General features: G+C 39.7%; 4 protein-coding genes, 2 long non-coding RNA genes and 2 pseudogenes across 7 annotated transcripts in view; 3 read left to right on the top strand and 5 right to left on the bottom strand.

The window, feature by feature from the left end:
• LOC149398632 (receptor-like protein 7) overlaps nt 1–1,565 on the bottom strand; it is a 3,167-nt gene extending 1,602 nt beyond the window's left edge. Inside the window, exon 1 of the mRNA XM_089614848.1 lies at nt 1–1,565. This exon is cut by the window's left edge and continues 1,253 nt beyond it. Within this exon, the coding sequence (XP_089470974.1) occupies nt 1–1,536 (1,536 nt within the window). The 5' untranslated portion in view covers nt 1,537–1,565.
• A 5,655-nt stretch (nt 1,566–7,220) lies between these two features.
• On the bottom strand, nt 7,221–9,419 carry LOC149398631 (phenylacetaldehyde oxime monooxygenase CYP71AN24-like). The gene is made up of 2 exons (XM_089615496.1): nt 8,486–9,419; nt 7,221–8,002 (listed from the first exon to the last, which is right to left on the bottom strand). The coding sequence occupies exons 1-2, from the start codon at nt 9,407–9,409 to the stop codon at nt 7,388–7,390; spliced, it is 1,539 nt and encodes a 512-aa protein (XP_089471622.1). The 5' UTR covers nt 9,410–9,419; the 3' UTR covers nt 7,221–7,387.
• A 253-nt stretch (nt 9,420–9,672) lies between these two features.
• On the top strand, nt 9,673–12,241 carry LOC149398630 (uncharacterized). The gene is made up of 5 exons (XR_016297202.1): nt 9,673–10,359; nt 11,168–11,332; nt 11,449–11,513; nt 11,790–11,865; nt 12,106–12,241. It is a non-coding gene; the product is annotated as an uncharacterized LOC149398630 (long non-coding RNA).
• A 1,185-nt stretch (nt 12,242–13,426) lies between these two features.
• On the top strand, nt 13,427–16,458 carry LOC149398629 (uncharacterized). The gene is made up of 3 exons (XR_016297298.1): nt 13,427–14,028; nt 15,010–15,103; nt 16,122–16,458. It is a non-coding gene; the product is annotated as an uncharacterized LOC149398629 (long non-coding RNA).
• An 8,814-nt stretch (nt 16,459–25,272) lies between these two features.
• Nucleotides 25,273–27,437, bottom strand: LOC149398628 (rust resistance kinase Lr10-like; annotated as a pseudogene).
• Nucleotides 27,438–39,865: 12,428 nt separating this feature from the next.
• Nucleotides 39,866–42,405, bottom strand: LOC149398627 (rust resistance kinase Lr10-like). Its single transcript, XM_089614687.1, has 3 exons — nt 41,665–42,405; nt 41,281–41,310; nt 39,866–41,188 (listed from the first exon to the last, which is right to left on the bottom strand). Exons 1-3 carry the CDS (start codon nt 42,398–42,400, stop codon nt 40,047–40,049), a joined length of 1,908 nt encoding a protein of 635 aa, XP_089470813.1. The 5' UTR covers nt 42,401–42,405; the 3' UTR covers nt 39,866–40,046.
• A 514-nt stretch (nt 42,406–42,919) lies between these two features.
• On the top strand, nt 42,920–45,188 carry LOC149398626 (rust resistance kinase Lr10-like). The gene is made up of 3 exons (XM_089614633.1): nt 42,920–43,589; nt 43,688–43,714; nt 43,898–45,188. The coding sequence occupies exons 1-3, from the start codon at nt 42,920–42,922 to the stop codon at nt 45,019–45,021; spliced, it is 1,821 nt and encodes a 606-aa protein (XP_089470759.1). The 3' UTR covers nt 45,022–45,188.
• Nucleotides 45,189–63,520: 18,332 nt separating this feature from the next.
• LOC149398625 (uncharacterized) lies at nt 63,521–64,827 on the bottom strand (annotated as a pseudogene). Its single transcript, XR_016296987.1, has 4 exons — nt 64,746–64,827; nt 64,669–64,691; nt 64,302–64,521; nt 63,521–64,022 (listed from the first exon to the last, which is right to left on the bottom strand). The product of XR_016296987.1 is annotated as an uncharacterized LOC149398625 (transcript).
• Between the last annotated feature and the right edge of the window lie 7,262 nt (nt 64,828–72,089).

Here is a 72,089-nt window from a genome sequence, read left to right as displayed (position 1 = left end):
AAGCCGGTTAGATCCGAGGTCAATGTATGCGAAGCTATGAATCGATGGAGGAACTGAGCTTATGCGTGTCAATGAGTTGTAAGAAAGATTCAGACTACTACTACCATGTGAATATTTGGCGAGATTCCATAACCATGCGGGAATATTCCCTTCAATTTTGTTTTGGGAAAGGTCTAAATATTCTAATCGCTCTAAGCTTTTCAGACCGTTTGGGAACTGAGAAATATTGCAAGAAGACAAACTCAAATATGAAAGAGTATTTGACTTCAAGACAGTGTAGTTAGAATGGGGGATGGAAATAACAGATAATAAGCTATTAAAAGAAAGGTCCAGAACAGTAAGTTTTCTAAGCTCTAAAAAAGGCTCCAACCTCACAACACCAGTCAATTTGTTGTTCCCTAGATACAAGGACACTAGATTTGGAAGGGAATATAACCAAGTAGGTATTGTCCCATAAAGAAGGTTGTTGCTTAAATTCAAGTACAATAAGTTCAATGGAAGAGGTCCCAAGAGTTGATGATTTGAAGAGTCACATAGAAAAGCTTTTTTAGTTGATGAGGATGATGAGTTGCTACAAAGATAGGGTAGTTGGCCTTCAAGTTTGTTGTGTGAAAGAACTAACGAAATGATTTCACTGCTGAAACATGGAAAAGGAGGAGGAGTTGGTAGTCTGACATAACTACAATTTACTACAAAAAGAACTTCTATTTTTTTTAAAGCTTGAGATAAAAAGGTTATATCTCTTTCTAATCCTATGTTGGAAAACATCAAATTAGTGAGTTGACTGGTCCAATTTTGTTTAGGAAATGAAACAGTGAGACTTGGGCTATCTACTAAAGAGAGATCTGTAAGGTTTGGCAGCTGAAAAATATGTTCTGGAAATCTCCCTTTGAATTGGTTGGAACGAAGAAAAAGAGATGTAAGAGAAGTTGAGAGGTTCATGAAAGAATTGGGTAAGACGTCAAACATGTTGACATACTCTAATCTCAAGCTTGTGAGAGAAGTTAGGTTCGTCAGGATTCGTTTCAAGCTACTTGTCTCGGCTCTTAACTCATAATATTGACCCGAAAGAGAACCGATTTCAAGTGTGAGCAAGTTAGACAAGTGAGCAAGTTCTGGAGGAATATGGCTACTGAAATTGGATTCTAAAAGGGAAAGATAAAGCAAGCTTGGAAACCTACCAAAGTTGGGTGAGATTGAAGATCCTTTGAAATCATTTCCAAAGAGATCGAGAGATCGGAGATGAGTGAGAGAGAAGAGGCTGCTGTTGGAGTCCATGACACCTTTTAGCCCGCTGAGCTTGAGACCAACGACGTGACCGGTCACGTTGTCGCACGTGACTCCACTCCAATTGCAACAGTCCTTGTAAATGTTCCATGATCCAATACTGTTATAATTATTTGTGGTAGGAAAAGAGTTCTTGAAAGTGAGCAAAGAAGTGTTATCATGAGGATGGCAGAGTATTGGCGAAGAATTTGTTGAAGAAGGATTAAGGAAGAAGAGAAACAGAGGAATCACACACAAAACCCAACCCATTTTCTGATCGAGTACTGATGAGATATTATTGTATGAGGTTTTTTATTTTATCACATTAAAAGATACAGCTTACATATAAGTTCGACCAATAAATATCATTTTTTTTTTCAAGTCTTTAGTCTATTTTCTGGGTTTGAAAATTCAACACAACCAAGTCTATGTTCTAGACTGACGAACATAGAGTGGTTAAATTATTGATGTGACACTCTTTAATATTGGTGAATGCGTGGTTGACCAGGCTGCGTTTGGAAATCGGGGAACAGGAGGAAAAAGAAAATTGAAATCTCTCATGTTCTACTTATAGGTTGGTTGGATCGAGAAAATTAGAATAGAAAAAAAAAATATGATTGAAAACGCGAGGAAAAATGTATAACTAAAATGAAGATAACATTTTCCTTCGAAAATCAAATGGAAAATGAGAATCTCTCCAAATTTGTCTATGATGGGATCACATTTGTGTGTCTCTTCCAGGGATCGAGCCAGAAAAGCTCAATAGGGGGGCTTATTTGAAAAAAAAATATTTAGAGGGGCTAATTAATAAAAATTCATGGTAAAAGTGATTTTTTCTTTTAAAATGAGTCAAAAGTGTAAATTTTTAGGGTGTAAATTTTTAGGGAAAAAATGTAAAACTTTTTAAAAATGGGCAAAAAAATGTAAATAAAAAATATTTGGGGGGCTAATTAAAAAAATTCATGGTAAAAATGAATTTTTTTAAAATAATGGGTCAAAAGTGTAAATTTTTTAGAGTAAAAAATGTAAAACTTTTTAAAAATGGGCAAAAAATGTCAATAAAAAAAATTTGAGGGGGGGCTGGAGCCCACCCTGGATCTGAGTTAGCTCCATCTCTGGTCTCATCGTTACTTTCCCGTCAATTTTCTCTCATATTTTCCATGACTTCCAAACACAATTAAAGTTTTGACTTTTTCTATTATTTTCTCTCACTTTTTCATTTTATCTATTATTTTCCGGGTTCTAAACGGAGCCTAAAAGTCTCTGTGCATACTTAATGATGTGGTCAAACATTTTTACATAATTGCTGATAGAACTCTTATACAAATTTTCAATAAGTCTTGAGTCTTTTTCTTCCCGAATTTGAAAAGTAAACACTAGCAAGCCTATATCCAGACTAACCATATCAATTAAACTATAGGTACCACCCTGTTAAATTAAATTTTGACCATCCAAGGAAAGAAGAAAACAATAAAAAAATTTGGACATTCAATTTAATTTCAAAAAACGATTATTGAAAACAGAATTTCGCAAGTTGTGTCAAAATTTTATTGTAATTTCAAAACTCAAATTTGTAAATTGGGACTTCCAATATCTCCAAAATTCAGTCTTATTGTTTCAGAGACACTCGGATTATTATTGTCATTGTTATCCGTCTATTTCGGGTCTCCGGAATAGCTCGACAGACTTCCACAAGAGGGCTTAGAACGAAACCCCCACCGCCTAGGAACCTCTGATCGGCCAGCGTGCACCGGGCGGCCAGTTTTTCTGACGGCCATCCTCGGACGATCGAACGGATAGGAAAACATGCAATATTTTGAAAAACTTTGAATCATAAAAGAGTTTTTTTTCTCTACCTTTTGTTACTTTTTAAAAATCATTGACAATGATTTTGCTAAATTTAATTTAATAAAATTAAAAGTCTTTAACTTACTCTATTTTTTATTTTTATTTTTTATTTTTTGTTTAAAAACAATAATAATTTTGTTGACTCATGTGTTGCGCTTTGTTGAAATTAGTATGTATATATATATATATATATATATATATATATATATATATATGAAAATTAGTAAAAAAAAAAAAAAAAAGGAAAAAAAGAAGAGAATTTCTATACATTTAACCACAAATTTTCATGTGTATTAAATAATGCTATGTTTATAAGAGATGTATAGGAAATATAATATTAGCCTTTTTTATTGTTTGTATTTATATAAATATTAAAATCCGTCTAAATAACAAACTCTGTTTGGCTACAAGCGATCAAGGAATACTTCAAGTGACCGGTGCCTACTATAATAAAGAGATAAAACTGACAGGTGTGGAGTGTGGACCATGGATCAAAAAAGTATATAACAACTTAATAATTGGATTCCATTTGAATTTGTGCTGAGATAGCAATTTGAGCTTCCCTGGCGACTCTGGGATCTCTCCCGTGAAGTTATTCGTGGAGAAATCAATCGCTGTAAAAATGGTTAGAATTTTCACCAACTCGAAGTCATAGCCTTTCATAGTCACCACTATGGTGTCTTGATAGTAGATGAAACCCAAACGATTACCCATGTAACTAATCACCCTATTCTCTGTTCCAGCTATCTTCGTGGCCGCAAATTTCTCCAAATACTTTCTTGGAAGAGCACCGGTGAACTCATTGTGGGACAAACACATGATTCTCAATTTCTGGAACAAAGATTCATTTCTAGGGGCTCCGTTCAAACCGTGGAACTTGTTATCTCTGAGTACTAGGACCTGCAACAGAGGAAGAGATTCTAGCCAGCCGGGGAATGTATCGTTGAACGCATTGTTTCCTAGATCTAGAACTTCAAGATTACTACAGTTCACTAAGGATCTCGGAAGCTGTTCTTCAAACTGGTTCCCATTTAGATTTAAAGTCCGCAGTCGATTTCCCTTTGAAAACAATAATGCGGAGATGGTGCCGTGGAGTCTGTTCCTTCGTAGATCGAGGACCGCGAGACGATTGATAGCGCTTCCAATGCATCGAGGGATTGTTCTGCTCAAGTTGTTAAAAGATAAATGAAGGGCTGCGAGGGACTTGAGGCCTGAGAGATCAATAAGTTAAGGAACGACCCGTTCATAAGGTAAGAACGAACCCTATCGAGCATAACTTCGAAGAGAAGAGTAGCTGGTAGGTCTAAAGACTAGTCAAACTAGAAAATGTGGCCACATCATAATTTAAACCGCCTGCGAACACGTGCTCAGTGGTTACCTTAATAAAAATCACTCTTGAGCGGTTATGCAAAATAACCACACACTTACATGAAACAATGAGACGTTACCAAGTACCTACCACACCATGGGCTTGATCACCCCATGATCTTTAAACTTATCACTATAAAAGAGAAGCAACGCAACAAAGACGGGAGGCTAAACTACACAAGTACACATCAGAAGTCTCACCTATGACAAAGCTCTCTCATTTACATTGTCTATTTTACTAGATTCATTTGTATTTAGAGAAAATCCTGCCTGGAAACTTTATGTGCTCGAGACTTATTGTTCGGAACCTTGTGTTCTTCGCATGATAATTGTTGTAACATTTTTTCAACTAGTAGGTGAAATAATTTTTTGTGTAACTGATTGGTTTTAGACAAGTTTATCAAGGTGATAATTAAGCAAAAAATCAAACTGTAAGCAATAAAGAATACAACATAATTGATAACCTTATTCGGTGATAAATCACCTACTCTTGAGAAATGATACATGTGGGTGAAAACAATCAACTATATCAATCATTCAAATAAATAGAAATATTAAGTTTGATGACTCACTCGCAAACACTTATGTCTTTGACTTTTCCAATAGATGTAAATCCGAACGCCCTTCAGATTTGAGACTCCCTCTCCCTATTTCACCCAATTTTCTCCCGAAGATTATTAAGCATGTTATTGCAAACACACGCACTCACAAATTCTGATCAATGCAGTGATCTAGAAATTCCAAGCACCAAGAGCTAGTTTTCGTTGAAGATCTCCAAGGCAGAGAGACCAGCTCAATGTTTAAGGCAACGTGAATTTTTCCAACAAAGTGAATAGCATAATTCCACCCACAAGGAACTTTATTAGGTTGCCACAGAATCTCTCGCGAATCTGTCATTCTTGGAAATCAAATATCCGAGAATATCTTACCAAATAAGTCAAAATTGGAAACAGGATATTTCTACTTACATGCGCATGGGAGAAAAGTGACATAAGCAACCCGGGTATTAAACAACTTCTTGTAGCTTCGCTCGAACAACCTAAACAAAATTGTTTTGTCGAACTAAATCATATCACAGAAGATCCAATATATATATATATATATATATATAAATATATATATATATATATATATTTATATATATATATATATATATATATATATATATATATTCAAACGTACATTTTATTTATTTGTTTATGAAACCACAAAATTTACCGTTCATTTTGCGGTTTACTCTTTCAGTTGCAATTTACCGACATGTGATACTAACTCATCGTTTTCTTGAATACTTGAGATATATATACATATATCGGTGCGGTAAGAGGATTAATTAATAGTAGAATAAGAGATGCGGCAATAGCAATAGATAATGAATCTCTTGGAGGACACTTCTTCACTCTCATAAATAGGATTAAGATATTTCCTACAACTCATCAAAGGAGCAGATGGTCCATGTCTTCAAGTTTTTGAACCAATCGAAAGCCGACCATGTGAGGATGAGGTAAAAGGCCTAGCACATGGCTGCTAGGGTATTTTTTTCATCTTAATCCAAGTCTTGTATTGTTGGATGTGGTAGTCATGATCAACTTTTACATTGTATTAAGGGGTAGGGGCATCATGAGATCATCAACATAATCATCGTCGAGGACATTAGTGGCAAAAGGAGATGATGCCTCTTCTTCCATTCATGGACAGTAGAGTTTCGACCCTAGCTTTTCTCAGGTTTCCGATTTTGTCCCTGAGACGTTGAATCATGGTCACGACATCTTGGCCATTGGTCAACGATGTTGGGTAGAGTTGTGTTCCATGTGCGATGTTGGGAATTTAGGCGTTTCCTCAAGTCTGCGCTACGGAATCCTCGTTGAGCATTCAAAACTCTCCCTCAGGTCTTGAGTCGCCACTTGAGGGCTTTTAGCGTGCCTCGAGGTTGTGGTCTAATGATTTTCGAAACTTTCAAAGCAATGAAGAAATTATACTTGTAACTTGTGTGAAAATCTTAGCTTGTTATATCGCATAGAAGACCATTTTTAGTCAAAATAAATGGGCTTAAAATTTCAATTTATATCCGAAGAGGTACTAGACACAAAACAAGTTTAGTAGTAATGTAAATCAAGTTTTAGAATTTTAAATATCCTTATGAACCTATCATTTCACTTTGGTCTAGCGCTGTGACTGGTCAAGTCCAAAATCGGCCCAAAAAATTAGACCGGACCGCTCAAAACGGTAAAAAAAAAAAAATCAAACCGGAGTGGACCAAAAAACTGTGAAAACCGGACCGGACCGGACCGTTTTGAACGGTCCGATCCGGTTTAAACTGTTTTGAACAGTTATGACTGTTTTGAACCGTTTAGACCGGACCGTTCTAGATTGTTGAACCGTTTGGACCGTTTCAAACCGTTTTACATAATTAAAAAGAAAAATCATTAATTTTCTACAAAAACAAAAACAAAAACATATAATCATGTATAGCAGGGAAACACATGTACAAATGTCTAACTTGACTAGTTAGACATTAATTTTTTTTTTTTAAATAAACCGGTCCGGTCTGGTTTAACCGTACTTATATAAAAAAAAAAAAAAAAAAATCAGACCGGACTGTTTGTAATGAGTAGACCGGACTGGATGAAAAAAAACCGTTTCAAATCGGACCGGTGGTTTAAAAATCACTGGTCCGGTCCGGTTTACGATTTTTTTTTGCGGTGAGAAATACTTGAGAATAAAACTTCGGACTCAAAATTCATAAAATATAACATACATAATTAACATATCAAAATGCGACCCCACACAATAAAATTTAAAACTAGGAACATCAACGAGTTGAAGAAATGCATGAAATATAAAAGTAGACATGATGACAAGTTTAGCACACTAGACCTATAAACTATTTGATGGCCCGTAACAGTCAAGGGATGAACTGTATTGGCACAGCATGAAGAGGAAACTTCTTATGAAGAGTGAGTCCATAGATCACACTCATATCCATGTCCTTAGCCGATCCGCTTTCTTCTGGATATTTCCAATCAAACCAATACAACATGTTGGCAATCACATATTCAATGCTAGAAGAACCGAAGGCAATTCCGGGGCATTTTCTTCTCCCGAATCCGAACGGTATGAACTGGAAATCATCGCCAATAAAATATTCCAGCGGGTTTCTCTGAAACCTCTCTGGAATAAACTCCTCTGCATCGTCCCATACACTCGGATCTCTCAGGATTGCCCAAATGTTGACGAAGACTCTCGTCTTGTCCGGAATTTCGTAGGGTCCGATCTTAGCCCTCGCAGTGGTTTCACGGGGGATTAGTGGAGCTGGAGGGTGTAGCCTGATGGTCTCTTTCACGACATTTTTTAGGTAATCCATTCTACAAATGTCATTGATGTCTACTCTTTTTTTGTCTGCCGCGATATTTCTGACCTCTTCCTGAACCTTCATCATTGCCACCGGATTCCTCAACAACTCGACCATTACCCATTCTGTCGACACGGAAGTAGTGTCGATTCCACCGACCAACATGTCCTGAATATATAATAGATTAAACTTAAGGACAAAGTTTGTTTATACTAGTAATGGAATCCACTGTAAGCTAAAAATTGAGTACGTTCTCCATAGTTAGATCCTCGAGTTATTTTCCATTAAAAGCTTCGATATGAAAATGCAACGAGCAACATTTTAAAATGTATCAGTTCAGGCAAGTATATCAATAATAATAATAATAATAATAAAAGAGTATATTTTTTCATCATTTTACGAGTTTATTACCCATTTTCTTTAAGTTGATCGTGTCCTACAGTTCTATTCTTATTTTAAGGAAATACTCAGCTCAGTATTATAACTTATATATACTGTAAAAAGTAATTAATCCACAAGTCGTGCAAATAATTCATCCTCTTTGTAGTTGTCGAAATTGTATGTACGCGCGCGCGTGTGTGGGTGTATGTGTGTGTGTGTGAGAGAGAGAGAGAGAGAGAGAGAGAGAGAGGGAGAAAGAGAGAGAGAGACCTGAAGTATTCCCTTTAGTCGTTTTTGAGTGAGCTCAAAATCAGAATTCGGATCTTGCTGAATCTGGAGGAGAACATCGAGAAAGTCTTTGGCATCTGATCCACCACCAAAAGAAGCCTTATGTTCTTCAATTATACGGTCAAGTAAAGCCTGAAATTCCCTAGAAGTTGACCTCCATCTACTAACCAAACCCCTAACCACATCTACCCATCCCAACCAAGGAAACAAATCTCCAACACTGAAGGAATAAAATAGATGTGTCACTTGGTTTGATAAATCTCCGATTTTATCAACCGAACCGTCCTCCTTTCGATAACTTTTCCCTAGAATACATCGACAGCCTATGTTGTTCGTAGCTTGAGTCAAAACTTGGCTCAGATTTATGGCTACGCCATTATCATCAAGACAAGCGTTTCGAACCTTACTCACTACGAGCGTGACTTCTTGCTCTATCACGTGTTGAAAGGATTGGACCCTATTGAGGCTCAAGATGTTAACAGCACAAGTTTTCCGAGCTTTTCTCCAATACTCTCCGTAGGGAGCGAAAACAATGTTGCTTGGGAAAAGGATGTCGCTTGCTAGGGTTTTGGGACGATTCGTGAAGGCAATGTCGTTAGACTTTACGATCTCTCGGACAATATCCGGTGATGAAATGACGAGAGTCGGGACTGAGCCTAGCTTTAGATACAATAGGGGGCCATATTTATTGGTTAGAGCTCGGAGAGAGTGGTGTGGCATCTCCCCTAGCTGATGGAGGTTTCCGATTATGGGGAGCCTCGGAGGAGACGGTGGTAACTTTGACTCTTTGCCTAGAGCTCTACTGCGAAGATAGAGAATTGAAGAAAGCAATAGAATGGAAAGGAAAAGGATGAGTGAGAATAGGCCATTGTGGCTTAAAACTGCTTCTAGTGATTGAAAACCCATATTTTCTGACCGTTCTTCAAAACACCGTGGATTGATCTTGGTTAAATAATCCTCAATGTTGCAGAGTTTGATCATTAGTTTATCTTTCAAGACAGTGAAATGCTTGTTTTCGTTCACTGGTGTATTATTATCACTACAACAAATACAGTTTTTCGGTGCGGATGACTTTTGGGTGCGACTTTTCGCACCTAAAAGTCGCACCAAAATTACTTTCGGGTGCGACTTTTCGCACCCAAATGTCACTAAAGTCGCACAAAAAATTTCGCTGATTTTTTTAAATTTGGGTGCGAAAAGTCGCACCCAAAAGTTTATCATACCTTTGGGTGCGACAAAGTCGCACCCAAAAGTCCAAAACATACCTTTGGGTGCGACAAAGTCGCACCCAAAAGTCCAAAACATTTGGTCTAAAAATTTAGCGGGATTTTGTTCCCTCTTATTTGTTTGTTTTTTTTTAGGGATTCCCTCTTATTTGTTTTCACCAAAGAATCGGGAAAGGAAAAAAGAAAGAAGAAAAGAAAAGAAGAGAGAAAGGGAAAGAGAGAGACCGAGAGAATGAGAGAGAGAGAGAGCCGAGAGAAAAGAGTATCGGCCGATGGAGACCGAGAGACCGAGAGAGAGGAAGAGAGCGAGGGAGTGAGCCCGCGGAGGAAGAGCGAGGCCGACAGCCACTGAGACCGGGCCACTGGACGCGCGCGCGGGCTGAGAAGAAGCGAGCGCCGCCGCGAGCCGCTGAGCGCGCCGCCCACGAGGAGACGCCGGAGAGCGAGAGAAGTAACGTCCGGTAGTCACGACGGCCGCCAGAGACCGAGCCAGAGACCGAGCCTCCTTGTGCGTGCGCACCGACCGAGACGAGCCACGACGGCCGCGAGTCACCGGAGCACGCCGACCATGAGTCACCCCCGGGAAAAGGACGAGAGAGCACCGGGAACAAGAAATTTCACGAAATCAAGGTAAGAAAAGTTCTTACCCGAAATGGATTTTTGAAAAAATTAGGGTTCTTAGTTTGGATTTGGGGCTTTTGATTTCTGAGCTTGGGTTGTGGAATTTAAGTGAGTTTGAGCTCGTTTTGGTGCTCGGATTGTATTGCTTGTGCTCGGATACGTGAGTTTGAATCAATTTTAAGTTCGCTGTGAACAGCCTCTGTAAATTGACGTGGTCAGATCAGTACCGATTTAATTTGGATTTGTTGATATTTTTCCTGGAAAGTAGACGTTATGGGCTTTCTAAAATGACCAAGAACATGTAAATCCGTTGAGATTTGAGTGAGTTATGAATTTTTGAAAACAGGGTTTTAAAGCTGAGAATTCTGAGATTAGTTTGATGATTCTGGAGTGTTTTGTGGCTCGTTTGGTGTTTGGGTTTCGATCGACAAGCTTCGTTTTGTATTAAAACGATTTTGGACGAATTTTTTATTTTGGTTTTTTAAGTTTTTGTTACTCTGGTTCGATGTGTATGTGTGAATCTCTAGAGTTCCGATAAATTCCCTACTTTTTTTCTTAATGTGATTCGAATTTACACGCTTGACATAGAATTTTCGATCGAAAATAGTTTACATGCCTCATTAAATAGTTTTCATTTCTTTTTTTTATTACTTTCCGTTTCGAACTTGAATGTTAGATATTGTTCTTTGAAGCTGTTGTAGACGTGCACTTTCAGGTGTCGGTAATCCGCTGAGCTTAACTTTGAGTTGTCTAAGCAAAGATGAGCTTGCCTAATATTTATTTATGTATTATGTCTCGTGGGACTTTGAACAATCAGGTTCGGTTGGGACTATTGTGCAAACGAGACCCCTTAAACCAAGTGGATTTGGCGTTTCAAGCTTGTCTACGAGTCGCAAATTAACCTATTCTCAGAAAGGGCAGAAGGGACTTATTGTATCATGTGTGAAGACATCCGAGCCTAAGAAGATTGATGGGTCCAATGGTGAGGTTACTGTGATTCTCTAATCTAATCTAATATATGTTGTTCCATGATTAGCCTTTTATTTATTTCGTATATTTTTCAACCCCATTCATGCTCGTGATTATTTGTTGTATCAGATTCAGCTCTGCAAGGTTCGTTGGAGAAAACTCCATCAAGTGCAACTTTTCCCAGCGGATTTGAAGTAAGTATACTTTTCAGGATCAACATTTATCTATTTTTTACCACGACCATTATCACAACTAATTTCGTTCAAACTCATTAAAATGAATATAATCCTAACCTAGACATATTCTAAACATTTTCTAGCCATTGTTAACTCCGACTATTTTCAGCTATCATACTTATGTTGTAGTCATGGTGATAATTGTGTTAGTTCATAATTATATTTTCAATACAATCGAAGTGATATCTTTTACTACGGTACACTTGACTTACTATTATTGTTTTGAATCACAAGGCATTGATGCTAGAGGTCTGTGACGAGACAGAGATTGCCGGTGGTGAAGTTCTGAAGCTCCTCTTTACCGATGGAGGTTAGTAAAAAAAACAAACAGCTATGCTTTTGTACACATTATTCTCTCTGATGTTGGGTTTTTTATTTGGGAAATTGTATTTCATCTTCTACCCTAAAAGATAAAATCAAAGAATTCACTGAGTATGATGAGCCAAAATTTGCTATCAGTTTTTGTGTCATATATATAAAGGGCTATGGTAGGTTCAGATCTTTAACAAAGACGTGCTTAATTAAGTCGTAAATCTCATTCTGTTAACAGAGGCTGTTGGTTACGGAGAACCTCTTATTGCTGTCCTGCCATCATTTCATGGTATCAGGTGAAGTTACTCTCCAATAGTATTCTAGTTGCTTGCAGATCTTTGAGGCTTTCCCAGTTCTAGAGTAATTTTCATTCCTTTTTTATTTTCAGCGGATTTGAAGTATGTATACTTTTCAGGATCAACATTCACCAGCCGCCCGCTGGGAAGCCTGGACTCCGTCGTCAGTATCTCGCGGCCGATCTTCCAAGCCGATCCCTCTGAGCGCCGGCGTGATGTTATTGCGAATGAATACAGTATATATTCAGGGATCTATTTTTTTATTTCGTCTATGTAAGAGATATTTATTTCATGTTAATTAAAGCATTATGAATTAAGTATTTTTTTATATTGAGAACTTATATTTTTAATTGATGCTTGGCCTTATTGTTTTTATATTTTCATATTGAGAAATTATATTTTTAATTTATATAAAGGCTTATTTTTTTTTAAACCCGAAATAGGAATTCAAGTCACTCTTAAATAAACTGACATAAAAAATACTGATATTTATTATGTTTTTCATAGATTTGAAGTCGCTTTTTAAAAGAGCGACGTCTAAAATTACAGTAAATTAACTATTGGCGGGAATGACTTTTGGGTGCGACTTTTCGCACCCAAAGCTCTACCCTCCAAACTATTGGGTGCGACTTTTCGCACCCAAATCTCTACCGCCAAATTTTTGGGTGCGATTTTTCGCACCCGATGTTTTTCCCCCGCCTTTTCAACTATGTTTTGTGTAAAGTTGGGTGCGATTTTGGGTGCGAAAAGTCGCACCTAAATGTCGCACCCGAAAGTCATGACTTTTGGGTGCGACTTTTCGCACCCAAGACCTTTAGGTGCGAACTTTCGGGTGCGAAAAAGTCGCACCTAAAGTCGCACCCAAAGGTATCATTGGGTGCGAAAATTGACTTTCAGGTGCGAAAAAAGTCGCACCTGTTGCTATTTTTTGTACTAGTGTATTTTATGAAATGAATAATGACGTGTCGGTAACAGTACAGCATCAGCAAATAAATACCCTTTAAATACACTAAAGAAAAAGATACCCTTTAATTAAAATAAAATCGCCTAGGCATATTGTAATATACAAACTTTTGTAATGCTCGGCTTGTGGATTTGAATAAAATAAACGAGCTCCCGTTTGTTACAATTATGTTATTGAGTGAATGATGGACGTATAAGTTTCTCGAGTTAATTTAAAATATATTAAGGTAAGGAGAAATCTCGGAATAAATAAAGGAATTATCGAGTTTATCTCGACTAATAAATTATTTCCGAGGAAATATTCCGGAAATTAATTTAAGAAATAAATTCTCAAGAACGAGAATTAATTCCGAGAAACCTTAAATATATTTTAATTAATTTAGAGCGAACGAGAAAATTCTCGGTTCGAATCATATAATTATAATCCCTTCGGTTATGGGTTTAATTAAATAATTATATGAAGAGGACTTGGTTGTAATGATTTTTAAGGGACCCATTTGAAAGAAAACAAAGAAAATGGGTTAATTTTGTAGATAAGAGGATAAGTATTAGGTTGTCACATCATCAAGGATTCCTTATCTTCTTCACGTCTATATCTTCTCTTCTCCATCTTCTTCACTCGCGCAAGCCACCTGCAAAGAGTAACAAAGAAAAAAAAATATTCAAGCAACAAAAGCTTTCTCGGCCATCTTCAAGCCTCACCGAGCTTTACCGTCACCGCCCTCTTCTCTCTCTCTTCTCCTTCCTTTCTCCTCTTCGCGCGCTGTCGGCCGAGCTCTCCATCACCGCGCGCTCCAGCTGAGGAAGGACGAGGTCGCGGTGAGTTGTGTGGACACCGGAGCGAGCGTGACCACCGGAGAAGGGTTGAGTGAGGACTGGAGAAGCCTATTTCGTGATTGGAAGTAAGGAATTTCTTCTCCTTGGTATGATTGATTCTAGGGTTCATGAGTATGATTTGATTTGGGGCTTTTTGATCCGAGCTAAAATCAGTGGAATTGATGGGTTTCTTTTGGTTTTTGTGCTTGATTAATGATGTTCCTAGCTCGGATTTGTGTTTTTGAGTCGATTTTTGAATGGTTTGAGAATTTTTGAGCTCGCCGTGAACAGCCTCTGTAAATTGACGTGGGCAGTTCGGTACCGATTTAACTTGGATTTGTTGATATTTTTCTTGGATAATAGACGTCATGAGGTTTCTAAAATGACCAAGAACGTGTAAATCCGTTGAGAATTGAGTGAGTTATGAATTTTTGAAATCTGTGTTTGAAAGCTGGGAAAAATGGGTATACCGAATTGATAAGCTGAAATTGTGAGATGCTTTTGAGTTAGCTGCCTTGGTCCAAAATTGGTTTGTAATACCTTGTTAGAAAGATGTGGATGTTAATTTCATTCTGAAATTGGAATCGTTGGTTTTCGGGTTGTGTAGCGGAAGTTATGACCCGTTCTTCACCGGGTGTCGAATATGTGATTTACTTGTTAATCCGGTGTGGATTCGGAAATGTTTTGGTTGATTTGAGAATTGAGATTTTAATTGGGATTTGATTTGGAGGTGAATTTGAATTTTGAGATTTGAATCTTATGACAAGTCTAGAAAATTTTGTGACAAGTCTAAATTTTTATGACGAGTCTAGAAATTTTCATGACAAGTCTAAGGATTTTGTGACAAGTTAGTTTGGATTCGTGTTCGGTTGTCGACTTGGTTGGACTTGGATTTTTGAGTCGAGATGTCGGATTTGGAATTTTGGAAATTGATAAGAGTTTAGATTTAAGGAAGTAACTCGTTATCGAATTCCGAACCGACTCAAATCTAATCCCGACACTGGACCCTATATTTTTCAAGTAATTTTGAGTCCAATAACTAACGGACTTTCAACCTCGGATGCTAGTTCTTTAGACGTTTCGACAAGCGTCAAGTATCTCAGAGAACGTGAAAAGCAAGACATCGCCAGAGGTCGTCGAGCTTCTGTCACAGTATTCCAGGTAAGTGTGGAGACATAAGTCAACTACTTACCAAGGGAATAATCCTGTTTACGTGCATTTACGTGTTAATAATAAAAGAGTAGGAAAAGCCTTGAAAGACACAAACACCAAAGATTAAGGCTTCGGCCACTCTTTTTGGAAAATTTAGTTGGGTTTATACCCATAGGTTCAAATGCTAACTTGAACCAGCCACGTTGCTATTTTGTTGTAGTTAGATCCCTCTGCTAACCATAGAGTTTAGCTAGATCTGAGGTGACAGGAGAGCATGTTGGACTCTCGGATTCGAGCCGAGGGTAGGAGTACCGGGAGTCATATCCCGAGTCTTCAACTTAAAACACTAACGAGCATAAAAGTGAAATGATAATTCTTTCGGGATTTAACCCGAGTCGCTCTCCTGTAAGTAGCATAGGTGTGTACTCTGAGTGTTGCAGAGTACCCGAACCCTAAAGAAATGATGTGTCGATGGTACCAAAAAGGAATTGAACCCTGACGGGCTATGAGGGCCTGGGGGATGGCGCTGAGTACTCATATTTCGGGGAGTCGACCAAGAGTCGTACCCGACTTTGTTGCCAGGCTATGAAGGCCTGAAGAGCGGGGAGTCGACCAAGAGTCGTACCCGACTTTGTTGCCAGGCTATGAAGGCCTGAAGACCTTGACGGGCTATGAGGGCCTGGGGGTGGCGCCGACGTCGAATGAAGTGGTACCATTAGTGGATCCCAGTCAGATGTTAAAACTCTTAGGCCGCCGGACGACTGCTGCTCGAAGTCTAAGGCTGGTCTCTTGTCGTTCTAGAGGTTATAGCGGGGGATGTGTGTAACCTTAAAGACGACAAGTACTAGTTAGAGTGTGTACACACGAGTCATGCTCTAGAACTTGTTAGATTTGCATCTTTGCATTCTTATGTGCCTGTTTGCACGTCACATGTTATCACATGGCATTAGTCGCTTTTATTTTTCTAGGTTAGACTCCCACTTACTGAGTCAATCGACTCATAGTTTTATGACCCTTGGTAATGTAGAGAAGGGCAAGGCGCCGATGTGAATAAGGAAGTCGTAGATGAAGACCAGACGTGTATCTCTTGACCTTTGGGCTAATGGGAACTCACCCGGGTTCAAATCCTTCTATAATAATATCTATATTTTGTTGAACCCCTTTCGTAAACTATGATCCCCAAACTATCCCTTGTATATATACTTAAAATTAGGGAGTTTGTGTATAAATAAGAGTCGCTATAAGGCTCTAATTCCTAAAGTTAAACAGCGAAAAATTTACCCAGGTTTTCGTATAACCACTTATAGTACTTATATATGTTCGTGTTATGTTTAATTTAAGTATTATGGTTATTATGTTGATTTGATTCTGTTTCCGCTGATATGAGATATATTGTTATATATTGATGTTGAAATCTGAGACGTAACCCCACCGTCTCGGCCCGTGAGCCGTCGACGAGAGGTCGCGGGTCGTGACACATATGGTCATTTGACTCATGTATATTAAATTTCTAGAACAAAGTTTAAAAACTTGGCCACCATAACCAATGCACACCAATTAACCATAAATCATTCATTATAATAAAGAAATTTGTAACCAACTAAGTGTTGAACCGATTTCTCGTTCCAACAATCTATACGAATGTTATTGAAAGTTGGGGATTCGTATACTTATTTTAAGAAGGAAGGGTCTCAGAATCCGATTATGAAGAAGTGATCGAAATTCGAAGATGTCAAGATATTAGAGTATAAATATAAAAAGCAGGCGAAAGAAAGATTTCTTCATTAAAATACGAACATAAATAGTACAACGAAGGTGAAACGAATTGGAATCCATTTAGCAACAGACGAAAATAATAAAGGCCAAGATTTTTGTAAGCTTTTTTCTTAAAAAATAAATTAAAAGTCCCCTTAAAACGAAATGAAACTGGCTTTTATAGCCAGCTCGTCGATCATCTCCTTCCTTCAGATCGTTCCACGTGTACGATCGGGAATAGTCTTCACCTCGCCGATCTCAGGACTCATCCTTCTCTTCAGGCGATTTGACCGTTTCCTTGAAGAAGTGGTACATGCACGCTACTTGGCGGGACCATCCTTCAAAAACGAAGGGATCATGGGCCTTGGGTCGAACTGGGCCTCACCGCCTATCCTTGAGGAGAGACTTCTCGTCATCGAACTGGGCCGAGCTCGCCAAGACCTCTGGATTCTTGGGTTGGACTGGGCCTCGGGCCTGACTGGTCCAGTTTGACGTGAGAGGCGATATCTACTCCCACAATCAGTCCCCCGGTATTTTCTTATATTTAGGATAGTCTAATATAAAATATAATTTTTAGTCCAACATAGGTTTCTCTCCTTCTGGTTAGGATTTGACGAGATTTTCGGATATTTTCTCCTTTTGGTTACCTCGGGCCGAGAGTCCAGGACACGTCACCACGCCCGTGCTTTGGGAACCCAAACATTTCCATAATCATCCCGATTATCTCGGGAACCCCAACCGTTGATTTGACGCATAAATAAGGACCCCTAGCCTTCGGATTTCTCATTATAATCCATTCGTTCGCCGCTCCTAAGGTAAAGTCACAATTTGCTTTATTTGTTCTTCTTCCTTCTTCCGATTTTTCTGGTTGAGCCATTTCGCTCGCGCCAAGACCTTGAATTTTCCCCCCTCCTTTGTTGTATTAGTGAATCTTTTAGGTTTCTTGAGCCTAGTCGACCCTCGTTCTGGGTTCTTGTCCTTTTCTTTTTCCCTTTCTTCTTTACGCGAAACCAAAACCCTTATTTTTATTATTTTTTTTGTGAAAAAATGTCAACTCTTGACAAAAAGAGCGAGGATCCCAACAGCAAGTTGTCGTTACCGTCAACCTTGACGAAGCGCAACCTCGCTGACATGGGGGAGCGTTACAACTTTCCGGATGGGTTGAAAGTGAAGGTGGGAGGCCAGTCCGCTGACCGAGTTATACCTGGGTACGTTTATGCGTACCGGGTATTTTTCGAGGAGTGTGGGCTGCGCTTCCCGGTGCCCAAACTTCTTATCGAATTCTGCGACCGTCTGGGCCTTCAGTTCACCCAGATGTGTCTGAACTTCATGCGCTAAGTAATGGCGCTGTTGCTGTTGTCCAGGGAGGTCGGAGTCTCCTTGGACGTTAATGACCTCGACTGCTTGCTGTCGCGAATCGCAACTCGAAACATCATCCGATATGCTTCTATTTGGCGAACCGGCCTTGCCAAGGAGTTGTTACCAACCTCCTTGGCAAGGATAAAAACTGGGGCTCGAAATATTTCTATTTCAAGATCAGCGATAAAACAGTCGAGGTGGTGAAGAACTGCCTATCTGTGAAATGGAGAACGGACTGTGGTACTGATATATTTGGGAGGGTTTTCGCCAGTGATCTGTGATTGGAGTCCGAACTGATGTCTTACTTTGCCATTTTGCAGAGAAGGTCGTGCTTTACCCATCGGAGGCCTTCGATCTCAAAGTCCTGAAGTTGCGTGCCAGCGAGGTTTCTTGGAAGTCTTTTTCCGAAACTCGATTCGTTCAAGCTGGTCTTTGGCCGGCCCCTTCTTCAGGTTAGTTCGACTTGTCGAGCTGCGTTTTTATGCTTATCTTCTTACCAATGCCTTTCTACATACGACTCTTCAGACGATCGAGCCCTCTGCTACCGAGGTCGTCAAGACCTCTGGTGCCGAAGTTACCAAGACTTCAACTGCACCAGCTAAGACCCCGCCGGTCTCGACCTCCCAGGCTAAGAGAAAGGGGGTTGAAGGCACCCCTCAGCAACCGAGTGACCTGTAGAAGGGTCGAACTGACGACCGAGGGAAGGTCGTGAAGGGATCTGGCCAGCTGTCCCGCCAACCGACCTCGTAGTCTGGCCCGTCGCATGGATCTCCACTAGGATCCTGCAAGTTGACGTTCAACTGGAACATCGACAGGCCGGTCTGTGAGGACCCGGCGGCGGCGGCACGCCTCTTGCGCCAGTTCAACTTCCCCGAGTATCGACTTTCAGTGGTCTCGATGATGCACGAGGTGAACTACTACCGCTCCGTCAGCGCGGCGGGGCCTTGGGTAAGTTTCGCTTGTCTATTTTTGATTCATCATTCAGGACTAACTGCTTGTTCTTCTGACAGTTCATGGCCGAGATGAACAAGGACTTTCTTGGGTACGAGGTGATGTATGACCGCCTCTCCCTCGTGAACCAGGATTTGCGAACCAAGCTGAAGGCTTCCGAGGACGACCTTGCGAAGTGCAAAGGCCCTCTTGGCCAGATGGATCTCCTCATTGCCGAGGCGGGCAAGCATGTCCGTCACCAAAAGGACCTCGAAGATCGCCTTCAGGATTATGAGAGGACACGGATCGAGCTGAAGAAAGGGTGACGGCATCCGCTCAGGAAGGAAGGCTGTTGGGGCGAAGTACAAGGGGGCGCTGACGACCTATTGTCAGTTCGTCACGGCGGGGAGAAGGAGGACGACGATCATGCGCAACCTTGATCAGGCCAAGGCCGCGTCCTCAATCTTCCAGGAGGTCGTCAACAAGGAGATCTACGACGCTGATGCTGAGCTGGAGGAGGCCAAGGGCGAGCTGGTGAAGTTCCAGGCCGAGCTGGATGGCGTGCCCTTATCTTCTCTCTTCGGGGCTGAAGATCTCGAATTCACCCCGTATGACGACCGCTCTCCCCCCAACGTGGTGATGTCAGAGGTTGTTGACGTGTGGCAGATTAGTTCGGTTCGATGCTGGATAGTTCGGATGCCGTGCTCGTGTCGATCGACGAAGCCGGGGAGAGCTCGAAGGAAACCGAGACCGCCAAGGACAAGGCGGCCTAGATCCGCCTCGACCTCTTTCCAGTCAATGAGGAAATCGGAAAAAAATGTAAGAAATCGATAGGTATTCAGACATATATTTCGCAAAAATAAACATACTTTTTCATACTTTTCATATTTTTCATATTTTGCAAAACTAAATTACTTTGATTACAATACGTATGATAAAATATAAAACACAAAGTTCAAACTAAGATAAAATTCAACATAAAGTACCATAAAGTAAAACCTTGATTACAACACGTACGACAAAATATAAAACACAAAGTTCAAACCAAGATAAAATTCAACATAAAGTACCATAAAGTCAAACCTTGATTACAACACCTAAGACAAAATATTAAACACAAAGTTCAAACCAAGACTCGATATGTTCCTCAAAAAATCCGATTCGTGCAAAATTTATAAAGTACCATAAAGTCAAACCTTGATTACAATACGTACGACAACATAGAAAACACACTAATTAGTAATTAATTATACGTGGAGTGTCTCGTCACTCGTGAATGAAGAATCTCGGTCGACGACTTTGGCCAACCTCTTGACCTCGGAGTACGATCTTCTTGGATTAGAGGACCCCAAAGATCCACCGGGACCTTCGTCTATTTCTTCGTCAGAGTCCCCTAGACTTTTTCGGAGGTCGGCTCGCATCGACTCACACTAACTCTCACATTACTTCTTCTTTTGAGAGTATACGTAGAGTAACTCCCGCATTTCCTCCTGTACTTCAGAGGAACCTTGTCGCAAACCTTCACACTATTTATCTTGTCTATGTTCGCCAAGTGATTTTTCACACGAGTGATTCCACCACCGCCAATGATGTACCCGCAAAATTTGTATTTGCTTGCATTCGGTCATCCTTCGACGGGTTTGCAATACTCAAGTGTCGGATCTGACGCCATACTTCATCATCATAATCATGTGTTCATCATCATATTCATTTGAAATCAACATATTCATCATCAATTCATCAACATATTCATAATCATAGTTACCAATTCGTCAACATATTCATAATCATAAATATCAATTCATCATCTAATAATCTAAAATCAACATATTCATCATCAATTCATCATCATAATCATCAACTCATTAACATATCCATAATCATAATCATCAATTCATCAACATATTCATCATCATAATCATCAATTCATCATCACACTCATCTCAAATCAACATATTCACCATCACAATCATCAATTCATCATCAAATTAATTTTAATTCAACATAATCATGATCACAATCATCAATTCATTATCAAATTAATTTTAATTCAATATAATCACCATCACAATCATCGAATCATCCCCAGATTAATTTAAATTCAACATAATCATAACAATAATCCTCGATTAATCATCAAATTAATCAATTCATCATCATATTCTAGGATTAAAACACAATTTTTTTAAAAAATTGAAAAAAATCCTCAAATCTCCGTAACCCTAGACACGTACCTCTCAAAAACCTCGGAATCTTGACAAACGAAGGCAGTGACGAACGGGATCCTCCGGGAAGTGCAGTCACTTTGCCGGAAATCCCGAGACGAGGACGGGATTCGAGCAAACATCTTTCTCTTTGTGCGCAGACTGTAATCTGTCAAGTTTCCTGTTTTGCCAGATATTATCGATGAAGACATTCCTTGATGATCTTCACGCGTTTATGGGTAAGGAAACCCTAGAATGACTTCTAGACTTGTATGACTGCTATAAAAGCCGAGTGCTACCCCCCTTAGCAATTCTTGACGCTTTATCAAAACAGATGTTAGACAATATGCTTCAAGATTTGTAGAGACATCATTCCCTTTGTGCGCAGACTGTAATTCTGGCAAGTTTCTTGTTTTACCAGATCTTATCGCTGAAGACTTTCCTTGATGATCTTCACTCGTTTATGGGTAAGGAAACCCTAGATTGAGTTCCAAACTTATATGACTGCTATAAAATTCGAGTACTACCCTCTTAGCAGTTTTTAACGCTTTATCAAAATACTTAGGGTTTCTAGAAGTGCACGATTGGCGGACTGGGAGACTATTTGTTTTGATAAGAATAGTGTATTTCTACAAACACTATTTTAGAAGACTGAGTCACTGATTTGGTAATCACTTGTAGTAATAGTTCTAGGGTAGGGCATTGATTCCGATGTTGTTCATATAAGCCCATTGTTCATACTATTGACTACTTGATAGTGAAATCATTTCCACTGGTTGAGAGCCCCTAGATGTAGGTCACGTTGCACCGAACTGGGTAAACATATTGTGTGTCATTTACTTTACGCAGATTTTATTTTATTATCCATTATCTGCATCAAAGCAAGTTGTCGAACGCATTTCTCCTACATTGTGTGCGACATCTTACATCTCTCTTACTAAAAAGAATTTCAACGTGTTCTTATTTGTTGTTGGCAATAAGAGCAAAGTGTTTATTTGGCATATTATATTTGATCATATTGTTGCGCATGCCACATATAAGTAAGTGAATCACCTCATTGAGTTTCCTTATCTCATTTGTGAGCTGGTACTCGAGCAGTGCCAAGAGTTCAAAACACAGTATGATGAATTTTTTGGAGTTCCTCTGTGTTTCAATACAAATCTCAAGTTGTTCAAAGGGAAGCATAGGAACGACATTGAGGGGGAGCAGACTGCTTCAGTTGTTCAGGAAGTTGTTCCACCAACTTTCTCTGGTGCAGTTATATCATATTTTCTCTCTGATGGCATGAAAGAAAGGATATTCAGACAGCTCAAAACGGAGATTAATTTCAAGACTACTGATATCAAGAGGATTACTACTTCCAGAAGCATCCATTCTCGCTCCTACGTGACTTAAAGTACTCGGTTGAAGAAGTCCTAGCTGAAGATGAAGAAGAAGACCGTGATCAAGCCGATGAGTGAAGAAATATGTAATTTTTTTTTTCTGTCTTTTGTGTTTTCTTCAGTACTTTTTCAATCAACCTAGATTGTTATATTTCATTGCCTTGTCTTTTTGTGATAAAAAATTGGTGTATTTTGGGTTGTTAGTTATGCTTGAACTCGTTATAACTGTTCTAGTTGTTTTGTTTGCTTGAAGCACTATGCGTAGTTTTTTTTGTTTTTTGTTTTTTTTGCCAAAAATGCCAATGTTAAGGTGGAGATTGTTGGATCCTCTATGGAATAAGTTTTAGTTTGGTAAAACAAATTGCAGTTGTTCCACAGACATAGTTAACAACATTTTTCAGTATACGTTAACTAATTTCATTTATGAATTTTATGCTCTATTTCTTACTTGTTCATTGAAAATACAAAGTTTTCTAAAAGTCTTGGTATTGTTTAAAGCTATTAAAGTTGTTTAAAAGTCTCTCTGGATTATTCATCTATTTTGCTTCTTATTTTCTGTCGACACAGCGTTATTTATGTGCTAAAGTAATATTTTTTATTTAATAAGATCGATATTTGTAGAAAACCCCGCACAATCTCTCTATTTTTTGTTATTTCAAACATTTATTTATTTACAGAAGGACCTACAATCTTTGTGAAGACTTTTGTATTCTCAACGAATAAATTTAAGCGCAGGAGCACGGAAAATACCACATACGCGATTATTAGATTTAATTTGATTTTTGGAAAATTTTCCATCACTTTAAAAAGAAATTGAATAAAGATAAGGAAAATAACCAGAATAGAATATAAATGTGAGTTGTAATCTTGAGTTGGTCAAGGTGCAACCTTTTATTTATTTATTTAAAACTACATTTGGTGTTGTGCGTTGAAGTAGTGGATTTAGTGGTTACTGTTAGGTATTGTTTGATATTGCTTAGTAAGCTTGTTTTTAATTTTTTTAAAAAGCTAAATCGTATTTTAGTGTTTGATAAAACTATTTTGTTAAGTGTTTTTTAATATTTTAACTAAAAAACTAAAAACTATATTTTGAATTTTTTTGCACGTAATTTTTGCTTTTGGCTTATATATTTTCTCTCTTAACTCTTTTATTTCATTATATTAACTTTTAATTCTAATTATCTTTATATAAGGAATTCAAATTAAATATCTCGCACGACAAGTCACTCAAGAAACTGGGGGATTAATGTTATGTCATTATTTTTATATGGTGTATATTACACCCCGAGAGCAAAAAAAATGACACATCAAGCCCATACATAAGGCCCAAGCCCACAAGCAAATTCACGTGCCAAGCTCCGAGTCAACACTCATAAAATGTCTTTCAAAATAGACTCTTAAAAAATGTTTTCAAGCTAGACTTCTTGACAAATCTTCAAGACAAAGCCACAAAAATGACCACCCGGTCGGCCAAAGAAAATGACCACCCGACCAGCCAAAAAAGAAGACCACCCAGCCATCTTCACTCGGCCAAGACCACCCGGTCGTCTTCACTCGGCCAAGACCACCCGGTCGTCTTCACTCGGCCAAAATCACCCGATAGTCTTCACTCGGTCAAGATCACCTGGCCATCTCCACCACCCAACCAAGTACTTTTCACCAAACTCTTGGCTCCTATAAATACCCTCATCCATTCACATCACAAGGTAAGTTTTTCTCAACTTGTCAAAACTCTACAAAAATTACACTACAACTCTCTCTCTCTCTCCAGAAAACATAGAGACGAGTAAAAATCGTTCACCAAGAACATAATACAACACGATTAATGTTGAGTGTCGGAGCGCGCGCCGAGGGAAAACCCTCCGCGTTCCTCTAGATTCACATTTTCTTTGTGGTTAGGTGAAGGTGCAAGGATTCGAAGACCCGGCGAAGAACACGAAGAACGTGGAAGATCCAAAGACCCGGAGACTTGAAGATCCGAAGAACATGATGAATGCGAAGATTCAAAGGGTTGAAGATTCGAAAAACACGGAGAACGTGAAAGATTTAAAGGGTTGAAGACTCAAAGAAGCAAAGAGTCAAGAATTCAACGAAGAACGCGAAGAACACGATGAACGCAAAAGATCCCAAGATCCAGAAACTCAAGGACCCGGAGACCCGAAGATCCGAATAACATGAACACAACGAGAAGAGAAGAACTCTACCAAACCCAACCTACGTGCGGTCATAGGGTCCGGCCCTAAATCGAACCACGGACGGTTCTTAGTTCTAATCCAAAAACGCGATTAACAAATTTCATACAAGGGGTTCAAATGAGCCATGTCCCTCGCTCTCCTTATTATCAGTCTCATTATTACGCTTGAAAATTAATTCCTATTACACACAATAGAGCTTAGTTTTTGAGACATATACACGACATAATTCCTATTACTATAGGACAAAAAAAGGGCCATAGTCGCGACAAAATCCCGTCTAAAGCCCCTAAAGTCGCGTCTTCTTAAAAAATAGACGCAAGATTAAATGCGACATAGGTCAACATGCGAATAATTCACTCATCAATAACTTCTAACTCAAAAGCCATATGCTGCATCGCTGGGATCTTTGGAGTCGCGATAGTTTGACCCGACATGGAAGAAAAAGGATTTGGAAGCATCTTCAAATCTTAGCCTACTCCTTCCAACATCTGAACTGCGTTTTTCATGGTGGGACGGCCCGCTGGATGCACCATAGCCCATCTCGCCGTCCCCTTCCTCCTCGGGCTGAATCCGAAGATCTTCTCCATCTTCTAGAAGGTTGTAGATCCACTCTGGATAGTAAATCTCTTCGGCTCCATTTTCCTCCTTTGAGCTATCCATGTTCTTTCTCCCGGCCACCATCTCCAGAAGCTACATCCCGAAACTATAGACGTCGTACTTGTACGACACCTTTCCAAAGTTTCTAGAGAACACTTCGGGGGCGATGTAACTGATCGTCCCACGTGTTGTGGACATAGAAATGGTGTTTTGATCCTTCGAGCACAGCTTTGCGAGACCAAAGTCGCATATCTTTGGGGTAAAGTTTCGATCAAGAAAGATGTTGTGGGGTTTAATGTCGAAATGAAGAATTATTTGGTCGCAGCCTTGGTGGAGGTAGTCGATCCCTTTGGCTATACCTAATGCGATTGCCTGAGATTGCGTCCAAGTAAGCAGTGATTGGTTTCGGGATATGTACTTGTCGAGAGTATGGTTCAATAGTAATTCGTAGACAAGAGCTCTTCTGAAGCCGTCGGCGCAGAAGCCGACCAAGCGGACCATGTTTACGTGGTGAATTCGACCCATCGTTGCCACTTCGTTGACGAAGTCTTCTCCGTTTCCGGCGATGAGATAGGGGATTGTTAGATTCTTCACGGCCACAAGGACATCGCTCGAGAGCTTCCCTTTGAACACCGTCCCAAATGCGCCTTCGCCTAGCTTGATCTTGAAGTCGTCCGTGATCTTCTTGATGTCGGCGTAGCTGTACCGCGACGGACTACATTGATATGGTGGATCCGAACCATTGTTGCCACTTCGTTGACAAAATCTTCTCCATTTCCGGAAATGTTACGTGGGATTCTTAGAATATTTACTGCCACAATAATGTCGCTCGAGAGCTTCCCTTTGAACACTGACCCGTACGCTCCCTGGCCCAGCTTTATTTTGAATTGATCTGTGATCTTCTTGATGTCTATGTAGCTGTACCGTGATGGTTTAAGTGCTGTGTAATCCTTAAGAAACTTCTCAATTCTCCGTCGGTGTTCTTCTTCTTTTTTATCCCGGCTATAAACATAAAGCATACTAACAGCCACACAGAGAACAAGAAATGAACCAAGCGTCGAAACTGCAATTCTGTTATAAACATTTAGCCAGAAAAATAAATGTAAATACTTTGATAGTCTGGAAAATTAAACTTATTAAACTTTCAAGATGTAATTCTTAGAGATAACAAAACTCACCTGCTGTGTGACCTGAAAATATATGATGAAACAAATATCATTATGATTTTTCCATCAACTGGATATAAAGGCTACATTTGAAATGGAATTTATTACAAAAAATAAAAATTTAAACGAAAAATAAAAAACAGTGAGTGAAAAAAAATTGAAATTTGTAACTCATGTAAAAATTAAGGAAAAAATCCATATTTCTTACTATTTCCCAGTCTTCTTTATAAGTCTAAACCGTAATCATATATTTTCACCACATTTTCTTGCTTAAGTTCTTGTGTCAAAATTTTGGCAAACCTAAAAGGAAAATAAGAATATTGGGGATTTTCATTTTGTTTCCCTCGGAATTTCAAATTTACAGACGTAGCTGATTGCTTAACTAAAATTTAAATATATCTATTTTCTCTTACCTTCATCCTGTATCCAGTCAAAGCAGTACGTCCGTTTCGATTTGAGCGGCATTGTTCTTCCTTCTGCATCCTTTGAATTAATGTGCAGATTTTGCAACTTGGTAAGTACCAATTGAGAGAAAAAGATTCTGAGGTTTGAAGCCGTTGAGGGGCATTGAAGCTGCCATAGCCTTCTATCATATAGGCTGGCGCGTTGAAGTAGCTATGCATCTTTGTGCAATGGAAGAAGTGAGAGTTATCCCCGACCAGGCTGCTAAAGGATACATCTCGAATATTCTCCAACTTTTGGACAAGTCTTGTACTCGGGACATACTGCACTTTGGCACCGCCGGAGCAATTCATTCGTACAAAGCATGAGAACTTAAAACTGAACCTGAAAGGACTCGTTGAGAGGTTGAGGAACTTAAATTCCGCCTTGACTCAGGCGACACTATTACAAATTCAATTTTCTGATCCGGAAGGGTATTAGGTGCGACATGTCGCACCTAAAAGTCTCACCTACGCTCATATTTGGTGTGACATGTCGCACTAGATACCCATCCGGATAACTAAATTTTTCACTGAAGTTAAGTGGTATTCGGTGTGACACTGTCGCACTGGATATGATTTCGTCGCATCTAATACCTTTCGGTGCGACGACCGTCGCACCGAAATGTTTCAAAATTTAAAACAGTCTGAAAAAGCCCCCCAAAATTTTTTCACTGTATAATTTCATATTCGGTGCGACGCTTGGTGCGACATGTCGCACCTAGTATGTATATTCGGTGTGACGCTTGGTGCGACATGTCGCACCGAGTATGTATATTCGGTGCGACAGCGTCACACCGAATAAACTTAGGGTATTATAAATTCCCCAGCCCGTGAACTCTCTCTCTCTCTCCTCTGTAACTGCCCCTCTCTCTCTCACTGCAACTCCCTATCTCTCTGCAACTCTTTCTCCGGCGAGCTCGCCCAGCCCCTCGGCCCCGCCACGTCGCCCAGCCCCGTCGGCCCCGCCCCCTCGCCCAGCCCCCTCGGCCCCGCCCCCTCGCCCAGCCCCCTCGCCCAGCCCTCTTGGCCCCGCCACCTCGCCCTAGCCCCCTCAACCCGCCCCTCAGCCCAACCCCCGACGTCCCAACCCCCGACGTCCCGGCGAGCTCGACCTCGGCCCGTGAACCACCCCTCCGCCCGCCCCCTCGCCCAGCCCCCTCGGCCCAGCCCCTTCAGCCCGCCCCTCGGCCCAGCCCCTTCAGCCCGCCCCTCGGCCCAGCCCCTGACGTCCCAGCCCCCTCGCCGTCCTCGACCCAACCCCGCTCGCATCTGCCCGAAGCAGCGAGGTGACCTTTCTCTCCGCCGATGCGAGTCTAGCCCGTCCCCGACCTCGCCCGTCACTGTAAGTCTCACTCTCTTTCTCATTCTCTCACTCACTCTCTCACTCTTTCCCCGCAGCCTGGTCACTCGTAGCCCCGCATCGTAGCTCACTGCCTCGCAGCGCCGCGTCTTGTGCCTCGCAGCTCCTCGTCGTCGCCTCGGTGAAGGTTATTTGTTATTTGTAATTAGTAACATTTTTAGATTATTTAATATGTAATATGTTATAAAATTAAATAGTAACGTGTCAGATTAGTTAAATTAAAGTAAAAGTAACTTATATGTTTAGTTTGATTATAAATATGTAACATGTTAGATTAGTTGAATTAAGTTAAAAGTAACATATTAAATTAATTAGTAACATGTTTAGTGTAATTTAAAGTAATTGTAACATGTTTTGATTAATTTGATTGCAATTTGTTGAAATTTTGGTTAATTAATTAATTAGTAACATGTTTAGTTAGATTAAATAGTAATATATATGAATATATTTTAAAATGAATAAGTAACATGTTAAATTTAATTTAAACTTATTGAAAATTTATAAGCGACCGAGCCACGGAGGCTCGGTTTAGTATTTAGTATGTTGATAGGATAGTCCTGGTTGGTTATATATGTGTTTTTTTTTAATTTGCAGATTTTGGTTAGTCAATATTATATGGGAAACTCTGCCGAAATATTGGTTGAATAAAACGTATTTGTCAAAAAATTAACTCTTTCGATAACATATTTTAACGAAATTTACTAATTTGTCGAAATTGGTTAACTCGTTAATGAAATCAGTAGTGAATTTGTATATAATAACGAATTCTAACAATTTCGTTTCAAAATTAATACATGTCTTTCACAATTTCTCTTTCACTCTTACAAATTCGCTCTCGACTCTTTCAAGTCCTAACGATTCATTTTTTCCTCTCAATTTCCTTACAAAACGAATCCTAACGGTTCGTTTTTTTCCTCTCAATTTTCTAACAATTCACTCTTACAAAACGAATTCTAACGATTTATTTTTTTCCTCTCAATTTCCTCTCTCATTCAGCGGAATGTCAAATCCAAGTAGAGATTGGATTACCGAGAACAATCGGTTGAGTTTGCAGTATAAAGCAGTGGTTAACGAGTTTATCCGCCTTCCAAGCAGACTCCCGAACAAAAAATGATCAATATCGTTGTCCTTGCAAGTCTTGCAATAACGTGAGATGGCACGACATCGGGGTCGTAAAGAATCACCTTTTGAACAAGGGGTTTACCCCGGGATACACCGAATGGTATCATCACGGTGAACGTCATGTGCTTATCCAAGTAGAAGATGTCAGCGAAACTAAGCAGAGAGGAATCGGTGGATTGCACGATGCTCTCCATGATATAATGGATCACAAGGACATCGACGACTTTGCGGATCCGACCCCGAGCGAGGTGCGTGCAGAGGAGCAAGTGGAAGATTTATTCGCCGAGTTAGAAGCGGAATTGTACCCTGGATGCAAAGAGTTTTTGTCTTTGTCGTTCCTAATTTCGTTGATGCACATCAAAGTCACGGACCATTGGACGAACAAGTCGTTCACAGAATTGTTGCAGCTCTTGAGGAAGTCTCATCCAATTGGTAACCGAATTCCGGAAAAAAACACTACGAGGTCAAGGCGAAGCTGAAGCGTTTCGGCATGGGATACGAGATGATTGACGCGTGCATCAACGATTGTGTGTTATTTCGAAAAGATCTCGAGAAAGCTGAAGTGTGCCCAGTTTGTAATGAGAGCAGATGGAAGCCAACCGGGAAGAATATATCACAAAAGATATTGCTTTACTTTCCCTTAAAAGATCGATTGAAGCGATTGTAAGCTTCTCGACACACGTCGCTTGAGATGCAGTGGCACGAACGAGATCGCATCAAGGAAGAAGGCGTTTTGCGACATCCTGCGGATGGTTCGACGTGGAAGAATCTAGACAAGATATACCCATATTTTGTTGCAGAGCCTCGCAACGTACGGTTGGGACTAGCTTCTGATGGGTTCAACCCGTTTGGGGAAATGAGTTTAGCGTACAGTATGTGGCCCGTGGTACTAACTGCGTACAACTTGCCGCCTTGGTTGTGCATGAAAATGAGTATATGATGCTAACGCTTCTGATACCCGGGCCGAGCTCACCTGGAAATGACATGGACTTGTTCTTACAGCCAGTTGTTGAATAGCTGAAAGAATTGTGGGATTCTGGGTTCCAAGTGCGAGATGGGGCGAACGATGAAGTGTTTCGCTTGTGTGCCGCGCTTCCATGGACGATAAACGACTTTCCGGCTCGATCGTATTTGTCGGGATGGAGTGGCCAAGGGTATCTTGCGTGCCCCACGTGCAACCTCGAGACGCCATCTATGAAAGTCATGAACATGATCGTCTACTACGAACATCATCGATTCTTGTCTATGCCTCACTGATTAAGGAAAAGCACTGATCACTACGTAGATCGCCACGAGAAACGCTGTTAACCTGTCAAGTTGACTCCGCAAGACATACTCGATTAGTTGACTAGTCTTTCTTGCACGACAACTGGCAAACATGCCGTTAAACGAAAACGTGCTTAGTGCGAATTGAATTGGACCAAAAAGAGCATCTTCTATGAGTTGTCTTACTGGTCAGAGTTTGAGTTGAAGCACAACATGGACGTCATGCATATAGAGAAGAACGTGTGCGATAATCTTCTCGGGACGATGCTCATCTTGGAAAAGAAGAACTATGATACGGAGAAGTCAAGATTTGACTTGATGCACTTGAAAATCAAGACTTCTCTGCACTTGAGACAACAAAGGAATGAGTGGTACAAACCACCAACAGCATACACGTTAACCCTTGAGCAGAGATAACGGTTTACCGAGTTCCTCAAATCTGTCAAATTCTCAGACGGGCTCACTGGAAATTTGAAGAAAAATGTGATTGCTGACGGGAAGTTCACATGTTTGAAGTCGCACGATTGTCACCTGATCTTGCAGAGACTGTTGGCTGATGGTATTCGCCCTTTTGTGCCAAAACCGATACAGGAGACGATCTCTGAGCTTTGCAACTTTTTCAAGTTGATAAGTTCTAGAACCCTGAGAGTGGAAGATATCAAAAAAGCGCAAGATTCCATCATTGAGATCTTGTGTAAGCTTGAGATGATATTCCCGCCAGCTTTTTTCACGATCATGGTTCACGTGGCGATTCATCTACTAGATGAAGCGTTGTGTGGCGGTCCGGTGCATATGTGATGGATGTACCCAGTTGAGAGATACCTTAGAACGTTAAAACATTTTATCAAAAATAGACCTAGGCCAGAAAGCTCTATTACGGAAGCGTACGTCGTAGAAGAGGCATTGACATTTGTTGCAAGGTATCTCAAAGACAAGAAAACTATCGATGAAGTTCAAGTACGGGAACTTTATGTTTTCCGGTCCGAAAACTGTGTGCCTTACGGGATGATGAAGCCGATAGTTTTAGACGACGACCATACAGAGAAGGCGGAGTGGTACATTTATACCAATTGTCCATAAGTCGATCCGTATTTCATGTAAGTGTTCGGTTCATTTAAATATGTACATTACCTCATTGATTTACATCTAATTACGTAACGTTAACAGTGAGCATTTGGAATTTATTCAAAATAACTCAGAAGCGGGAACTGAAGATTCTGATATCGAAGCAATACAAGGAAAAAAATTCAAAATTTGGTTTGCGAAAAAAAATGCTAATGACATTTTCATTTGCTGAAAGCATACTAAAAATGCTAATGACAATTTCATTTGCTTTGTTTCGTATCCTGATTTATGACATGAAAGTTAGTGGTTTCAACGTGTCTGAAGAGCTTTACGCATTGTTTGTCGGATCCTTGCAAATCGCTCATCAGTATCCGAGCTGTTTTGTGAATGGCCTAAAGTTCATCACTCGTCGTCGTGATAACCAACGAATCACTCAGAATAACGGTGTTTGTGTGCCCGTGAACGAGTACAATTTTTACGTTCGAATGGAAGATGTCATCGTGCTGAACTATAAACTTAACTGCCGTGTCATACTATTCAAATGCATATGGTATGGTGACAAGTACAATGCAGGGTGTATAATGTACGTTGATAAGACCACCGGAGCGACGAGTTCGTATATCGCCAAAGAGTGATTTATAGAATAGCCGTATATACTCGCGACTCAGGCGAAGCAAGTGTTTTACATCAAAAATCTCGTTAAGGGTCGCGAATGGGAAATCGTTCAGGAATGCAATCATCGAGGGATAGATTTGGGACATTCCTGAAGTTGACCCGACCACTTCAGCCTTAATTCCGTTGAAAATAGAATTGTCAAACATTGACCTTCTTAATCATCGACACGAAACCACTACGGTCGAGCTTGTTACTGTTGTTGACGATGATGAAGAAGTGGATGAAGAAGATGAGGCATGCGCCATTTTTTAGAGAGACGTTGATGTTGATACTAACATTACATCGAGTGACGACGATGAATGACTAACACCATGTAACCACGGTCGAATACTAATTAAATAATAAATACTAACTACAATTCATTTTGCAGGATGTCGACTTCTTCCGGTCAGGACCCATCAAGAGGAGATCGTGAGAGCTGGTGTTGAGACTCTTGGAGCAAACATAGTTCTCTATGATCAGACACAGCAGGCGTTCTTCCAAGACGTCAGAGAGCAAAACCCATTGATCGGGACATTCCAAAACCGCATAGGAAACCTGATCAAGAGTACCATTCCCGTCGACCTCCCTGACTGGAATCACGTGCCTGCTCAGAGTGTGGCTGCTCTTATGATCTCGATTCATAACGAGTACCGCTTCGTGTACGCTCATCCTGACACTGGCGAGCTTGTGTCAGAAGATCCTATTTGCAACGAGATTGATATGGCTATCATTCGCGATGCGAAGAGGATGCGTCGTGGCCAGAAGTTGAGATTGTTGCAGCTCTTCTTCAAGACGTTTTGCGGGAGTAAGGATCTCGCTAGAAATAAAACTCCCGAGGGCTATAACCAGGAAGCCTAGTAGAAGGCAATAGAGACGTTCGTGTTGGAATTGATCTAGGGTTTAAGAAAAATTTTAACGCTTCGGTAAGCGGCGGAATTTTAAAAATTTTCTTTTACAAGTAAAACAGTTTTTACTAACCTAGACAAAGAGCAAGTACATATAAATAAAACTATTATGAGCATAGAAGTTTACTAACCTTTTTAGACGCTTGAACGTTGAGAAGCTTTTGGAAAAAGGTTACAACGTTCGTCTCCCCTCGCAGCACGTCTCTCTTCCTTCCTCGGCAACTCGAGCAACCACGAAAGTTTCTATCACTACATCACTCGAGAGAAAAGGAATTGGTGTGTGGGCACTTTTAAACACTACGACTTAAGAACGAGTCTTGAAGTCGCAGAGCTAAACACTAGGTCAAATGAGGACCTAGGTGCCAAAACAATAAAACGAAATTGAATAGAGAGAGAGAGGAGAGGGGCGGCCAAGTCTAGAGAGAGAAGCTCTCAATCTCGAAAACTTTGGATGAATGAAATGTGTGAAATGAGGCTCCTATTTATAGGAGAGGTCTCACCTTCAATAAGGTAGTTTCCTCTTCTATAGAATATCACATATTCATGAGCAAATATTGCCCATTTCCCTCTTATTCCACACGGCCAAAGCAGCCTTCTAGAAGGCTTGGATTTGTTTCCTTTGTTGTTCTTTACCTTGCCTTTTTCTTACTTGGCCGAAATTCCTATTGCCATGCATAGGAAATTTGTTTCCTCTTTTTCTTTTGGCAAGTATCTTGATACATTTATGCACAAAATATTTTCTCTTTCTCTTGGGTAGTAGGCGCCCAACATGTTTCTAGAAGGAGCTTCTAGAAGCTTCTTCATTTGTTCATGACAACATGAGAAAGGCTCATTAAGAATTTTCAATAAAATTCTTATGAAATGAAATTAATCCACAAGGCCCAATTAATCTTATTTTGGCCGAGTGACATTAAGTCATCAAATGACCATGTCAAAAAATTTATTGACATTCATTTCATCATATGTCTCAAAAGACAAAAATACCCTTTTGACAATTTTCGTTCTTGTTTTGACTTAGCTTCCAGTTTAACTATTCCTACTGATGTGATTCGTGACAGTGACCTCATGGATCCAAATGAACAAAGCTTGAGCTAAACACTTGGACTCAAAAGTTCACAAAACTTTTTCCAAGTTTAGCTTAATGTCAACTGACTCCACTAAAGAGTTGACACTGAAAATCTCTCGGTTCAAATGAATTTATTTTCTACTCAAGAATTCAACCTAATTGTAATGAGTGGATCCATAGAATATTATCAGTGTTTACCCTTCATGAATATCATCAGCTAGTCGGGATTTACAAAATTATCATTTTACCCTCCTAGCTGTTATTTCCTCAACTCATTTGTCGCTTGTGAATAAGTTAGAAACAATGTATTGACGAGGAGCTAACAAGTCACATTGTTTCATCCAAAAGAGTCAGGACTCAATTTGGACACTGGCCAGTTCATTTATTCACACTCCAAGGAACAAAGCATGAGGTGATATACATTGCATTTCAGCAATCTTGTACATGAATTCCATATCTATGAGAACTTCACAAAGTTACTCATGACATTCTCACAACTTAGTACTTCACCAATAGGCCCTGTTCGGAATCACATAGTGAGTCCGAACTCTGACTTTCTCAAATGAGAATACGTAAGCTGTGAAATGGCATGTCTCATTCCAGGATTAAGGTAAGCACGATGCAATTCATACGTAGTGACTTCGAGACATAAGAGGTTAAATGGTTTGTTCTTATCTTGTCTCTAGAAGTGCACTGGTCAATTCAGTACCTTCGGAAGATACCTAGAAGAACTATAGAGTCTCCAACTCTCAATGCCCCATAACCAGACATCATAGATTCTCTTAACAATCATACTGAGGTCAATAGTCCTTTGACCCTTAGATTGCGAATATATCGTTTTAAGAAAACTACGAAGAGTTTGTTCATGCAAATCTACATTTGTCTCTTCGTAAGTTGTTATGTTTGTTTATGGACTAAAGACTAATGTTTTATCATAAAGCTTCAGACAAGGAAGATTGAATGAACGTTTCAACTTTTTATTAATGAATAAGCAATTACAAGCAAGAGTCTTCGTGAGACTTTATTACATCAAATGTATAAAATAGAGACTACAACTCTTCTTGTGGGCACCATTGACAACAGTTCGACACGCCGGAGCATAAGGTATGAGTTGAATTTTTATTTGAATTTCTTATTATTGAATTTAATGAATTTATGTCTCGCATGCGAAGTCTGTCTGCAACCGAAAAAATTCAAAGATGAAGAAAACGAATGCGAGACAAGGGTCGCTCAGTGTTTTTGGTCATTGCTCGAAGAACGTAAGTTGCTTAATATTAAGTTGCAATATATATGTGATTCTTATTTTAACGTTGAAAAATTGCAGCGAAAAGAAGATGGGAGTATGAGCTCAGCTTTAGCGATATGTTCAGAATAACACCATGACGCTAAGGGATCGTGGACGACGGACTTCGCGAAGTCGCAATTTGTAAGGTACTTGTTTTATTTACTATATTTAATTACTTAAATTATTCTTATCTAATAAATTTTTGTGGTTTTTTTGTGAAGGATCAAGTCACCACCATGACGATAGATATTTTGCGACAAGCGGATGAGCAAAACACCGTGATCACCCAAGAAGATGCAGATGAGTATGCGATGCGTGAAGTTTTCGGGGTACGCAGAGACTGGGAAGTCGGGATAGGGCCTTCGATCCCAAGGTCATCGCTAGGTGTGGCCCAAACGCTAGATAGAGGCTCGTCAAGTTCGTCATCTCAGACCGATCCATTGCTTAACGAGATGCAAGCTCAGATGGACGCCCAACAAGCCCAGCATGCAGCCCAGTATGCGGCCCAACAAGTCGAACTGCAGGAGATGCTACAACATATCGCCTTCATCACCCAGTCCCAGATGCACCACCATCCTCCCACGACTCCCCAGCCTCAGCCTGCACCGCAACCAGGTGGCACAGATCAGCAGATGCCATATTCTATGCCGGGTTTTATGGATTTCTTGCGAGACCGTCCTTACGGAAGCGGTGGAACGAGCGGCAGCGCGTCAGGCAGCGGCGGACGAGAACGAGGAAGCGGTTCTCGAAGTTCTAACAACTTATTTGGTAGAGGAAATTCTACTATCGATGAGTTGTATACGAAAAAAAATTAGGAATTGAACTTTTTCGTTTTTATTAGACTGAATTTGTATGTTTAATTTCTATAAGAATTCTATTTTCATAATATTATTTATAATTTATGATTTTGTTAATTCATTTTTATTTAATTATAGATTAATTTTGATTTGAATTTCTAATACATAAATTTGTAATTTTTTAAATTAAAATAACATATTAGGTGCGACAGGTCGCACCTAATATAATGGTGGGAAGCATATCGCACCCAATATGAAATCACCGGCCAATTTCAAGAATTTTTGCAGCAAAATAGGTGCGAAATTAGGTACGACATGTTGCACCTATTACCTTTAGCGACGGACTAATAGGGGCGACAATGTCGCACCTAAAGTCATACCTAATAAACTATTAGGTGCGACTTTTGAGGCATTTGGTGCGACAGTCGTCGCACCGAATGCCTCTATTTGTTCTAGTGTGAGCGATTATAAGATTCTGAGGGTTTCACTATGATCGGTTGATTAACGTAGTCGATATGTTTAACGTAGAGCTTGTGGGGATAATTTGGGAGGTGAAGGATGGTTAGGTAGTCGATCGTGCATGATAGAAGGACTGGTGAAGGACGGTTAAAAATATAAATATTGGATACAAAAGATACAAATTAAATATATATATATATATATATATATATATATATATATATATAAACAATAATAAAATAAGAGATTTGTTAATACATAGCATTTATACATGGGGGAGTTTAAAATAATAACCAAACTATGAATTTATTTAGGTAAATAGCCCACACTTATCAAAAGTCCAAAAATACCCTTTGCCCACATCTTATTGCACATCTCATTTCGTCAGTGCCAAGACCAAGAATCCCGAGCTCCACAAGCGAGATTCAAATCAAGCCAGTTAGGGTTTCGTCGAATGGATCTCCGTTCGGGTCGTTCTCCAAAGACATCGAATCGGTGGAGGCCGAGCCACTTCACGACGTTCCATCGCCTCTCATGCTGAGCCACTTCAAGGTGTTCCTCCACGGCGTGATACGCTCGGCGAGATCGTTCGTGAAGGTCGTTAAACGGAGTCGGCAAATTGGGATCTGGACACGGCGGTGAGATTTATCGAGCCAGGCGCGAGTTTCCGGCGAAATAACGAGTGAATTTTCTTGTTCAGACCAAATCAGAGCTCAATCTACAATCCAACGAACTCTCTCCTCTCGATCGTCCACGCCACGCCGTCAATGCACTCAACACAGCCGCGGTCAACAACGACGATGATCAGGAGCTCCCTGATCGACCCCCGACGGCGGAGCTCTAGTGGATCCGGTCGTACCGGAGTCGGACTGCGCCGCGAGGGCGGCGGAGGACTGCGTCATCACCGTCGTTGCGCCCGCCGGATCTACAAATTAAGATCCACTCGGCGAACTCGTTCCTCTCTAGCTACGAGCCTCTGGTTCTGGTCGTCGCTCCTCTGATCGGCCTCGCCGTCGCTTCGGTGATCCACTCGTTCCTCGGCGGCGTTCAAGAACCTAGGAAATGAAAATATTAACTGTGAAATATTAATAGTTAATATTATTTACATTGACACTTAATATTATTAACTGTCAATGTAAATAATATTTACAACGAAAAAATACTATTAACTTGCAAATGAAACTAAAAGAATTTGAAACACTTAATACTATTAACTGTCAATGGTTAATACGATTTATTGTCGGATTTACTGTCATCGATTGTTCACAGAAATAATTAGTAAATCGTATTTACTGTTAGATTAACTAATCCTCATCTATGATACTTTTACTGTTATATTTATTGTCCCCGATTGTTCACGGAAATAATTAGTAAATCGTATTTACAGTTAGATTAACTAATTCTCATCACTGATACTTTCTCTGTTACGGTAAATAAGATTTACTTTTGTTCTTGTTACGGTAAATAAGATTTATTGTCGTTCTTGTTACGGCAAATAAGATTTACTGTAGTTTTTGTTATTGTTAATTAGATTTACTAATTTTTTGTTATGGACGATATTATTTACTATGATAGTTAATAATATTAACCTAAGGGTAGTATTGGAATATTGGAATGTTATCATGATAAATTGGCTATTTTCCTAAATATGTTAATAGTTGGGCTATAATTTTAAAGTAGGGGTGTTGTTTTGGCTAGTTGTTTAGCCGGCCCATAAAATAAAGGGCAATCTAGCAATATAGCCAATTTCAAACATGATTTTAAGGATGTAGTCAACGTTTGATAAATTTTGTAATCTAGACATTTACAGAAATAAACAGTTAGAATATATCGGAGTTACTCATAAATCATATAAACCAACTGCTAGTCAACGGTTAAGCCAGCCAAAATTTATCGCATGTAAAATAAACGGAAATTAACTGAAATTAACCTAAGAAAACTTGATATCGCAACTAATTGAACTACAAAAAAGGAAAGAAAATATTATGAAATATAGGAGATCAAGTTAACGTGTATTAAAGCTGCATTATTTGATTGCGACCAAAACGAAAATTTAAAATGCAATTTATCATTAAAATTAATACAAAATATAATAGATAACCGTGAAAAATATAATAGGTAACCATGCCAAAATAACGACCTCACTTTCTCTTTCTTCTTAGTTACCGAAAGTTTATCTTCTAACGTCTTATATAACGTGTAGAATAAACGAAAGTTAACTGAAATTAACCTAAAAAAACTTGATATCGCAACTAGTTGAACTACAAAAAAAAGAAATAAAATATTATGGAATAAATCAAGTTAACGTGTATTAAAACTGTATTATTTGGCTGCGATCAAAACGTTGTCTATATGTTTATATTCAGCCGATTTTAATAAAGGTTAATGTAGTAATTTGTTAAATGACTAATAAAGACATGTCATCATTTGTGGCTACATTTCAAACTTAAATAAAACGTTGACTAGATTGCAATATCAACGTTTCAAATGGCTTCGTCCATGTAATTTTTCTAAAATAAATATAAAGTTGCTAAATCATCAAAGTAACAAAAAAAAAAAATGAAAGATAAATTTTTCTGAATATTGGTTGGAGATAAAGTATTTTCGATGTGACAAAAATATACTTTAGAGTCTAAGCATTATTTTGGAGTTTTTAGTCGAAAATCTCTAATGTACCCACATATGTAAGATTTATCTGAATAAATACTTTAATTAAGCAAAACAAGATGATATCTTAATTTAGACAAACACACATGACACGTTACTAAACATATTGCTAGCTAAAGTAAAAACCTTAACTAACACTTAAATAAAAAGAAAGAGAAATATCCACAATACATGGGAAACATGAAATAATTCCAGAGTTGATAAACAACACAAATTATACAAGAGAAAGGGTAATAGCAATCATACATAAAAAAAAAAAATTAGTATCATCATTATCGAATCTCTGCAGAGTTCTCATCTGATGGCGTCGAGCACCATAATGACGCTGTGCTTTCACCAACATCACGAGTCAGATTCTCCTTCTCTTGCTCTTGCGGATACAGGCATGGCTTAGGAGGCATTTCGAGGCTATCGAAATCTCCTTCGAGCATTTCTATGACTTTGCTCATCGATGGTCGATCACACGGCTTCATTTGTATGCACCACAACGCGATGATGATCATCTTCTTCACCGTTTCAATTTCATCCTCTGTTGCATTCTCTATAACAACCACGTCGTTTCCTTCATTGAATTGGTCGTAAATCCATGTGGGAAAGTAGATTTGGCTCGTTTTCTCCGCGTTTGCCCTGACATTTTTCTTTTGGCTTGCCATTTCAAACAGCAACATCCCAAAGCTATAGACGTCGGCTTTGTGAGAGACTCCTCCAATGTTTTTGTAAAAAAATTCCGGAGCGATATATCCCAATGTTCCTCTAGCGGCAGTCATCGTCACGATGCTATTTTCAAGGGGACACGACCTCGCGAGTCCAAAATCGGAAACCTTGGGAATAAAATTCTCGTCCAAAAGAATGTTGTGGGGTTTGATGTCAAAGTGCAAAATTTGCATGTTGCAGCCTTGGTGGAGATAGTCAATCCCGCGAGAGACACCGAGCGAGATTTCTAATATTTCATTTGGGCTCAAGGACTTTTGGTTACTAATAACCCCTTCTTTGGAAAATATGTACCTCTCTAGAGACCCGTTGGGCATGAAGTCGTATACCAGAGCTCGTTTCGACCTCGTAGCACAAAAACCAATCAAGTGAACCACATTGACGTGGTGAATCCTTCCGATGGTTGCGACTTCATTTATGAAGTCTTGCCCATTCCACTTTGATTTTTCCAACAGTTTGACGGCCACGAGGCGACCGTTGGAGAGCTTTCCTTTGTACACCGATGCGAAACCTCCCTCGCCAAGCTTTTCCTTGAAGTATTTTGTCATGGTGCTGATTTCCCAGTACGAGTATCGTATAGGCATGAGGGCATTATTGCTTTGGAGAAATTCTTCAATTCCGCCAAACCTCGAGGAGTGTCTCTTGAACCATGTGTACATCAAAAGCAAAAATAACATAAAGGCGCATAACACTCCCGGTATGCCTGCAAAGTTATATGAAATTGGGCAGAGGTTACAAAAAATTTCTTTAAGAAAATAACTTACTGCAAATATAAAACATAAGTAGACACCTTACCGACGTATAGAAGTACTTTCATAGCAACATCTGCATCCAAAAAATAGAAAATGATTGAATTATTCAAGTATTGCAATTGAACTTAGTAGAAGAAGAAGAAGAAGAAGAAGAAGAAGAAGAAGAAGAAGAAGAAGAAACCTCTCCCACGTATAGAGGTACTTTCTTAGACCAAGAAAATAGAAAATGATTGAATTATTCAAGTCTTGCCAATGAATTTATTAGGAGAGATGTGAAAAGAAGAAGAAGAAGAAGCCTATATATATATATATATATATACGATTTTCAATCAGTTTGCATGAATCGAGTATTTTTGTTTCATTTATTCATCAAGATAAAAAATAATAACTTAAAAAAACAAATAAAGAACCCCTCTCTTTTACTTACGGTAACGATTAGGCTCTGTATTAAGTTCAATTTCATATGAAAGCTCGAATCCATAGACGAGCTCCGCGTGGACTTGTGCGTAAGAACTCAAGTTTCTGTTCCTCATCGAAACCTGCGTGACTACCTCGATATTGCAAGAATCCTTTAAATCCCAAAAGGTTAAATCGCTACCCACTACAACGTATGAATTATATTTCTCTCTGGACGGAGAAAAGACAGATCCATTTATGCAAGGACTCGTGTCTATGTATCTCGAAGAGTTCACTTTTTCTACGCAACTCAAAAACGTTATGCTCTGTGTGAATTGGTGAAAACTGAATTGGAAAAACTCTGAACTACTGAAATCTTTGGCTAGAGATGAAAGTGGGAAAAAGGAGCAATTATTGTGGCTAACATTAGGATCGACAAGCCTTACTTTGCTGCTGTTGTAATTGATCTCCTCAACGTAGTATTTGTATTTTCTTGGAAAGTCCAAGGAAAGAGAATCTGTTAAGTACACTACGGTACGATTGCTCTCGCAGTGGAGGGTAATAGTCGGATACATATACTGGCTGTAGTTGGTTAAAAGTTGAAAAGGAAAGCGGATGTCTCTGATTTTTCCACAAGAAGAAGAAGAAGAAGAAGAAGCAGAAGAAGAAAGGACATTTGAGGTATTGTACTGGGCGTAGCTGATTTCTGCGAATGTGATGATCGTCAAGATTATTAAGTAAGGCAATAATCTATTAATGATCTCCATATTCTATTCTCACAAAATAAGATCAAGATGTGCTATATTATATAGTATTGGAATCAAGTCTTCTCTGTTTATTAATTTGAAAAGTCAATACCAATTTAATTGAGCCTCCTGGTCGAAATGTTCGTCAAAAGTAGTTGTGTGGGAACTATTTTTTACATTAATTATCTTGTAACATTTTACCTTTAACTAGGAATATATATATATTTATATATATATATATATATATATATATATTATATAGTATTGGAATCAAGTCTTCTCTGTTTATTAATTTGAAAAGTCAATACCAATTTAATTGAGCCTCCTGGTCGAAATGTTCGTCAAAAGTAGTTGTGGGAACTATTTTTTACATTAATTATCTTGTAACATTTTACCTTTAACTAGGAATATATATATATATTTATATATATATATATATATATATATATCTTAATTTTTTTTTCCTAAACAAATACTAGATACAAAAAGAGGCCAATAGCATATAAAGGCCTTAATTTATTTTTGCTTCTTGTTCGAGCAATGAATAATAGTATGGGTTTCTTCACTGTCTGTTTGTTTTTCTTGATTCTTTGCTCAGGAGTCGCCGGAGCAGGACGCCAAGATGATTGCAAAGATTCCGTGTCTTTCTGTGAAGCAATCGACCGCCGGAGGGAGTATGAATATGGACCTAAGTCTATCAGATTCCCATTCCGACTAATAAAATTTCAGGCAGAGGAGTGTGGTTACCCTGGGTTCGACCTAATGTGCACAACAGACAATCGCACCATCCTTCACCTTTCAAATACATCGCACATTCTCTACGTTCAAGAAATCGACTACCTCAGTGAGACAATCTACGTGGAGCCCTCCGAAGAGACTAGAAGGAGATTAGAGCTTCTCAACCTTACGAGAACTCCATTCCGATTCAGATTTGAATTCTCGCGCATTGTAAGACTGAAACGCTCAGGGATTTCCCAGGATGTTTCTGCAAACACGCTTATAGATGCTAAATCTGACCTCGTTCACTCCACAAAGATGTACGGCTACAATGCGCCAGTAAATTCTTCTGATGACAACGTATCGCGCTCGTTTATTCTCAATTGGTCCTTAAAAATATGCGAAAGGTGCAAACGGGAAAATAAATTATGCAGTCGGAAAAAGAGCACTACTCAAACAGAAATTGAATGCGTCAAGGTATTCGAACAAACTGGTACGCAGTGAAATAATCTATGGTATTTAGTATTCTACTTATCATTTCATGTGGATCAAAATCTTAATAATTTGTGTTTTCTCTGATCTTTTTTCCAGGCCTAACGAGACAGATATTAGTTGCAGGTTAGTTTTTTTTTTTCCTGCGTCCTTATATACAGAACCTTTAAATTCTAATATATTAATATATGTATATATATATATATATATATATATATATATATATATATATATACATGTATATTGGAAAAATAGGTTAGGGGGGAGCTTTTTTATATAAGTAGGTCTAAATGGTTTATTCAAAATCAGGAGTTTTGCCGGTGGGTTCAGCTGTTGTCTTCGGTGTGGCTGTTTGGGTCCTTTTGGTTTATTCCTTTAACAAAGAAGAAGAAAAACACCGAAGGAGAATTGAAAAGTTTATTGAGGATTACACAGCTCTTAAACCGTCAAGGTACAGCTACGCGGACATCAAGAAGATCACGGAGAACTTCAAGGTCAAGTTGGGCCAAGGAGCATACGGAACGGTTTTCAAAGGGAAGCTCTCGAGTGATGTTCTCGTGGCAGTGAAGATCCTTACAATCCCATTTGCCACTGCCGATGACAGAAAAGATTTTTTCAATGAAGTGGCGATGATGGGTCGGATCCACCACGTCAACGTTGTCCGTTTGGTGGGATTCTGCACCGATAGCTTCAGAAGAGCTCTTGTCTATGAGTTCTTGTCCAATCATTCCCTAGACAAGTACATATCACAAAACCAATCATCGGTTAGTTGGGTTCAACTTAAAGGAATTTCTTTAGGGATAGCGAAAGGGATCAACTATCTCCACCAAGGCTGCGTTCAAAGAATCCTCCACTTTGACATCAAACCCCACAACATTTTGCTCGACCAAAATTTCACTCCTAAAATATGTGATTTTGGGCTCGCTAAGCTTTGCTCAAAAGATCAAAGCCTCGTGTCGATGACTGCGACCCGGGGCACAATGGGTTACATTGCCCCAGAAGTCTTCTCCAGAAACTTTGGCAAAGTATCATACAAGTCAGATGTCTATAGTTTCGGGATGTTGCTTTTGGAGATGGTGGCCGGGAGAAAGAACACGGCTATCCCAGAGGAGGAAAATGGAGCCGAAGAGATTTACTATCCAGAGTGGATCTACAACCTTCTAGAAGAAGGCGAGGATCTTCGGATTCAGGTCGAGGACGAAGGGGACGGCGAGATAGCTAAGAGGCTCGCGATCGTGGGGCTGTGGTGCATCCAATGGCATCCGGCGGGCCGTCCCACCATGAAACACGCAATTCAGATGTTGGAAGGAAAATGTGGCGAATTGAAGATGCCACCAAATCCTTTTGCTTCAATGTCAGGTCCGTCTAACACGACCCCAAAGTTTCCCACGAGGCAGCGTATTGCATTTGAGTTCGAAGCTATTCATGAGTGATGTCTTCGCATATGTAGCTTCTTAAATTTATACTTTATTGCTAAAACATAATTGTGCCATGTATGTCTCACAAACTCAATTCAATATTGTGTAATTGAAATTGAGTTTGAATTTAAATAATCTTCGATACCAGCTTCGATCAACAATGTCATTTGAATTGAATCGTCTTTCACAGAAACAATTAAGGTTAAATATTAATTCAACTTTTAATTCAGTATTTTCTTTACTTTTGTAATAATAGGATTACAATATTCAAAAACTAATTCAACCCAAATTACAAATTATGTACCAAATACTAATCATAAATCATAATTTGAAATTTATAACACTCAAGCGAAGGAAAGCCAATAGCCTTTAAGATTTGTATCGAAAATCTTAGCCAATTAATGTAAATAGTATTTATATATATATATATATATATATATATATATATATATATATATTTAATGACGTGACTAATGCACGTTGACTCAGCACTACACCTCACTGACTGTAGCACACGTACATAACACACACTTATACACGCAGACAACATATAATGCTGACCATCAGAAGTTAATTATTTGCACTCGTGATTCCTAATATTACGGTTAATAGTATATTTTTTTGGATGTTGCAAATTACAATTATTTGGAAGTTAATAATAGATGATAATCTTAATTTTTTTTGTTCTTGGAGAGAATCTTTTAACTTTAATAAAAGCAGATTAAATTTTCTACGGATTTTTGTGTTTTAACAGAGTGAAAACAGAGTCTTTCCACTTTCCTATAACCTTCGGCTCACTATCTTCTACTCCAGAGTCTTCAAAGCCAAAGTCACCGGCAATAATGACGCGAGAGATTTTTTCATAAATGGTATTTTCAACATGTCGCTTTTGAGTGTTACGCTACGTACATTCACATATTTAATTTTATTTTGGTCTATAGTCAGCAAACTAACACCAATACACGCTTCACAACATGAGTCAAAAAAATGTATATACTGTCATCATCAATCAACTTTGCGTCGTTTAAACGTCCTTCAAAGCTTATCGAGTCTTTATGTAAAGTCACCGGCTTGTAATTAAGAATAGTGATTTTTATCACCGCTTAGTATATCGCTAATGGTCATGCATTGAAAATATCTTATCGAGATTAATGGAAACTTGTAACATTTTCTACTTTTGTTTTTTTATTTTAAGCCACAAAATATAATAGTATCCAATTCAAATACATACATTGTCAAGGATCTCATTTAAAAAACAAAATGACTAAAAAAACCCTTATACAGTCGTGAATTATTGATTTTGAGATGGAACAATTTCTATATGCCAAAATTGTTCCCATGGTGACTATTGGAAGGAATTACCCCTTCCATTTCCAATAAGCCACTTTCCAATTGCTTATTAGAAGTGTCACTTCCGTTAAGTAAAATGGTGTCTTCTATTGTTTAACGGAAGTAGAATTTTCGTTAGGCTTAATGAAAATATGGATTTCCGTTAACTTCCACTAAGTAATTTAAAAAAATAAAAAATCAAATTTAAATGGTAAATGAAAGAGACTAAACTGTTCAAATTTTAAATACTAATATGTAAAATGGATTTCATCTTTATTAATAACTTCTTTTTTTTTTAAGTAAAACTTAACTATATAAAAAAAAATTATAATATAAACTTAATTATATAATGAAAATTTTAAAACTGTAACTATATAATAAAAATTACATAAACTAAACTATATAAAAAATTAGAATATAAACTTAATTATATATTAAAAATTTAAAAAATTTAGCTATATAATTTATATGTAGAGATTGTTGTAGAGAAATATTTGTAGAGAATTTGAGAGGATTTGAGAGTTTGATAGAGAAGAAAGTTTGAGTTGTAAATAAAATGGTAAAAATTTGTGTGTATTTATAGTGAAAAATAAAAGTGGGGTATTTTGCAAAAAAATGACTACATTTCAAACTCAAACAGTAATAAAATGGCCAATTTTTTTTCAGCCGTCCAGATTAAAACCAATCATGATCTAACTGTTGAGATTAATTGAAAAACACAATATCAAACACTGCCCAAGCTGTTTCTTCTCCAACGGCAGTATTAGCCTTTCGATATTTGACTGACACGGCGTGCCACTTCCAGCAGGATTTGGAAATTCCCTGCCAACTTCCATGCTTATCGATAGAAGCCACTTCCATGCTTATCGATAGAAGCCACTTCCAAGAGGCGTAATTAATGCACGAAACTGATTCCTTGACTTTTCTTTCAGCCGAACGCCCACCATGCTCCACCAGTTCATTTATACTTGGAACAGAAAATTCAAATGATTCCCAAAAAAAAAATTATGTGTTAAGAGGAACAGTTATTAAAAAAAAACACCAATTCCTTATCCAAATATGTGAGGGAGATTGACATTAATAATACTAAATAAATGTCACTTACCAAATATAGCCCAAAGCCCAAAATTTGACACATGTAGTACCTAGTCCAATGAGTAAAGATTATTATACCCTCAAAATTCATTTAAACCAAAAATCCAAACCAATTCCCACTTCATCTTCTTCACTCTGTCAGATTAAAACACCACCCAAACACGCCTCTTCTTCGTCTTCACTTTATCTGTTTGGGGGTTTTCCGATCTCTCGATGGGTCTCTGCACTTTGAAACCCTCGCAACGCGACTCTTCTCTCTCATCTCTCTCCGATTCCAAGCCATCTAACACTATCCTGGACGATAATCGACTGCGATCCGGAAAGAAATCGCCATTCCTTCCTTTCTACAGCCTAGCCCAGCTCACTACCTTTTCCGGCGAAAATCCTCCTCTCCGACGAGAACTCCAGCGACGGAAACTCCGGCCACTCCGACGAGGAGGCTCTTCAAGCGGCCATTTCCGCCGCTATCTCCGGTGAAGCATCTGAAGGCGGTGTTGGCTCGGCGGCACGGCGCGGTGAAGCCGGGCGCGGGCGCGACGGCGGTGCTCCAGCGGCGTCGGCGGTCAAAGTCATCCCCAAGGCTAAGGTAATCAACTCTCTCACTTCACTTTCTTACACTAATTGGAATTTTTTATGCGACGATTTGTATTTCTCGTTACTGAATTCTCTTGATTAAAATGGATAAGTTTAAAACTATTGTTTGGCAGATTTATGTAAAAATGAATTATTTATTTTTTCAAAGTTGGATAGTCAATTGCGAAGCTCTTTTTTATTGCGAGAAATTTGGTGATAAGGTCTCCCATGGAAATAGATGAGTTAGGAGTTGGAATCGCTACTAGATCCGACTATAGAAAATTTGTATTTCTGTTATTGAATTGTTCTTGATTATTTTGTGGAAAGATTTATCTGTATACGATGGAAAAGTTTGAAACTTTTTTTTGGGTAATTTTCGTGTAACTTATTATTTAATCGATTGCGAAACTCTTGTTCGTTAGTTCGTTCATTCATATTGTGAGAAAATTTTGGCGGCAGACGACGTCTTCCATTGCGATCGAAGACGTAAGAAGAGAAGTGAAGATATTGAGAGCTTTGAGTGCGCAAAATAGGAATCTCGTTATATTTTACGACGCCTTTGAAGACAGTGAGAATGTTTACATAGTCATGAAGTAAGCTCTTAAACAGTGGTTTTGAATTTTTGGGTTTTATTTTTTTAATATTTCCTTTTTCTAGTTTATTGAAGTCTTAGATCTGCATGGGTGGTAGATATACAGAGGATGATGCCAAAAAAATGATGATACAAATATTAAATGTGCCTTTTGCCATCTCCAGGGCGGCGAACATCGGGATCATGTTTTGAAAATGATTGTATTTTCGGTAATCTGATTATCGTGGCAGATGTATCACAGAGTGAATTCATTTCGTGACAGATGTATCACAGAGTGAATTCACTCTGTGACACATCTGTCACGAAGTGAACTGAGTCTGTGACACATCAGTCATGAAGTGGACTTATTTTGTCACAAATTTCTCAAATTTATGACTATATGAGTTCATGGAACTTGGACAGATGGCTATCAACCAGAAGACCTTCTTCTATAACATGTGGCACGAGGACGGTTGGTTGTCTGATCATGAATTAATGTGTGTTAGTAATTTTTAAAATAAGTCTTATTTTGCAGCTCACTTCGCGACAGATGTGTCACGGAGTCAATTCACTTCGTGACACATGTGTCACGGAGTGAATTGACTCTGTGACACATCTGTCACGAAGTGTACTTAGTCCGTGACACATGTGTCACGGACTGAATTCACTCCGTGACACATTTGTCACGGACTAAATTCACTCTGTGACACATGTGTCATGGACTAAGGTTTTTAGTGCTTATGTTTATCTTTTGTCGTGCAGCATGTGGACGTCGCGATGTACTACCTCCGGAAGAAGAAAAAGGCGGGTTTGTTACGTCACTCCTTCACCATCATGTCCATTGTCTTCTTAATTTTACATTCTTAATGACACATTTTAATTAAAGCATGCGTTTTTTGTTCCTTCAGAAATGATTGTGGCATGTTTATGATCAAGACTGCCGAGTTTTTGGCGCACGACCTTCCATTGTCTGATTTGAAACAGGAGGACATGCTCATGTATCGACAAAAGATGACCACCGAATTATACCGACACGGAGCGCTAAAACTACACACACGTGGAAATGTCAATGTTGAGGCTACTTAAAATTATGTGTTTATGATTGTACGTATGTGTTTATAACTGTATATATGTGTGTTTAAAACTTTATGTATTGTCTTGACATCAATTTCTTAGTTTAGAATTTTATGTATTGTTTCGAAATTAATTTATGTGTCACTAAGTGACCTTATTTCGTGACAGTTGTGTTTTATAAACCATTCTTAACACTACTACAAATGTTGGATTATACAACCCACTTTCTACAACGCTTAACATAAGCGTTGTAGAAACATAGAGTTTCTACAACGCTTATGGCTAAGCGTTGTAGAATCTCGGTGTTTCTACAACGCTTATGGATAAGCGTTGTAGAATCTGATGGTTTCTACAACGCTTTTGTTAAGCGTTGTAGAAGTACATAAATTTCAGATTTGTCACAACGTTTACACTATCCGTTGTAGAATCTTCGCCGCGGCACCACGTGATTTATGCCTCGGCGAGAACTTTCTACAACGCATGGTAAAAGCATTGTAGAAGGATGGGCCTCGCCGCGGCACAATTTCAACATCGCCGCGGTGACACTTTCTACCACGCTTGATACAAGCGTTGTAGAATCTATTCGCCGCGGCGATAAATATTTCTCGCCGCGGCGACATAAATTCGCCGCGGCTAGAAATATCCTCCGCCGCGGCGAGGTGGATATCGTGGCCAAGCAGTTTTTTAAGAAACTGTCTCGCCGCGGCGAGTGAGGAATCTCGCCGCGGCGAGACGTTCCTACAACGGTTATAATATCCGTTGTAGGAACACCTCGCCGCGGCGAAGACATATGTTCGCCGCGGCAAAGGTTTTTAGGTTTTCACTATAAAAGGCCGTTTTCAGTTTTTTTTTTCTCATTTTTTCCAATACCCACACACGAGATAACCATTTTCGGCCGCATCTCTCCAGTTTTTTTCTTTCAAAATCCCTCGCCACGTCCTCGCCGCCCCAAAATCTCGCCGTCGCCTTGTCCTCGCCGCCAACTCTCTCTCGCCTTGTCCTCGCCGCCATTTTTCTCTCGCCGAGTCCTCGCCGTGCTTCCTCTCGCGCCTCTCTCTCTCTCTCTCTCTCTTGCCGCATCATTGTAAGGTATGATTTTAAAAGTTTTTTAAGGTGTATATTGATTTAATTTCGTGTTGTTGATATGGATTTCTTGTTGTTTACCCGAATTGCATATAGTTTGATTTTTTTAATTCACAAATTTAGGGTTTTGTTTGATTTTCTCTTTTTAGAACAAGAAATTAGGGTTTAGGTTAGTGGAATTTGAATGAGTGAATTTAGGTTAGTGGAATTTGAATGAGTTAATTTAGTGAAATTAGGGTTTTGTTGATTTGAATGAGAATTTGAGTTAAATTGAAATGTCCGGAATGTGTTTGACATATTGTTACATAGGTTAGTGGTTAAAATGGTTATGTATATTAATGTTGAGATTGAATTGTTTATGAATTTGTGATTGATCGAATTGTTCATGAATTTGTGATTGGTCGAATTGTTTATGAATTATTTGTGATTGTTGGAATTGTTTTAATTTGTCATGTTTAAATATATATTCTTGGAATTGATATATAATTTGTTATATGTTAATTGTAGAATTGTTTATGATTATGTTTTGTACGTAGGAGCTTGAAAATGCGTCGAACTAAAAACTCGGCCTCCAAGGCTCCGAGCTCTTCCAGAGGTCAGAGTAAAGGAAAAGGCAAGCGACCTCGTCAACAGTCTCCCGAAGAGGAATACAACTCGAGTATCTTTATTAGCAAGTTCGCGGAGGAACGCTACGACAAAATCTTGCCGCGTAACATTATCCATGAGAGAGGATTCAATGTAAGCAATACGTCGGATATAGGAAAGCTAATCCGCAACAGCATAGTTGGTCATGATTGGGGGAGGTACTGTGTTGTACCCGAGTTCGATTCGAACGTCAACTTCGTGTACGAATTCTACGCAAACTTGCCGGACTCCCAAGGTGATGTTGTGACGGTCCATGGGAAACCGGTCGATATGAGTATCGAAGCTATCAACGATCTTCTTGGGACCCCAGATGTGCCTTTCGAGAACGAGGGCTATCGAGAATGGCTAAGAAGTTGCAGCCATGAGGAGATGTCGTGGGTGTTGTGCATTCCGGGAGAGGATTGGGTCACTGAAAAAGGAAAAAAGGTACTCATGCGTGACCAACTCACCAGGATCGCTAAAGCGTGGATTTACTTTGTTTGCGCTCGTCTCTATCCGATCAAGCACTTCACCACTCTCGACGAGGATCGTATCCAGGTGTTGTTCTGCATTGTTAAAGACCTTTCCATTAACGTCGGTCGATTCATCTATAATTGGATGAAGAAACTCGACTATACTAATGAATGACACGGTTTGCGGGGGTACCACGCTCGAAAAGGGATACGATCAACAGTTCAATGGGGCCTATTACGGATTCCATTATCGAGCGGTACAAGATTAGGGAGGATCCACAAGCGGAGGAAGCGGAAGAAGCGGAGGAAGCGGAGGAAGAGGGGGAAGAGGGGGAAACGGAGCCCCTATTGCGCTTACCAGCACCTCCAGTAATCGACCCTGCCACCATCGACTACATTGCTCATTGCTCCAACTATCTCGTCGGCGGGTTCCAACACACGCAACAGTACATGCACCAACAAGCGGAGTATGGCGCCTCTCACATCAATAAGTTGAACGATCTCTACTCTCGGTGGGACATCAACCAAGAGAATCAGGTGTTATTTCCTCCATATCCTCAGTACTCCGACTATCCGTACGCACCACCACAGTGGCCACCGCATATGGCACCTCCTCAATATCCGGCGAACCCACCACCACCACCACCGAATGACGAGTAAATTTCAAGAAACCAACAACACCAACTCATCCATATAAATTTCAAACTCTTTTTAAATTTAAGTTTCAGTTTAAGACTCGCTTGGTTTGTTTGTTTATGTTTATGACTCGCTTGGTTTGTTGATGTTTATGACTAAATTTAAGTTTCAGTTTAAGACTAGTTTGGTTTGTTTTATTGATTGTAGAAATTTTAATTGAATGATCATTTTTAGTTGGAGAACAGGTTAAATATTGGAAAAAAAAGTGAATGATTAGGTGGTAGAGTGCTTCTTCGCCGCGGCTAGGTACCTTTCTCGCCGTGGCGTGACTATTCTCGCCGCGGCACCGTATAGTCCCCGCCGCGGCTAAAATATTACTTCGCCGCGGCGAGATTTTGATTTTTTTAATACCGAGAGTCTGTGTTTTTAAAGAACTTGTCTCGCCGCGGCGAGTTGATATTCCCGCCGCGGTGTAATATCCTCGCCGCGGCATGGAATATACTTTGCCGCGGCGAGGTTTCTACAACGCTTGTTTAAGCATTGTAGAAGGGTCCTCGCCGCGGCAGGATTTGTATTTCGCCTGGGGCGAGATTTTGATTTTTTAATACCGAGAGTCTGTGTTTTTTAAGAACTTGTCTCGCCGCGGCGAGGTGATATTCCCGCTGCGGCGTAACAACCTCGCCGCGGCATGTAATATACGTTGCCACGGCGAGGTTTCTACAACGCTTGTTTAAGCGTTGTAGAAGGGTCCTCGCCGCGGCAGGATTTGTATTTCGCCGCGGCGAGATTTGGATTTTTTAATACCGAGAGTCTGTGTTTTTTAAGAACTTGTCTCGCCGCGGCGAGGTGATATTCCCGCCGCGGCGTAATATCCTCGCCGCGGCACGGAATATACGTTGCCGCGGCGAGGTTTCTACAACGCTTGTTAAAGCGTTGTAAAAAGGTCTTCGCCGCGGCAGGATTTGTATACCGCCGCGGCGAGATTATGCTGCCACGGCGAGAGTTGTACTCAGCCGCAGCGATGTCGGAGAAATGTAATTTTAATGTAAATGACATTGTATAGAGAAATTTTGAATGAAAAATAACGTTGTCCACGGGAGAATAACATAAAATCCAAAATGAAAATACGTTATCTAAATGTTCAATATCAAACAAAAATAGGATCTATATCCTTACGAAGTAGATGTGAAACATCGTCATCATCAAAATCATCCACCTCTTGATCAATTGGCGGTAATCCTGAAGTGAACGAAGGAATGCTAGACATGTCTTCGTCTTCTTCTTCGTTACCGTTTCTCGCTTTCATATGAACCACTAACGATAACTCAGGATTTGCTGGATCCGAAACATAAAACACTTGACTTACTTGCGAAGCCTAAATAAATGAATCATTTTCGTAGCCAATCCGTCTAAAGTCGACAATTGTAACTCCTTCATTATCAACTTTAACGTGATTATTGTCTGCCCATTTGCACTTGAATAATGCGACTCGCAACCCGAAATAATCAAGTTCCCAAATATCTTCAATGTATCCGTAATACTTCATAAAAGCATGTTTTGGATTCTTATCTTTTGCCGACGAAACATGTAAAGCTTCAGCAAACAATGTAACACCACTATTTTGTACGGGATGCTTGTTGTCTCGTTCCCTTGTGTAAAATGTAAAACCATTAACAGACCAAGCAGTGTACCTTGTAACCATTGAGGAAGGCCCGCCAGATAGTTTACTCAACGTAGATGAATGTCCTGCCTCTGTAAATATGCGTTTTAAAAGCCAGTTTTGAAACAAACGGTTGTGCTCTTCTTGCAACCATTTTTCATTTCTACCCTTCTTTGGATTATTCACTCTCAACTCATTCAAATGAATATCCACAAATGGCTTGACCTCGGAAACGTTGTGTAGCACATGGAGACTTGCTTGCTCCCATTCTTTTCGGTTGATGATCGAATAAGTACCTATAATGAAACAAATACTTAAAAATAATGTTCATATATAATTTAAATAAACAAATAAAGTGTTAAAAAAATACCTTTAGATAGAGCTTTTGAATCAAAATTGGTATTCTTGGGTAACCCAATTTCGTCTGTTTTAGCTAAATACTCAGAACAAAACTCAACCGACTCTTCTGCTATGTAATTTTCAACTATGCTTCCTTCCGGCTTATTGTAGTTCTTCACGTAGCTTTTCAACACTTTCATATAACGTTCGATTGGATACATCCACCGTAAAAACACGGGCCCTCCTAATTTCACTTCACGTACCAAGTGGACGGTTAAGTGGATTATTATGTCGAAAAACGAAGGAGGAAAGATCTTTTCGAGCAAGCACAGAGTTTTCACCAATTCTGACTGCATTAAATCCAATCGAGTTGGATCGATGACCTTCGAGCAAATCGAGTTAAAGAATACACATATCTTTGATATTGCAAACCTCACATCTTTTGGCACAATTCCTCGCAAAGCAAGAGGCAACATTTGTTGTAGCAGCACATGACAGTCGTGCGTCTTAATTCCAGTAAGTCTCAAATCTTTCAAAGACACGAACCTCTTATAGTTTGACGAATGACCTTCGGGGACTTTAATAGAAGCAAACCAGTTACACAATTTCTTTTTCTCCTTTCGATCTAGAGTGTACTTTGCCGATGGTAATTTTGTTTTTTTCCCACCCCCCTCCTCGGGATGCAAAATGCTTCTTATATTCATCTCTTTGAGATCCAATCGAGATTGTATTCCGTCTTTCGATTTATTTGGATCATCAAGAAGTGTACCAATAAGCGATTCGCAAACATTTTTCTCGATGTGCATAACATCCAGACAATGCCGGACATAGTGTGTCTTCCAATAAGGAAGGTCGTAGAAAATCGATTTCTTCATCCTGAACGATTCTTTAGTACTAGCACTCCACTTTCTTTTCCCAAGCACTTCATTGACGTTTTTAACCATCTCATAGACATATTCACCAGACAAAATTCTAGGAGGGGGTCGTTCTTCTGAATTTCCATCAAACGCTTGTTTCAATCTTCTATACGAGTGATCTCTTGGTAAAAATCTTCTATGACCCAGAAAAACAGTTTTCTTACCATGCTTCAAACGGATGGAAGATGTGTCTTTCATGCAAATCGGACAACCAATCGAGCATTTCACAGAGTATCCTGACAAGTTTCCATAGGCCGGAAAATCGTTAATAGTCCACATTAACATTGCCCTTAAGTTGAATGAATCTCCACGGTAAGCGTCTTTAACTTCCATCCCTTTCTCCCATAACATCTTCAAATCATCGACCAACAGTGCCAAATAGACATCAATATCATTTCCTGGTTGATTCGGTCCTGAAATCTCGCCGCAGCAGGAGTCCGGCGCCGCGGCGGGAACACGTCGTCGCCGCGGCGGAAACCTTACCGAGAGCACCATGTTCCAGACATATAGTCTCGCCGCGGCATCATACATTTTACGCCGCGGCGAATGTATTCCTCGCCGCGGCGAAAATTGTATACTGCCGCGGCGAGGACATCTAGGGTTACCTCGCTGCGGCGATGGCACATTTTCGCCGCGGCGAGAATTTTCTGGGTAACTCTCGCTGCAGCGAGAATTTGGTTTCGCCGCGGCGAGGCTCCTACAACGCTTATTATAAGCGTTGTAGAAGCATCTCGCCGCGGCGAGAATTATACATCGCCGCGGCGAGCTCCTACAACGCTTAGAATAAGTGTTGTAGGAGCGTTTTAAAATCTGAAAATTTCAAATTTTTTTAACTACCCGCCCTTTCATATTCTATACTTAGCGTTTTTTTTCAATTTTCCCTCATTCTCATTCCTTATTCCACTTCATTTCTTCTCATCTCTCTCTCCACTACTCATCTCTCTCGTCCCTCTCTCTCTCTCCGCCACTCTCTTGCCGCCCCGCCCCTCTCTCGCCACCACTCTCTCTCTCTCTCGGCCCCTCTCTCTCTCTCCGTCCCTCACCTCGCCCTCGCCCCGCGCGATCTCTCCGACCCTCACCTCACTTATCTCTCTCGGCGCCCCCGCCCCCTCCCTCACCTCGCCGTGCGCCCACGCCCCCCTCCGGCCCTCACATTGCCGTGCGCCCTCCGGTCTCACCTCGCTCGCGCCCACCCTCGCCGTGCGCCCTCACCTCGCCGCCTTCGGCCATTACCTCTCCAGCCCTCATCTCACCACATTCTCTTCGCCGCCCTTGTGCTCGTCCAACTCCGGGTAATGTTTTTGAACATTTTTACATGGACTTATTTAGTGTGAATTCGATATTGATTTGAAATTAGGAGATATTGTATTGGATTTGAGTTTATTGAATTTAAGTTTGATATTGATTTGATTTGAGAAATATATTTGATATTAGATTGAATTGAGATTGAAATTGTGTTTTTGTTTAGAATCGGATTGGATTTGAGTTTATATTTTGATTGGAGTTGAGTTTATATTGGATTTTTGTTACATTTGAGTTGAAATTTTGATTACATTTGAGTTGGAAATTGAAATTATGTTTTGAATTTTGTTTATTAGATTCAATGTCGTCCACTACTACTACTTCTAGCGATAGTGGTAAAAGAAAAGTTAGAAGACAACTAGCACTAAATTCCGATGAAAAAGGAAAAAGAAGAAACACTCTTATGAGTCGGGTTAATAAGGCCAAAACTCTAGGTAAAAAAATTCCGGTACAATTTGATGATAAGGGACAACCAATTGGTAAGGAGGGTGATGAGTTGTCGAGTTACTTTGGCGTGCTAGCTAGAGAATACGTTCCACTTTCGATGCGCGATTGGAGATCTAAAGAGAATAATAAAATTAAAGAACGGATATGGAACGAAATGCAAGAAGGATTTACGGTTCCTATCGAACAAAAACACGATTGCCTTATGAGAGTCGGAGAAGCCGCAAGGTTATTTCGTCATGAGATATACAACGATCTACTCAAAGACATAATCAACGAACCAATCGCCTTAAACAGACCGGATTGTATTTTGAAATACTATACAAGTATCACCGAAGAAGATTGGATGGCATTTGTTGAGTATAGATGAACCGAAATGTTCAAACAAACATCGGAACATGGGAAATCAAATATCGGAAAAAGTGTGTACAAATCTCGAACGGGCCGAAATGGATATCGAAAGCTTGATCAAGAAAAGGTTAGATTCATTTTTTTCTTTTAGTTATTTCAAATGTTGCAATTATTTTTTAATTTATTATATAATTACTTCTTACTAGCAGGACGAAACGGGGGAATGGCCTACGAAAGAGGAACTTTGGATTGACTCGCGAATGAAAGACGTAGATAACTACAAGGATGAGAAAGACAAATTGATGGGAGAAAAAATCGTAAGTTCTTTACCTTTGTTATAACAATTAACCTTGTAATTTTATTTTCAAATAATTTTATGTGTAGAAAACGTTATCACAACAAGCATCGCAAGGGACATGGTTGCCGGAATCGGGAAAGAGTGTTTTGCAAGAAGCTTTGGGAACGTCGCGAGTTTGCGGTCAATCCAAACACACATCGCGTTTTAAGTACTTTGTTCCTCCAACGCTCAACGAAGAAGTAATGAAGATGCGTCGGGAAATGAGCGAGTTAAAGTCTTTGGTGACGAAGGCCTTCGGTGGAAATGGTAGAATTAATGTCGAGTCGCCTAGTGTCGACCAAGTGGAAGAAAATCTCAACGCGAAGGTTGTTGATGATAAAGAGATGGCAAATGTTGAAGAACACGTCAATGAAACGGTCTCTTTAGGTATGTTTAATTTTTTTTATCTATTTATTAAAGATAAATGTTTTGGTATTAAGTTATTGATAAAATTATTGATTCGCTTAGAACACGAAGATGTTGATGATCGTCCGAAGATCGATCCTATCATTGTTGATGATCGTCCGAAGATCGATCCTATTGTTGTGGGAAAACCCAATAGTGTTCGTGCTAGTTGCTCTTTGAATCCAACCACGCCGGTGATACCGAGTTCGGATGAAAGCGTCGAGTGTCTTCTTTTCATTGATGACACCGAGTTCGGAGGCACAATTCATGTTGCAAATGGGCGAGCGTACATGAATGGAGGCGTAGTTCATTTCTCACCTTTGGAGGAATGAAATTTACGCGTGGCCGTTTTGGGGGTTTTGATTAAAAAAGCAAAATTGCCAATTCCCACCGAAGAATCTCAAACCATTGAAGATGCTATAGGCGGGTTTGTCTCGTGGCCGAAGAAACTCATGGAAATGGACACGGGAATAGAGAGTCGCGGTCCGGTTGTCAAACAACTCTCAAAGCTCGGTTTTGAGAGTGAAGCTAGCATCGATGATGCTAAGAAGATTCCGTACAAGGTGATTAATCCCAAGTATCGATTGCTCGCTCAACATGCCAACAAAGTAATGTTACCGGAAGGGGATGTGATTATGGTCAATGTTAGTCCAAGTCTCGCGGCTATCCCGATTCCGGTGTCATTTGAAGACATTTCCGATTTTTTGCAATAATTTCCGATAACGGTTTATATGGAGTCAGAGTTTTCTTTATATGCGTTTTTTAATATCAATATTCAATATTTAGTGTTTTGATCAACTAAATATTTGTTTGTCATAGCTATCTACGCTCGAGGCTAGAAAAGGCGAAGAAGACTCGAAATTATTGTTTTATAAATCCGAGCTTAAGTTCGTATATCGAAAATGACGACGAGGAGGCTTATTTGTCAAAACGAGTCAAGGACGTTGGAAACGTGGTACGAGATTGCAAATTTGGTGAATTAGTTTTGATGCCGTATAACAAAGGTGCGCATTGGATGCTCGTTGTCCTCGACCTTTGGAGAAATAGCGCTATGTTCTTTGACCCGTTGAGAAATAAAATCCCAATCGATTTAAATCGATTGATAAAAAGGTAATATTTTGATTTCTTAAATAATTTTTATTATAAATCGTTCTAGATGTTTTTTCTCTTATAATCTCCGTGTTATATAGGGTTCTTGTTGATTTCAAGCTCGAGCATCAAAACGCCCATAGTAACGGGCAATCAACGTACATCAAGGCTTGGGACGCTCCGAAACAAACGGGAAACACGGAATGCGGGTATTTTGTGATTTCTTATATGTGTGATATAGTCGTAGGAGGTGTAGGAAAATTAGAAAATAAGAAATCTCATACAAAGGAGGATTTAGAGAGAGTTAGGGAAGAATGTGTAAGTTATGTACAAACATTTATTAACTGTGACGATTAGCTAGTTTTTTTATTGAATTATGGATTGGTTGTAGATGTATATATTAGATTTTGAATGTTTTGAAGATGAGGATATTTGAAGATGAATGTATATATTAGATATTTTTTGTATTGAAGATTATTTTCAGGTGCTAGTATCGTGTAAAAACAGATTTTGGATTGAAAATAAATGATTCTCGCCGCGGCGAACTATACTTCTCGCCGCGGCAAGTAATTCGAGCAGCGGCGGGAAATATTATTCGCTGCGGCGAGAAAAGATACCGAGAACAGGCAAATTAGAAATCGTAGTCTCGCCGCGGCGAGATTTTTTCTTCGCCGCGGCGAGTTTTTTAAAAAAAATTCATCGCCTTCCTACAACGCATAATTATCCGTTGTAGAATAATGTCGCCGCGGCGACGGCTAAGATTTGACGTCGCCGCGGCGAAGTGTACTATTCGCCGCGGCGAGTTGATTATACAACGCTTGACAATCCGTTGTTGAATGTCACTACCAGAAATTTGGCCTCTAACTACTGCCGAACGCCGTAGTCGTTTTAAATCCACTACAGTTTACTGACTGTCATCTATTGCACTGGAGTCTTATCTCTTTGATTATGACTCCAGTTTTTGGCCGTAGTGTATCTGTTTTATAAGACTGTAGTTAAAATATATAACTACATTGTTTAGATGTAGTCTTACTAGTGGCATCTATAAACACTACAACGTTATGTTGTAGTTATATAGAACTCAATTACATAAGATAAAAAAAACTACAGTTTTAACAAGTAGTCTTAATTGAGTCAATTAGACAGACTACGGCGTTTTTGTGGCATCTATTGCACTGGAGTCTTATCTCTTTGCCTTTGACTCCAGTCTTTTCTGTTGAAGACTACATTTTTATAATGTAGTTGTTCAAATTTTGAGTCAATAAACACTACAGCTTTAAAGAGTAATTATAATTAATTGAGTTGGACAGACTACGGCGTTTTTGTGGCATCTATTGCACTGGAGTCTTATCTCTTTGTCTATGACTTCAGTCTTTTTTGTTGAAGACTACATCTTTTAGGTGTAGTTTATATTCATGAAGTTATATTTTAACAATATAGACTACATTTTATCTATGTAGAGAAATTCTTTTTAATAAAAACATATATTTAAATAAATAAAAAAATAAATACATTTATATTAAACACAATAATAATATCCAAAAAATCTCATATTTCATTAAATCAATAATAAATATCATTTACATAAATATCCAAAAAAAAACACCAAATAATGAACCCATTGAACCTGCAGGCAAGGGAAAAACACACATCAAAATCACACAAAATCATAAACACCTGAGACATAAGAAAAAGCCACACCATGTACTAACACCCTGAGACATTGTTTAGCTTTGAACCTAACACTAATTAGACTTACCTAACATAACTCACTATTTTCTTACACACACATAATACTTACACACACAGACCACACACCACATAATACATACACACTCAAATATACCACACGCAATACATAAGGTTGAGATGAGAACACACACAAACATCACATAATACAAACACATCACACGATAGACTTACATGAGGTGGGCGTTCGGAGGTGGCTTCGTGGCTGCCATGACAGGCTCGTCGATCAGATATAGGCTCAATCACGCACACACGGACACAGTCACGGACAGCGGCCTGAGGCCTTAAAGCAGCCTGCAAATCCCCATCTATTATACATAGACACAACAGAGCAAAAAGACATACTTGTAAAATATTCCCAGAAGAACAAACACAAGAAAACACCCAATTCGTATTTTGTATAGAGTCGAAACAAAAGCTCCAGAAACCAAACAAATATGTACAATATTCATATAATTTTATAACAGCATGTTATCGATGCTTACTCCGGGAAGCCCTGGACGAGAAGCCGCGGCGGAGGCCGATGGTGAGCTGGCGAATCCCGTCGTTGGAGGTGGTGTCGGCGAGCCACTCGTGGTCGTCGATGGAGGCTCTCCTGCGGCCCATGTACGAAGACACCAAGCTCTCGCAGACCACCGTCTCCTGCAGGTAATGCTCGGCCCCGCCAACCTCAATCAGCCGGAAACAGCCTTCATAAATCATAAATAAAAACGACATAAATTAGATTTTAGGACTTGTACCATATTTTTAACAGATTCAAAGCCTTGAAATAAAAGCAAAACGACACAAATCAGTTTACTTGCCAATCAGATCCAGATGATGCCTGCTGCTGAGCAAGGCTAGAAACACTTGTCGCCTGAAAAAAAAAAGTAACAATTAGAAAGAACACAACACTACTTTGATACACAAAAAAGAACGAGTAGTTTCTACCCATGTTTGGAACTTGAATTTTTTCTTAGGTGAATGAAATAAGATTATCCAGTCTCAAATTCGGATCTAAGCTTTTGAAGTTCTGGACGATCAAAGCCTTTGAAGTTCTGGACTCGGCTACTTCCCCGACGAGTTGCTCGGACAATCGCGATTGAGCTTTGTAACATTGCTGAAGCTCCAGCTCTAGACTCTCCTCATAGAAATGGTTGTGCTATATTTTGTTGCAAGTACACTGAAACACACAAAGTGATGCACATAGAAATGGTTCACAAACATACTGTGAGAACATCCTTGAGCTTGATCTTGTTGTCGTCGAGCTCAACGGTGGCGGCTGACTGTGCGGTGGCAGCGATCCCGCCTGGGATTACGGCATTACTTCCGGTGGCTCTGACTTTAGCGGCTTGAATTGCGGCCGCATCGCTCAAGTCCACGGCCTTGTCTCCGACGGTTTTCACCGCTGCTTCTAGAGCTTGTCCGATAGTGACTAAGCTCGGTGTTGATCTCTGAGCTGTTAGAGCCTCTCCAATAGTTTTATTTCAGATTCAAAACAAATATAATCAAACCAAAAATCATATTCAAAACCAACTAAACCAGTCTGAAAAAACAAACGCATAAAGAACAAATATCCAGACCGAGGCTTAGATTCAAGTAATCAAACCAAACTAAAAATCGAATCCAAAGTCTCAGAATTCCAAAGGTCATAAGTAAGACGAGAGAGAGAGAGAGAGAGAGAGAGAGAGAGAGAGAGAGAGAGAGAGAAACACCAGCACGACCATAAGTGAACGAGAGACAATAAAACCAAACCAAAGCACGAAACACTTCTCAGCCCTAAATTAAAACGCATAAATCTCAGCCACGAAAGTCAACAACTAAGACCCACGAGAGATAAACACAACGAAAAGCCCCAAATATCCAAAACTAAATACCTAATCTCAGATTCAGATTCAATGGATTAGATCGTTGACAAGTAAGGCGTTTTGCGAGGAAGAAACTTGAGATCTATTTGTAGAATCTAGATAATGTCAGCAACACGGAATAAGCAGAGAATGAAAGAAATAAAATTTATGGAATAAACCACTACTTGTTTACCTGAAATGAAGAGGAACACAATCCTTCACTTTAAAAAAATGCAATCCTGGTACATTATCTTGGTCAGAATTTAACACCAATAAAACAACTCAACATACTAAGAAAAAGACCATAATTGCCTAAGATTAAATCAGTTTCTAAGGTAAGAGTCAAAACCTCTCAGAGATATATCGGCATACAAAAATTACATACACACATACATTTATCACATACAAACATTAGAGAGAAAGAGAGGGAGAGAACCTGAAAGAGTGGCAGACAATGGGCCTTATGAACGGAGGGAGAGATAGAGCTATGGCTGTCCATAGTACAAACACACAAACAAATTTAATCAAATCCTATTTCTGCTCTATTTTTACAGATTTGAACTACAAATTTAATCAAATCCTAATTCTGCTCTATCAAAAAAATTTATTCTAGGTTTGACAACCAAAAAAAAAACAAAAAGCTTCTTTCTAGTACAGATAATGCCTAATTCTCTCGGGCTTCCTTCTCCAGTTATTGTCGCCGTTGAGGGGCTTCATCAAAACCCGATGATCGTTCCCCGTTTCGGAGCAAAGCAGCGACTGAAGCCTCTTCAAATGGCCGTGGCACTGCTTGTGGCCAAAAGGGTTAGCTCGGGCAACGAAGCCGTCCTCGTCCGGGCACATCACTCTTTGGTACGGCGACTGCCATTTGGCTTGCAGATACGCGAGAGACCTCCATGGCGGGAGAGGCATCGAGTTCTGCTTCAGAGAGAATCAGGTTGCCTCGGCCATCACTTGGAGGTACTGGCTCAGCCTCACCGACAAACCCACAAACACCACCGGCAGAGAATTCCGAATCATGTCGTACGAATCGACCGCTCGGGCGATCTCGAAATGGCTCCTGAAGTCTATATCGATGAGGAAGCGATCAGAATTTCCGGCGTGGCTGCGGTTTATCACGTCGATGTACTCGTGATCCCCTACACATATCATCGCAATACTAACCTTGAATAATTTACAATTTTAAAAGCTATCAAAGAAATCACCTCTACCTCGGCCATCATTTTGATTTTATATCATCGAGTTCAATCCAATTCTAACATTCTCTTGTTCATAAATTTGTTAAATGATTCAAAGTATAGTTTTTTCTTCGGATAATCTATCGAACACACGCCTCAGAATTTGAAAATCTCAACCTAACAAAACAAAGAGCTCAAATTCACCAGCCGAAAAACAAGATCATATAAAGAAAAAATTACCTCCGGGGACTTTTCCAGAGCCTTGCCACTTGGAAGTGCAGACCGCGGCGTCGTAGCCAGAGAGTCTCAAGAGCTTGACAAGAGCGAACCTCATACAGCTGGCGTTGCAGAGCCCGGGCTTCATCACCGCCTGAAGCTCCGTCTTCTTCATCGACACTATTAGCGAATTCACAGTCGATACCAAGTCGTCCTCGAACTGCGCTATCGGATGTTTGCAAAACTACACACCATAAAAACAAAAAAGCATTAATCATCCGACTCTAAAACACAGAAAGCTCCAAAATTAGGGCAAAATCGAAAGAAAGAGAGATTGAATGAGAAAGACTTACCGGAATTTTCTCGGCCAGGTGAGCGAGATCGGAGATACCAATCCGCGATTTTTCTTCTCACCTGCCAATAGTATTGTCAACGTTTAAGCCAAAGCCTTTTTCGGTGAACAGGTGCCTAGGTATTTCGGCACCGTTAGCGAATCCAAGAGAGTCTTTGACGCTTTCCCAATTGAGATCGTCAGTTCAAACAGACTCATGTGGAACGCGATCGTCAGAGCTCACGTGACTCACGCGTTTTATGAGAAAGCACTCCAACTGTTCGACGAAATGCTCAGACTAAGAGTTTTCCCTGACGGCTTCACTTTTCCACTGGCCATCAAAGCGTGCTCGTTCGTCGGCGATTTCGGCACGTGCAAGACGGTACATGGACACGTCATCAAGATGGGTTATCAGAACAGCTTGCACTCGGCGAACGAGCTGATTGGAATGTATGGCAAGTTGGGTCGGATGAACGAAAAATTGATTAGAGAAAGAGAGTGAGGATTGTAGTTCTGTAGATCGGAGGTGAGTGTATACGAAGAGATGGAGAGAGAGAAACATTTTTTTAGAGAAGGAGATAGAGAAACATTGAGAGAGAGAGAGATATACGAAGATGAAAGCGAGGGAAAGTATACTTAGTCATTTCTTCTTAATTTTCATATTGGTGGGAAACCAATTTTGTTACGGGAAATTTCCCACTCACATTCAAATACTAAAATTTTGTTAATTTTTTATATTTTAAGTATTACAACTCCTTCTTTACCTTTGACTGTAGTGTAAATGTGCCAAAATTTTGTGGGAAATTTCCCTCCATTTAAAAATGGTGAAATTTTGATCATTTTTAATTTTTTTGAATATTACCACTACTTTTTTATATTAGCTGTAGAGAAAAATAGACCATTCTCTACAGCTTTATATTCGACTGGAGTCTAATATAGGCCTAAAAAAAGGTGACCGTAGTCTGTATTGAAAGACTCCATTAAAAGGCTAAACTGGAGTAAAAAAAAATAAAAAACTGTAGTTGTATCCCAGATTTCTGGTAGTGTGTTGTCGCCGCGGCTCGGAACGTACCTCGCCGCGGAAAATCACTCGCCGCGGCGACGTATATTTCTCGCCGCGGCGAAGTGATTCTACAACGGATTGAAGATCCGTTGTAGAATATGTCGCCGCGGCGAGAAATATACTTCGCCGCGGCGAGATGTTTGAAAATATTTAAAAATTACACAATGGATTATAACCGTTGTAGAAGCTTCTACAACGCTTAAATATCCGTTGTAGAATCTTAGTTTCTACAACGGATAATTAAGCGTTGTAGAAAGCTATTGGATTCTACAACGGATTTTTAAGCGTTGTAGAAGCTTCTACAACGCAGGATTCTACAACGCTTAAGAAGCGTTGTAGAATCATTCTACAACTGTTTTTAAGCGTTGTAGAATCCTAGTTTTGTAGTAGTGTAATAATAAACTCAATATCACGGACTGAGATCACTTCGTGACACATGAGGTGAAATATCACAATTCCAATATCACATTACACAGGCGATACAATCATTTGAACAATAACACAATACCTATGAATAAAACAACAACATCCAGCATTTTAATCTTGAATAATTCAGATACAATCAGTTGTTCAAATTCATTGGCTTCAGTTGGTTCGTCGTGTTTATAGTCTTCATCGACAAAAGATGGTATATGGTTTTCCAATGAATTTATCTTCCTTAGCAGCCCTGGAATGATTTGAATCGATCTTGGGTACATAGGTGGGTCAATCCATTCTAAAAACCCACATCCATTAAATTTCTTTATCTGTCACAACCATAAACCAAAGAATATATTTATTTACAAAATCTTAAAAAGAATAGAAACATTTCCTTATTTATAAAATGTCTAGACAGTTTCTAGGATAACGAGAAACATATTAAAACCTTATACTCGGGGCATCCATAGAATCGTATTCCAGAGTTATCAGCAGTCCAGGAAGTTCGTTCAACTCCATTTAGACCACACGAATATGATGAAGGAGGTCGTCGACGCTCGGTACGACTTCCTATATTTCCTGAAACGCGCGGCTTTCGACGTGTTGACGAACTGCAATCACTCGACTCCATCGTGATTGTATCAACTGTTATTTAATTCTGAAAGAATAGAATTAAAAACATCAAAAACATGGTAAAATTCTTATTTCCAGTTCGTGACACTAGTGTCACGAAGTGAATCCAGTTCGTGACACCCTGGAAAAATTGGGAAGTGTCACGAACTGGATTCACTTCGCGACACTAGTGTCGCGAACTGGATTCACTTCGTGACACCCTGGAAAAATCGGGAAGTGTCATGAACTGGATCCACTTCGTGACACTAGTATCACGAACTGATTCACTTCGTGACACCCTGGAAAAATCGGGAATTCAATAAAAAAAAAATACAATTTTGACAAACAAATCACACTCAAACACAATGGAACCTATTTCAACATGAATCAAAACAATTAAACATGTTCTTGTATGTTAAAGATAGGAAGAACTTACCAAAATTTGTTTGAAGAATTTTGGATCTTTGATTTGAACGAAGATGAGCTTGGATCTTTAATATTGAACAACCACTATGGGTTTCAGAGGAAGAATAAGAGATTATGGTGACAACGTGTGCAGATTCCGGCGAGGAAGAAGAAGAAAAATGTTGCGTTTCAAATGGGCGTGAAGAAGAAGGAAAAAAATGGGTCTCAGTTTTTTTAGCGTGAGAAGTTGGGGAAATTTAGTGCCATGAATGTGAAAGGTTTGGACATATTCAGAAGGAGTGTCCCAACTTCCTCAAAAAGCATAAAAAGGGATACAACGTCACTCTGTCTGATGAAGAAGAAGAAGATAGCGACTCCGACCAGATAAGTAACTTTGTGGCCTTTACAACCTCTATTCCCACTCATAACCTTGAATCTATTAATGAATCTGCTGAATCCTCACAGAAATTTGTTATAGATGAGGAATTATCTGATGACGCTATGAATGATGCGTACAATGTTTTACACACTAAATGGGTTGAAGTGTCCCATGTTCTTGACAAGCAGAGTGCTCTTATTTTCTCTCTGACTGAAGACAAGGCAACTCTACTAGAAACCATTGTTGATCTGAAACGGGAAGTCAGCCGCCTAAATAGAGAGCTGGACCAGATGACTAAATCAGTTAAGATGTTGAACTCCAGCACTGACAGCCTTGACAAAATCCTAACTATCGGAAAACCTGCAAAGAACATAAAGGGGCTTGGATATACTCATGGTGCTTCCTCATCTCAAACTACTTTTGTTCCCCAAAAGCCAGCTAGCCAGATGTCGCGAAACATGTCTCAAACATTTGGTGATGACAAGTTTCAAAATCAACATCAGCGACATTCTTCTGGACCAACCAGGTCTCTTGTCAACAGACCTCGTTGGGTCTGCCATCATTGTGGTTGAATGGATCATATTCGGCCTTTCTGCTATCGCATTTATGGGAGGAACCTTCATCAACATCAATCCACTTACAGGCATGCTCTTCCTCGCCGTCAACCTTCGTCACAGTTGGAATGGAGAGTAAAAGACACATCCTACCGGGCCAATATCGCTTACACATCTCTGAGTGCTTCCACCGGTAGCGACTGGTACTTTGATAGTGGTTGCTCTCGCCACATGACAGGTGATCATGTCTTTCTGACCAACGTAAAACCTTACTCTAACTGTCACGTTACCTTCGGGGATAGAGTGAAAGCCAAGATTATGGGTAAAGGTCAGCTAAATTATCCTAGTATGTCTTGTTTGACTGAGGCTTTATTGGTGAAAGGGCTTACTGCTAATCTTATCAGTATTAGTCAACTCTGTGATTTGAATTTGCGCGTCAATTTTACTCGTGATAAGTGTGTAGTGATAATGAGAAACGGGATGAACTTATGAAAGGAACCAGATCTCGTGACAATTGCTACATGTGGACTCCCGCCTCAAACGCTCAGGTCAACAAATGCCTTATGACCAAGGTAGACGAAACCAAGCTATGGCATCAAAAGCTTGGTCACTTGAATCTTAGGAGCATGCAGAAAATTGTTTATGAGAAGGCCATTGTCGGTGTCCCCGATCTAAAGATTGTTGAAGGAAGAATCTGTGGTGAGTGCCAGATTGGAAAACAAGTCAAGAAGTCACACAAGATGGTGCAACATTTTACCACATCGCGTGTTCTGGAACTTCTTCACATGGATCAGATGGGACCAATGCAGGTTGAGAGTCTTGGAGGGAAGAGATACGTGTTTGTGTGTGTGGATGACTACTCCAGGTATACTTGGGTTGATTTTATCCGTGAGAAATCTGAAAGCATTGTAAAAGTGATCAGAATACATAGTGATCATGGGAGGGAATTTGAGAATATGAGCTTTACTAAGTTCTGTATTGCAGAAGGAATAGCCCATGAATTCTCTGCTCCCATCACGCCACAACAAAATGGGATTGTGGAAAGGAAAAATCGAACCCTCTAAGAAATGGTTAGAGTGATGATGTTGGCCAAAGACATTCTCAACACAACTTGCCATAATCATAATAGAGTTACTATTCGCCCAGGTACTGCTATCACTCACTATGAAATATGGAGGGGGAGAAAGCCCAATGTGAAATACTTCCATTTCTTTGGTTCTGTTTGTTATATCCTTGCTGACAGGGATCCTCGACGCAAATTTGATCCTAAAAGTGATGAAGGTATCTTTCTTGGGTACTCTAGAAACAGTCGGGCCTATCGCGTCTTTAACAAACACACTAAGTCTATGATGGAATCCATAAATGTGGTGGTTAATGATGATCATGCTGTTTCTAACAGTACTAATGATGAAGATGAAGTTTTTCCTAGTAACACAGATGACATGACAGATGATGTGAACATTTTGGATGACATTTCCTCTGAGAGCCCCAATGTCAGGACAGATGCTGGTGACAAAGTGGATGAAATCGGTCCTGATGAAGAGTCTTTTCCTGTGCCTGAACAAAGAGTTCCTTCCAGAAGAATTAAGAAAAATCACCCTGCTCTTGAGGTGATTGGCGAGATTGGTGAAGGAATGCGCACGCGCCAGAAAGCTCCTGTAAATTATAGGGAGATGATTTGTAATCTCTGTTTTGTCTCTAAGATTGAACCTAAGAATATGAATGAGGCTATTGATGATGAATACTAGATTACTGTTATGCAAGAGGAACTTATTCAGTTTGAAAGAAATGAAGTCTGGGAGTTAGTTCATAAACCTGACAATGTTAATGTTATTCGAACTAAGTGGATTTTTAAAAATAAATCTGATGAGCATGACAATATAACTCGAAACAAAGCTAGACTTGTGGCACAGGGTTATACGCAGGTGGAAGGTGTGGACTTTGATGAAACCTTTGCCCCTGTTGCGAGACTTCAAGCCATCAGACTCTTGTTTGGCATCTCCTGTCATCTCCACTTCAAACTTTTCCAGATGGATGTTAAAAGTGCTTTCCTCAATGGGTACTTGAATGAGGAAGTCTATGTTGCCCAACCTAAAGGCTTTGTAGATCCCAGCTCTCCCCAACATGTCTACAAGCTTAGAAAGGCTCTCTACGGCCTTAAGCAGGCACCTCGGGCATGGTATGAAAGACTAACTCAGTTCCTTGTGCAGAATGGTTATACCAGAGGTGGAGTTGATAAAACCTTGTTCATAAAGAAGGAGGATGGCAACCTCATGATAGCTCAATCTATGTTGATGATATTGTCTTTGGAGGAATGTCGAACAATATGGTGGATCTTTTTGTACGACAAATGCAGTCTGAATTTGAAATAAGTATGGTTGGTGAGCTTAATTATTTTCTGGGCTTTCAGATCAGGCAAATGAATGATGGTATTTTTATCTCCCAAAGTAAATACGCTAAAAATATTGTGAAAAAGTTTGGCTTGGAAAAATCTTCTCACAAGCGGACCCCCGCCGCTACTCATGTTAAACTCACTAAGGATGAGTTTGGTGAATCTGTTGGTCAAAGCCTCTACAGGAGTATCATTGGTAGTCTCCTCTACCTTACTGCCAGCTGACCAGACATAGCCTACTCTGTTGGAGTGTGTGCACGGTATCAAGCTAATCCCAAAGCTAGCTATCTGGCTTAAGCCAAGCAAATTGTAAGGTACGTCTCGAGAACTGCTGAATTTGGTCTTTTATATACTTATGATACCTCCTCTACGCTTGTGGGATACTGTGATGCTGACTAGGCAGGTAGCACGGTTGATAGAAGAAGCACTTCTGGTGGATGTTTCTACCTAGGAAACAATCTCATCTCCTGGTTTAGCAAGAAGCAAAACTGCATCTCCTTGTCCACAGCTGAGGCTGAATACATCGCAGCCGGGAGCAGTTGTACTCAGCTCCTCTGGATGAAACAGATGCTTGCTGAATACGATGTTGAACAAGATGTCATGACATTATTCTGTGACAATATCAGTGCCATCAACATCTCAAAGAATCCAGTTCAACACAGTAAGACTAAGCATATTGAGATCAGACATCATTTCATTCGAGATCTTGTGGAAGATAAAAAGATCAAACTCGAATATATTCACATCGAAAAACAACCCGCAGACATTTTTACTAAGGCCTTGGATGCTAACCGGTTTGAAAATCTCAGATCCTCCCTAGGATTGTGTGTGATTGAACAATAGCAATTACTGATTTTTGGAGGGAGGTTTGGTTTTTTCCTCTATGTTGTCAAGGCTGGAATTTCTCTGATTTATGTCTTGTGTGTTTCGTGAAAGCTTACTCATGGGCCCATTTTTCTGGTTGGCCCATTCAACTGTGTTGCCGGGCTAAAATTCCACCTATTCTTATTTTGGTCTTGAGATGGATCAAGGCCCATTCCATGTCACGACGTCGTGTTATTCCTTGCCAGTTTCTCATACATGCAGACGGTTTCTTTTTCGAGAAAGACTGGGAAGTTACCTCTTGTTCAAATATCGCTATTTTTCGTGTTTCGTCGCCCCTCTTTCCCAAATTTTCTCTAATTTGTGAATTCACCCTTCTTGACGGTTATTTTTGTGGTAGTTTTCTTGGTTTTCACTTCAAAATGGTAGGAACAAGAAGCGGTATCAACACCACCATCTCATCTAAGAAAGAGAAGACAACAATGAGAGCGAAAGATGTCAAGCCAAAGGGGCAGAGCTGGAGAGCAACAAACACGGTGTCCGGGTTCGAGGATTACGACCCAGTAAGCGCGCCGATGGTCAGGCCGGAGGTGCAATTGCTGGGTCATCTATTCCTCCTGAAAATCCCCCTCTCTCTCGGCTGTCAGAAATGCCATGATCAAGAAATCCTCCCTCTCCATCACCGACATTACTGGAGAAGTCAGTTCAAGTAGTGCTTCTGAAGAAAGAGGAGAGGTTGATGTCACTGCCGTGAAAGAAACCCTCACCGGTGGGTCTCCTCTTGAAAGCCCCCACAAAATGGTACAAGGTAATCCTGAAACTTCCATTCCCTCTGAA

Source organism: Urtica dioica, chromosome 5 (assembly GCF_054948205.1).
Source record: "Urtica dioica subsp. dioica isolate 48M chromosome 5, U.dioica_male_clone48M_v1_H2, whole genome shotgun sequence".
Lineage (NCBI taxonomy): Eukaryota > Viridiplantae > Streptophyta > Magnoliopsida > Rosales > Urticaceae > Urtica > Urtica dioica.
This window is presented reverse-complemented; position numbering and strand designations above follow the sequence as displayed.

Excerpts from the sequence above, each read along its gene's own strand:
- LOC149398626 (XM_089614633.1), top strand. The coding sequence starts at position 42,920 with ATGAATAATAGTATGGGTTTCTTCACTGTCTGTTTGTTTTTCTTGATT. Across the intron at positions 43,590-43,687 it reads CAAGGTATTCGAACAAACTG|GCCTAACGAGACAGATATTA; the intron begins GTACGCAGTGAA and ends TCTTTTTTCCAG. Across the intron at positions 43,715-43,897 it reads GAGACAGATATTAGTTGCAG|GAGTTTTGCCGGTGGGTTCA; the intron begins GTTAGTTTTTTT and ends ATTCAAAATCAG.
- LOC149398627 (XM_089614687.1), bottom strand. The coding sequence starts at position 42,400 with ATGGAGATCATTAATAGATTATTGCCTTACTTAATAATCTTGACGATC. Across the intron at positions 41,311-41,664 it reads TACAGAGCCTAATCGTTACC|ATGTTGCTATGAAAGTACTT; the intron begins GTAAGTAAAAGA and ends TTTTGGATGCAG. Across the intron at positions 41,189-41,280 it reads GAAAGTACTTCTATACGTCG|GCATACCGGGAGTGTTATGC; the intron begins GTAAGGTGTCTA and ends ATAACTTTGCAG.
- LOC149398631 (XM_089615496.1), bottom strand. The coding sequence starts at position 9,409 with ATGGGTTTTCAATCACTAGAAGCAGTTTTAAGCCACAATGGCCTATTC. Across the intron at positions 8,003-8,485 it reads GACTAAAGGGAATACTTCAG|GACATGTTGGTCGGTGGAAT; the intron begins GTCTCTCTCTCT and ends TTATATATTCAG.